This window comes from Triturus cristatus, chromosome 2_1 (assembly GCF_964204655.1).
Source record: "Triturus cristatus chromosome 2_1, aTriCri1.1, whole genome shotgun sequence".
In the NCBI taxonomy this organism is placed as follows: domain Eukaryota; kingdom Metazoa; phylum Chordata; class Amphibia; order Caudata; family Salamandridae; genus Triturus; species Triturus cristatus.
This window is the reverse complement of record NC_140581.1, coordinates 722,786,393-722,858,481: the sequence shown is the minus strand read 5'-3', so window position 1 is coordinate 722,858,481 and position 72,089 is coordinate 722,786,393.

Below are 72,089 nucleotides of genomic sequence, written 5' to 3'. Positions count from 1 at the left end.
TACGTGAGGACACCCATAGTGATAGGGAGAGTACAGGCGTGTGTACGGCCCGTACCACTACGTGTACGCATACGCGAGGACACCCATAGTGATAGGGAGAGTACAGGCGTGTGTACGGCCCGTACCACTACGTGTACGCATACACGAGGACACCCATAGTGATAGGGAGAGTACATGCGTGTGTACGGCCCGTACCACTATGTGTACGCATACGCGAGGACACCCATAGTGATAGGGAGAGTACAGGCGTGTGTACGGCCCGTACCACTATGGGTGTTCTTGCGTATGCGTACTCGTAGTGGTACGGACCGTACACATGCCTGTACGCTCACCATCACGATGGGTACATATACGGCAGCACTCCCATAGTGATATGGGAACGTACACAGGCCCTCTTAGCAGCAGTACAGCGGTTTTCACACATCACAGTGGTGACAGGCAGCACACAGGAAGGAATGGGGCGGACATACTTGTCCATGGATGGACATACTTGTCCATGAATGGACATCAAGGCATTGTCCGTGCATTACTACATGTGTGGGGCACAGGTGTGACAGGCTGTGATGTGGCACATTACTCCTGAGTCGAGAAGGCACCAGATGTATGATGAGATGTGTACAGATGTAATGTGTGACGGTGCAATGTGTGCCAGGCATGCCCTTGACTCCTTGGACATGTGTGCATGTCGTACTGCACACTTGGGATGACCGACACTGGCATGGCACGGACACCAACACACGGAAGTGTCCCCTGATGCCCGTTACAGGGGTTACCACACCTGACTTGTCACTACCCACGGTGCACGATGTGACTATGTCATGTATGTGTGGGGGCTTCCCATTTGGTTGATGTTGGAGCACCCTCAAAAGCTGCAGCTGTTGCAGCAACCAACATGTGTCTGTGTGTAGATTGACATTGCACACTGTTCCGCACACCATGCCACATGTGGTTTTGGATGTGAGGTGCGCATGTATGCATGGGACACGGAGTAGCGTGACAAGGACATGTCTGCATCCTCTCAATGAATGTGTGGTGAGTCATGACATGTGCACCTTCATGGCAAGGTGTGTGGGCTGTCCTAGTGTAATGTCATGTGACCTGTGGCTCTAGTGTTCCGCTACCAGTCTCTGCAATCGGCCTCCTACTTCTGCTGATGTGTGGGTGTATGTCACTCCTGTCTTGCGTCTGGCTGTTCACTTTCACTGGGACACAGCTAATCCCATGGCATGGCATGGGGAGGTTCTCAATCTCCGTGTGTAGCTGGGTCTTGGTAGGAGTGTCACCTGGCAGGCATACGTGTCCAGGGCATGTGGCACATACCTCACTCCGTATGTAGCATATGTGTATAGACAGATTAACATGTGCTCAGTACAAATGATTTGTTGTTGTGGTGCACTCACTCTTCCTTGTCACTTCCAAATTACTGCAGAGCGCCGCCTCTTCCCCAAGCAATGCCGGACTTGGCTGCCATGCGGGAGAATGATCGGATCCGGTGCTACCGCTTCCCACGACGGTTGATTCTGGAGTTGACGGCGAGACTGGCACCACACCTGCAACCGCTGCACAGGTATCCTACGGCACTGACACCCAAGCTGAAGGTAATGGCAGCCCTACATTTTCTAGCCACGGGTACCTTTCAAAATACCATAGCTCATGTTGGTGGCATGTCCCAGAGCATGTTCTGCCGTGTGCTGCATGATTTCTTAGAGGCCATGTTGATTCACCTGGATGACTTCATCAAGTTCCCAACCCCTGAACAGATGACTGGGGTCAAGCGTGGATTCTATGCCCTGGGAGGGATGCCCCATGTCATTGGTTCCATAGATGGGACACATTTAGCTTTGGTACCACCACATGCATGGGAGGTAGCGTACCGCAATCGGAAGCACTACCACTCCATCAATGCCCTTGTGGTGTGTCTGTCCAACATGGTGATTTCACATGTCTGTGCTCGTTTTCCAGGATCAGCACACGATGCCTACATCATGAGGCGTAGCAGGATGCCTGAAATGATGATGCAGCTGCGCAACGAACGAGCATGTGTTGTTGGTGGGTACAGTCTGTCTGTCCTGTATTTTGCATAGCCTACCAGCACGACCGCTTCACCACTTCTAACGATGTCCATGTGCTTCCCATGTAGGGGACGCTGGCTATCCCAACATGCCATTGCTGCTCACACCTCTCCGCAACCCCATCATGCCGGCCCAGCTCCGCTACAACACCGCCCATGGCCGGACAAGGCGAGTGATAGAGAGGACGTTTGGCCTGCTGAAGAGCCGATTTCGGTGCCTCCACAAGACCGGCGGCGCGCTCCCATATGCCCCTGCGAAGGTCTGCAAAATCTTCATGGTCTGCTGCATGCTGCACAACATGGCAGTTGAGAAAGCTGTGCCACTCATCCTGGATCAACATGACGAGGACCATCCACCCGTGGAGGACGAAGGGCTTGGCAATGGGGCTAGTGATGTGGAGGATGTGGAGCCGCAAGAGGACATCCGGACTCGGCTCATACGCGACTTCTTTGCTTAGTGGTGAGTACCAGTGTCTGAGTGTGCACGCATTGGTCCCCGTGTGGCATGTGTTGTGATGTGTGTCTCCACCTGCATGTATGGCACGTGAGTCAGAGGTGTGTGTGGGTGTGTCACTGGAGTGATGGTGCCAGTGATGGTTGTATTTCCCCAGCCATAATTGTGACCTAGCATGTTGTCATCCATACATGTGTCGAGTAAATGCACATGCAAGTGGCTGTGCTTTTTGTGGCTGACTTCTTGTGTGTCTCTCTTCCCCAGGTACTTGCGCATGCCGTCTGCTGCTTGCATTGTTGTGGCACTGCTATTCCTCATGGACACGTCATCGTGTGCTGACTCAGCGTTACAGGCACGGACACGTTTGGAAGTCTCCATAGGGTAAGGGATGCATCAGGGGTGTATTGGGTGTGGCAGTTGTTCACGATGTATGCACACTGCCCCTGTTGATGTTTGGTTCCTCTGCAGACATGTAGCATCACCATGGTACACATAACATGCAGCTGGGTACACCTGAATAGATGGTCAGACTTGTTGACAGTCATCAGTGATGGGATAGTGGATTGTGATGATGGCATCAATGTGTGTAACACTGCCCTCGGTCACATACGGTTTGCATTGGCTTGACATGGTGTGGGACTTCTACATCAGCGGATCAATGGTGTATGGCAGGATCTCCGTGAGCAGCTGTGGGTGTTTAGCTGTTGGCCGACAATTGTGTGCCTGTTCCATGGCTATCACGCATTTGTGCTGCAGAAGGGGGGTGCCAGTGTTGGACCCACATGTTACTCCACATGAAGTGTTCATGTGTACTTCAAGTTGCCTCTGCAATCCCGAAAACATGACTAATAAAGGTGTCCCTATGCCTCCAAGGTGCCTCTTCTCAGTCAATGCTGGTGTGTTGCATCCAGCATGTCTGGCATGGTTTCCCCTGATAGTGGCTATGTGTCTATGTGTTGAGTAGCAAGATGCAAGCTGTGTGTGTGGGCTGAGACTGTGTATTATGCATGATGTCCATGACTGTGTGGGTATTGTGACATGTGCCATCCCCATGCATCCAACGTTGGCCAGGCCCCCATTCTCTGCATCCACCGGACTCAAGCTTGCAGGACATGGTTCTGCCACCTGTCTACACATACCTGGGTGCCCCCCAGGACACTGGACTGGATCCCTGACCTCTGCGCATGACTGTTGCTGTACTCAATGTGTCTGTCAGCACGGTTGTTCGGCCACCCCCTCAGCTGGTTGGGCCCATCACGGGTGTGTGTGGTGCTCCATGTCTGTCTTGCCTAATACACTGTGGCCCGTGTGTCCTGTGCCAGACTCAGGCCCCAGGGTGTGGATGGTTGAAGCCAAAAGAGAACTCTGGCATGTTTAGACTTTACAAGACACATGTAAGGTAATAATGCAACCAGCAGGCATCTTCTCTTCATGGTGTGAATTTTTATTTTTGGGGGGGGGGGGTATGACGTGAGGGGCTTTCCGGGAGTTTGGAATCCAAAGTTCAGTAGGGGAGTTGGTGTCCTTGCCATTGGAAGTCCTCAGAGTCCATGCCACAGTCTTTGTCTACATTGGTCAGACAGTGACCAGCAAGGCCATGTGGCAGAGAATGTCTCTTGATGCTGTGATGCTGTTGCTCCAGTGGGCCAGGTGCCAGGCCAGGTGTCCTGGGAGATGGTGATGTTGCGCCGACCCTCACGGTCTTTTCCGTGGACGACCCGCCCTCCTGCGGGGACCCTCAGAAGCAGGCCGTGACGACGTCTGGGATGCTCCATCGGATGTTTCCTCCTCCTCCTCCTGATCCCTCCCTGTGGGTGGTGATGTTCTCCGCCTTCTGGCACAGGGAGGGTCGGCCATGTTGTCAGCCATCCGACGGAGTGTATCGTGAATTCCCGTGTACGCCGTCACGAGCTCAGCCTGTCCGTCCTCCATCCTCCGTTGGTGTTGCAGTAGACAGGCATGTAGCTCCGCATGTTGCTGGGCCTGCTGGGTTTTGATCCCCTCGTGGACGGACACAACCTGGGCCAGGCCCGTGGTGTCCTGCCGGTATGTGTCCAGGATGTTTCGGACATGGGAATACACCGGTTCCGCAGCCAAGTGGTCAGGCTGGCGCCTCCGCCGTCCTCCACTCCCACCACCCCTGCCCACTTGCACCTGGCCTGCCCTTGTGGGCACATCGGGTCTCTGGGACCCCTGAGGGGTGGCATTGGCGTTGTCGCCTGCCTCCTCCTGGGTGCCCGGGACACCGTGTCCCTCCTGGCCAGCCTGGCTGCTTTGTGGTGGTGGGGCAGGGATCCTGGGTGTCTCCTGGGATGTGGCAGGAGTGGGGGTGGTGGTTGGCCCCGTTGTACCTGACGCAGGTGCTGCAGGTGGTTGGACACCAGAGGGGCCAGGTTGGTCGGGGTCGTCCACAGAGTGGTGAGAGTCGTCGCTGCCGGTGGGATCGGCCTCCCGCAGATCCGGGTCCTGTGAGTCTTCCCCCCAGTGTTGGGGGGTGAACCACGACGTTGACCTGTGTGTGAGAGAGACAATGTTAATTTTGGTCCATGCAACATCCATGTTTCATCAGTTTCAACGTTGGCACATTTCCTCTTGGAATTAGGATCTGTCTTGCATTCCACTCACAGTGCACTTGTGCATGGGTGTGTCCCTTGGGCACCACTTTGGCCCCTTTAACTATGTGTGGCACAGTCTTACTTGCTGCGTCAAGTGTGACTGCAGTCAGCAGTGGAGTGGGCAGGTGTGGCGAGCCATGCATTGGCGCCTTCCGTGTAGCACTGTACATGTGCACATGGAGTGGATCCACACACTTATATATTGCAGGTAGCTGTCGTTGTGCTCGTGAACAGGTTGTGACATGGCCCTGTGTTTTGCCATGGAGAAGAGGGGGGGTTCTGGCACTGGCCACCCTTGGCTACATGCACGCAGTCTACCTGCTGACGAGCAGACATTCCCACACACCACACGGCTGATTTGCTCTCCCTGTGTCTCCCTCCCTCTCTGTCCCCCTCTCCCTCCCTCTGTGTGTCAGCCTCCTCCCTCTGTCCGTGTCCCTGTGTCTCCCTCCCTCTCTGTCCCCCTCTCCCTCCCTCTCTGTCCCCCTCTCCCTCCATCCGTGTGTCAGCCTCCTCCCTCTGTCCGTGTCCCTGTGTCTCCCTCCCTCTCTGTCCCCCTCTCCCTCCCCCCGTGAGTCAGCCTCCTCCCTCTGTCCGTCTCCCTGTGTCTCCCTCCCTCTCTGTCCCCCTCTCCCTCCCTCTCTATCCCCCTCTCCCTCCCTCTGTGTGTCACCCTCTGTCACCTCAGCCCAGCTTCCTGGGCACACACTGTTAGCAGATCTTTGAATGGCCCTTGGCTTGTTGATGTGAGTTTGTTTCTGATCTCCAGGCACCCATTGGGTGTAGTGTGTGTCTCTGCGCTGCTGCTGTGGTGGTGTGTGCTGCCACTCTTTCACAATGTTGGCTGTTCATTAGCTGCTGTCATGTGCAAAACAGTGCCTTCACCCCCATGTGTTGACGCAAGGCGTCCGCCATTTGCTGGCGAGTCTTTCCTGTGTGGGGACACAGTGTTTGTATGGCTGTGACCTAGGCCATATGGGCAGAGGGCATTGTTGTCTGCTTCTGAGTTGCACTATGTGATTTTTGGGGCCCACCCTCCCGCCATCCGGGTTACCGTGTCATGTGTTGGTGTCTTCTGTGGCCTGTGACTTGACATTGTCCAGCTGGGTGCATGGGGCATGGAGGCGGCAGTGGCATGTGCGTGTTCATGGAGTGTGGTTGAGTCATGCGATAGCTTGGGGTGGTTGCGTGCCTGTTAGTGATTTTGGTTTTGGATGACGTTCCACCCATGTGAGGTGCGTTGTTTGTGTACTCACCCGGGTCTCGGAGTCCTCCTAATCCTTCGACTGCCTCCACCGGCTGTATGGCCATCACCCTCTCCTCCCAGGGCTGGTAGTGTACGGGTCTGCGGGAGGGCCCTCCTCCATTGGCGTTGGCCTGGTTGTGTTCCTCCAGCATCTTGGCTCGGACACTCCTCCGCAGATCGTACCACCTGGCTTGGCATTCATGCCTGGTCCTTCTGGTGTCCGCAACAGCATTCACAGCATCGACGATGGTCTGCCACATGGCTGTTTTTGCTGCAATGCTGGTCTGTCTGACCAATGTTCCAAAGAGCTGTGGCTCGACTCTGAGGATTTCATCAACAAGGACCTCCAACTCTCGGTTACTGAACTTTGGATTCTTGTTAGTGGGCATGGTGAGGGGTGTGAGTGTGGATGGTGGGGGGTGTGTGTGGATGGTTGTGGGTGTGTGGGTGTGGTTGTGCAGGTGTGTGTGTGTGTGAATGTGATGAGGGGGTGTTTGTGAAGGTGGTTGTGTGAAGGTGTGCAAGTGTAAGGTGTGGTGAAGCTTGTAGTATGGTTCTGTGGTGTCTGGCAGCAGTGAGTCTGTTGCAAAGGCTCATGGTTTGTGTGTGTGGGCCCTTTTTATTGGTCCATTGGTGGGTGTGGCTGTGTTTGAAGTTTGGGTGGGTGTGTTATAAGGAGTGGTGGTGTTTTGGGCCTCTGTTTGTTTTTGGCAGTTGCAGGTCAGTGAATGTGTTTTTTTAGTGTTTGTTGGCCATGTTTAGTGGCTTTGTGCCATTCGAATGGTGTATTCTTGTGTTGTTTTGTTTTGTCCTGGTTGTGTACGTGCGTTTTTAGCGTGTGTACGGTGTGTACATGGGCCATTTGGTTGTACGGTGCTGTCCTTGTGTGTGTCTTGGTACGACTCGTACATGCGGTTGTGATGTTGGGGCCTGGGGTGCGCTCCGTACTTAGGAGGTTGTGGTGGGGGTGCGGCTCTAACGTACACGGGTGTACATACAGGGGGGTACGACACGTACTGGGGTGTACATACACGGGGGTAGGACACGTACAGGGGTGGGGGTACGACTCTAACGTACAGGGGTGTACATACACGGGGGTAGGACACGTACAGGGGTGGGGGTACGACTCTAACGTACAGGGGTGTACATGCACGGTAGTACGACACGTACAGGGGTGGGGGTACGACTCGAACGTACAGGGGTGTACATGCACGGTAGTACGACACATACAGGGGTGGGGGTACGACGCAAACGTACAGGGGTGTACATGCACGGGGGTAGGACACGTACAGGGGTGGGGGTACGACTCGAACGTACAGGGGTGTACATGCACGGGGGTAGGACACGTACAGGGGTGGGGGTACGACGCAAACGTACTGGGGTGTACATACACGGGGGTACGACACGTACACGGGTGGGGGTACGACTCGAACGTACAGGGGTGTACATACACGGTGGTATGACATGTACAGGGGTGGGGGTACGACGCGAACGTACAGGGGTGTACATGCACGGGGTAGGACACGTACAGGGGTGGGGGTACGACGCAAATGTACTGGGGTGTACATACACGGGGGTACGACACATACACGGGTGGTGGTACGACGCGAACGTACTGGGGTGTACATGCACGGTAGTACGACACGTACAGGGGTGGGGGTACGACTTGAACGTACAGGGGTGTACATACACGGTGGTACGACACGTACAGGGGTGGGGGTACGACGCGAACGTACAGGGGTGTACATGCATGGGGGTAGGACACGTACAGGGGTGGGGGTACGACTCGAACGTATAGGGGTGTACATGCACGGGGGTAGGACACGTACAGGGGTGGGGGTACGATGCGAACGTACTGGGGTGTACATACACGGGGGTACGACACGTACACGGGTGGGGGTACGACGCGAACGTACTGGGGTGTACATACACGGTGGTACGACACGTACAGGGGTGGGGGTACGATGCGAACGTACAGGGGTGTACATACACGGGGGTAGGACACGTACAGGGGTGGGGGTACGACTCGAACGTACAGGGGCATACATACACGGGTGGGGGTTCGACACGTACACGGGTGTACATACAGGGGGGTGTGTACATTAACGGGGAGTGCGACTTGAACGTATGGGTGCTGGGGGGAGTGTTCGGCGCGTATGCGGGGACATGTCTCCATGGTTGCAATGGGAGTTCGGTGCGGACGGTGTTTTTACCATACGGTTGTGAGATCGGACGCACGGGTTGGATCGTGATTCCTCGGTCGGACTTCACTTTTCACATTTGTACGGTAAATCGTACGAGGACGTGTCGGACACATTTTCCGACCCGAGGACGTGTGGGGAAATATTCCGACTGCGGTTCGTATGGACTTTTTACCATGCGAATCGTGATTGCCAGTTTGTACGGCACTTGTACGATTCGTACGGTAAAAAGACCGGATACGAGTTGTACGGGGAATTTTTTTGCCGGATCGTAATTGGCACCTTAGCGTTTACAACACTTACTCTGACTAGGATTGTGGTTCCTGCTTGGACAGTGTGCATACCTCTGCAAACCAGAAACCCAATTGTGAACAGTTTTGTATGTTATGGGTGTGCCAGCAGTCCACAGTCAACTTAATCTCACCCTCTGACATGCAGCCTATTGTTGCTGAAGACAAAATCCACACAATGATTTATGTTGATGTAACAGCCATCTTCCTAGCTGCATTCTCCTCCAATGCCTTCCCAAGCAAGGAAGACAGAGTCTGCTCCAAAGAAAGAGGGTGAGAGGACTGTCATAGTTTCTTTAGCCTCTTACTCCTTCAGAGTTGATTCCTCTGCATGCATTATGGAGCCTGTCAGAAAAACATTGAAGGTGCCACTTGGGGTGAGACCTCAATTGGAATTAGTGGATCCTATTCTCTGTGTGAAACAGTTGTGGAATGTGAGGTTGAGGTAATTGTTTGGGATGGTAGGGCAGGACAGCTAAGTATGCGTCTTTTTGACAGCATGGGTTTTTTCTGTAGAGGTCTGGAGGAGGAGGACAAAATAAAATGTTGCAAAAACCTAATTGTGTGCCACAAACTTTACTCATCCATATTGCAATGTACTCGGAGTCTGAGAAAAATGAAGGTTTGGGATTCGGAGAGCAATGCAAACTCATTGAAACACCTGCAAAAGCTCAATGCAGTCACGAGAAGACATCATACATAAAAGAAATCACCCAGCGAAATATGTAGTACAGCAAGCCAAACAGGCACCTTTTACATCTCTCAAGCTTTGAAGTAAATCACGTACTGGACAGTGGCGGCTCCTCGAGGGAGTGCTGCGGGGCGGTTGTGCAGGGCAGGGGAGGGGCAAGGTGGGGGGGTAGTAAACTCCAGCATATGGCCGACCAGAGCTAAGTGAATAAATGAATAAATTAAATGAATTCCATTGTGCGCGCTGCAACACAAATGGCATTGCAGCACGTGCAAAGTAATTTGTTTTATTTATTTATTTGTTCACTTAACTCCGGTCGGCCATATGCCGGAGTTTACTACCCCACACCCTGCCCCTCTCCCGCCCCCACCACTGGTACTGGATATAGTCCAGATACTAGAATTGCAAAGGATAGATATTAATAAGTACAAAGACCAGTGAATCAATGGAATTTCAAACAGGTAGGCAGTGCAAATGAGTGACCAGAAAACAAAAAGGGGAAGTGTTAATAAATTGCACACAACCACTGTATCAACAAAAAACACAACACTGTAAAATAATATAGAACTGCATCACATCAGAATTTGTATACATTGAATTCAATGAAGTTAATTGGTAACCTGGATGAATGAGCACATGTCCGAGATCAGTATTAAAGTCTACATAGCAATAGGTGTGTGTAATATTTCCCATTTTTTCTCTTATAATATCTGTAAAATTAAATGAAATTACATAATATGTGACATGCCAGTATCTCAACTAAAAATTTCATGCAAGGAGATGCCTTGTGTAAAAGATGTTACTTTGGATGCTGGCAGGATACTGGTTTGAGCAGAAATTGCCTCTTGAGCTAGGCGATTGTTTTGTGCAAACCAGTCATTTATGGCCAAAAAGAATATAATATTGCATAAAGCGAACTTCCAGGAAATGTAGCGAATTTCATGTAATTCAAAATTCAGACATTTTGCTAGCATAATTAAAATTTTCAGTAGGCCAACAACAGATGGCTTTACACATAGCCAAACGAATGTCTGACAGAATATCGACGGACAGAAAATCGACCTACAAAAATATCGACACAAAAATATCGATGACAAGAATATCGAGATCCTATCTACAACATGGTAAGTACAAAAATATCGAAAATAAAATATAGAATGTCTAAAATATCGTTATTAAAAATATAAAGTATTTTTTAGTTAAAAAAAAAAATGTCAAATAAACCAAATAATATTTATAAATAAAATAAACATAATTAAATATATGTTATAATGTTTAAAATTAATAATTAATATATATAATGTAATAAAACATTAATTAAACATATACATATAATATATAATATATATACTTACTTAATAATACATTTTAATAATTATTTTAATAACTTATAACTTGTTAAAAATTATTATAAATTACAAATACATCATACACATAAAACAATAACATGAATAAAAATTAAATAATTATATATAACATTTTTAAAAAATTACATTTAATTTGAATATTGTTAAAATTAATGATATATTACATTAGCTAAAATAATACAAAAAATATTAAATAGCACCGACAATAAAACTACTACTCCAGCTCCGAAAAAAAACAGTAAAGAAAATGTTGGATAGCGTAGAGCTAAAAATTACTATTTCCACTCCAGGGAGTGTAACAATAGGGAAAGTGTTGGATAGCGTAGGGGTAAAAATTACTATTCCCACTCCAGAGAGTGCAACAGTAGGGAAAGTGTTGGATAGCGGAGGGGTAAAAATTACTATTCCAAGTCCAGAGAGTGCAACAGTAGGGAAAGTGTTGGATAGCGTAGGGGTAAAAATTACTATTCCAACTCCACAGAGTGCAATAGCAGGGAAAGTGTTGGATAGCGTAGGGGTAAAAATTACTATTCCCACTCCAGAGAGTGCAACAGTAGGGAAAGTGTTGGATAGCGTAGGGGTAAAAATTACTATTCCCACTCCAGAGAGTGCAACAGTAGGGAAAGTGTTGGATAGCGTAGGGGTAAAAATTACTATTCCAACTCCACAGAGTGCAACAGTAGGGAAAGTGTTGGATAGCGTAGGGGTAAAAATTACTATTCCCACTCCAGAGAGTGCAACAGTAGGGAAAGTGTTGGATAGTGTAGGGGTAAAAATTACTATTCCAACTCCAGAGAGTGCAACAGTAGGGAAAATGTTGGATAGCGATGGGGAAAAAATTACTATTCCCACTCCAGAGAGTGCAACAGTAGGGAAAGTGTTGGATAGCGGAGGGGTAAAAATTACTATTCCAAGTCCAGAGAGTGCAACAGTAGGGAAAGTGTTGGATAGCGTAGGGGTAAAAATTACTATTCCAACTCCACAGAGTGCAACAGCAGGGAAAGTGTTGGATAGCGTAGGGGTAAAAATTACTATTCCCACTCCAGAGAGTGCAACAGTAGGGAAAGTGTTGGATAGCGTAGGGGTAAAAATTACTATTCCCACTCCAGAGAGTGCAACAGTAGGGAAAGTGTTAGATAGCGTAGGGGTAAAAATTACTATTCCAACTCCACAGAGTGCAACAGCAGGGAAAGTGTTGGATAGCGTAGGGGTAAAAATTACTATTCCCACTCCAGAGAGTGCAACAGTAGGGAAAGTGTTGGATAGCGTAGGGGTAAAAATTACTATTCCCACTCCAGAGAGTGCAACAGTAGGGAAAGTGTTGGATAGCGTAGGGGTAAAAATTACTATTCCAACTCCACAGAGTGCAACAGTAGGGAAAGTGTTGGATAGCGTAGGGGTAAAAATTACTATTCCCACTCCAGAGAGTGCAACAGTAGGGAAAGTGTTGGATAGTGTAGGGGTAAAAATTACTATTCCAACTCCAGAGAGTGCAACAGTAGGGAAAATGTTGGATAGCGATGGGGAAAAAATTACTATTCCCACTCCAGAGAGTGCAACAGTAGGGAAAGTGTTGGAAAGTGTAGGGGTACAAATTACTATTCCAACTCCAGAGAATGCAACAGTAGGGAAAGTGTTGGATAGCGTAGGGGTACAAATTACTATTCCAACTCCAGAGAGTGCAACAGTAGGGAAAGTGTTGGATAGCGTAAGGGTAAAAATTACTATTCCAACTCCAGAGAGTGCAACAGTAGGGAAAGTGTTGGATAGCGTAGGGGTAAAAATTACTATCCCCACTCCAGAGAGTGCAACAGTAGGGAAAGTGTTGGATAGTGTAGGGGTAAAAATTACTATTCCAACTCCACAGAGTGCAACAGTAGGGAAAGTGTTGGATAGCGAAGGGGTAAAAATTACTATTCCAACTCCAAAGAGTGCAACAGAAGGGAAAGTGTTGGATAGCGTAGGGGTAAAAATTACTATTCCCACTCCAGAGAGTGAAACAGTAGGGAAAGTGTTGGATAGCGTAGGGGTAAAAATTACTATTCCAACTCCAGAGAATGCAACAGTACGGAAAGTGTTGGATAGCGTAGGGATAAAATGTACTATTCCAACTCCAGAGGGTGCAACAGTAGGGAAAGTGTTGGATAGCGTAGAAGTTAAAAATACCATAGTTATAAATAAAATAATTATTTAAAATAATAAGTGATTTAATTATTAAATAACTCAAAATTATTTACAAATACCAATAAATAATTATTACAAACATAACTCCCAAAGAATAATTAATTAACAATACATTAATAATAAATACCAATAAATAATAATTAATAAATATTAATTACCAAATAATAAATATTAAACGATACAATATTTTTCATAACCAAAAACATATGAATTATTAAAAAATAAATACCAATTAAAATATATTTAACCATTTAAGGAAATATATACCGCAAAATAATAATTATGAAACATTAATTACCAATTAAAAAATATTGAACTATTAAATATTTTGCCTATGCCAAAATAATAAATATTACACATTAATTACCAATTAATAATTACTTATTCATATATTAATTAGAAATATCAATGCATAATATTTAATTCACAATTAATGATTAATCAACAATTAATTATTTTTCTTAACCAAAATATTATAATTTAAAATATTTACCAATTAATAATTATCGTCCAATTAATTAATTATCAATACCCAACAACTAATTTAATAATTACTTAATTAGATTTCAATTACTTCCAACACTATTCCCCTATAAACACACGACACACTCCACTAATAAAATAATACACTTAACATAATTATCAATTAATCAACTAATTAAAACTAATTGCCAATTAATAAAAATTAATTAGCAATTAATACTTAATTAACAATAATATAATTATCAATACCAATAAATGAAAATAAATTATTAATTAATTACAATTAAATTACTTCCCACCCTATTCCCCTATAAACCCACAACCCGCTACAGAACTTAAACGCAAAAATTTATTCAAATCAATTTATAATTCCTAAAAATGTATAATTAATTCCATATAATTAAATTACTTCCCACCCTATTCCCCTATAAACCCACAACCCGCTACAGAACTTAAACGCAAAAATTAATTAAAATTAATTTATAATTCCTAAAAATGTATAATTAATTCCATATAATTAAATTACTTCCCACCCTATCCCCTATAAACCCACAACCCGCTACGGTACTAAAACACAAAATTGACTTAAAAAACCATTGTTAACATATAAAAATTGTATATATATATGTTAAAACCAGTAGAACACTTAACTAAAAACATATAACACATACATATTAAATACATACATAACAATAATATAAATATCGATATTAGTAACATCAATATTAGTAAAATCGATATATTTGATGTCGATATTACTAACTTCGATATTACTAACATCGATATTAAAATACTTACCTTAGGATCGATATTCTGTCCATAGATATTTTTGACATCGATATTCTGTCCCTTCGATATTTAAAACTCGATATTTGTGTAGGTAGATATTTTAGTTTCGATATTTTGGCTGCTCACCAGCCAAGAAAAGCCCAGTTCCTTTGCGGAAATGCCACCTGCCTCCCCAATCCCACTTGCACAGACAAATGAAAGCATATAAAGCAAAGTGATAGATAAGCAATATATGTGCCACACCCTACCTCATCTGTAGTGAATGTACCCAGGAACAATCTCATACTGGGGTTTACCATAAGTAACTTGCCCACAATCCTAACAACTTTTCCACAATGCAGGAAACAGGTTTCTTTGTATAGCCCCTGATCATCAGAAACAACTGACCAACTATAGATAAAGGAGCGCTTTGTTGACTATGGCTGTTGAAAAGGTGCTGTAGAGATAATGCTTACTTTCCTGTGTGATATTGGACTTGGCTGGAAAATGTGAAGTTTATAAACTGGATCTAATACTGCTCCCATGCCATCCCTGTCAATGTCAATGTTCTTGCAGTACAGCATCTCAGGGCTACTGGGTCTTTCTAGAGGATGAAAAAGATCTTAGCTGGCATCACCTAGCCAAGATAATCCAAGAACCCACACCAGGATTTGTGATGTCTTCACACCCAAATGCAGCTGATATAAGCTGGTGTCACAGTTGGGCATGCAATGTGGGACACAGCAGGTTTATGCTGCAGTCCATGCCCCATGTGTGCTTGGAGCTATTGACTGCACACATCACACTTCTTCCAGTACTGGAACACCGACCCATCTTCATCATTGTTGGAAAGTGGATTATTAGTAGTTATTCCCATGCTCAACACTTGGTAGCTTGACTGCCAGAAAGCAGGCTTAACTTCAGAGACAGGCATGTATATTATTTAAAAACGCCAATTCAGTAAATAATTAATACACAACACACAATAAAAATCCAACACCAATTAATAAAAATAGAAAATATTTTCAATTTTAAAATTAGACCAAAATAAAAATCCAATGTAGGGAACCGGAGATATGAATTGTTAAAGATTTAGCACTATATAGCACATAAAAATCTATAGCACCTATTGGGACATCTGATCGCGCTAGACCAGGAAAAAGTCAAGGTTTCAAGCCAACTGTGATGGCGCCCTGTGAGGCTACCCCTCGCGGTAGGCCTTGGTCGAAGTTTTTACCTCCTAACTTAGAAATGTTTCTGGAGCTTTTTTCTGCCGGGGTCCCTCAAAGCTCTCAACCAGTCCGAATTCAGTGAGGGTTCGCTGGCTTGCCCTGCAACGAGCTGCTGGTCAAAACTATGGAAGTCAGACCTCCAGAGCTTTTCAGTGGGATAAATCAGGGATCCAGGCCGGCTCGCTGTTGAATGTGGCCAGCTTGACTCTCGCAGTTGGGGCTGGTCAAATCTGTTATCTTCGGACTTAGAAACTTTTACGGAGCTTTTTCTCCCTGCGTCTCTCGATGCTCTTCACACAGACAAATTCTACAAGGGTTCGCCGGATTGGGTTTTGACCAGCTGCTGGTCAAACTCTGGAACTAGGACCTCTGGAGCTTTTCAGTGTGACGAACCCAGAGGGCAGGCTGGCTCGCAGTTGATGGCCGTCAGCTTGGCTGGCCAGGTCGAGTCAGTCCACTTATTGAGCTTTTGTTCAAAGTTGCTCCAAACTTCTCCAAACATTTGGACCTTCTTCCTGAAGTTCCTCTGAGGGTCCCAAAGTGTCCACAACTTACTCCAAGGGTCTGGAAGTGCCAAGATGGTCCTTGAAAGTTTGGGACTTCAAAACCCACAATCCACTTGGACAAAACCCTTACAAATTCACTGGCATCACTCCAGGCTGGGGATTCTTGATGGAGATGATCCAGGTAAGCTCTGTTAACCTGTAGCTTTCAGGGAGTCCACTCTTTAGTCCTTTCGAAACAAGTGAGGTCCACAAAGCTGTAGTTCCAGATTGTGCAGCAGGCACAGTCAGTCAGAGTGCAGGGCCTTGTTGGTGCAACTCAAACTTCTAGCATCGACCCTTCTTCTGCTGTTGTTTTAAGCATCAGATCTGAGAGGCCCCTCTCAGATACTTATTTTGTATTCTCTAGGGTCAATCAAAAAGGCACACCTGTGCAATGAGGTCAGGGCAACATCCCAAAGCATAACAATTTTCTCCAAAGTATTGCACAATGATTTCCCAGAAAGAACTATTTCTCCGAAATGGTTGAAGTCCCAGCAGAGAGGCAAGAGCTGGCTAAACTAACATCCAGGATGGCCCATCTCCATAGTTTCCCTCCCTCTTGGCATCTGCACAGTCCTTAATTAAGCCTGCAATTTAGTTGGGTTTAGAGGGGAGGGGTGTAGCTTGACCTGGCTTCTTCTGCCTGTCCCTCCTTCCTTTGAAGATCATGGTTTACAAACCCTCCCCCGTGCTCTGGCCTTCCTGTGCAGCAGAACCCTTTCCTCCCAGAATGGCTCCTCACCCAAGGCGCCGCTTCATCAAAACAGCCTGACTAATTCACTTAACTCTGACCAATTAGAGCAGACCACTAGAAAACTGAATTTTGGCTTACAGACTAGAAATTCTTATAACTTCTTTTCTGTATATTTTAGGATAAATCCAACAATACTATATTGTTGAATTTATCAATACCATTCTCCAAAGTTCTTGAATTATATTTTTCTGCAAATAGTACCATTAGGTATTAATTGTAGGATTGGGCAGAGCACACAGAATGAAACTCCCCGGATTTCCATGGAGCTACTGAAAAACTCTGCCAAATTCTGCAGAGTTCCGCAGCGGGCGGAGTATTGCTTGGCCACTGCCAGTAATTGTTTGGAGTTTTATTGGTCCCATAAAGGCATTACAGCTTCAACAAAATGTTGGCTGCACTCTTTATCAAAGTCTTGTTTTACAACCACACTATGGCAGGGCGTCTCTGCTGCATAAATTCCATGTGGTGACATCACACCTGTTCTCCAAAAACTGCAGTGTGACATCAGGAGTATCGAATGGTCTTTATAAACTTTACCATAATCTTCACATTAGCCCTGTACTTTACAGTGGCATCACTGTCACCCAAACACTGTGCAGCAATCCCATGACATGCGTGCAATAAAAAACCTTCGAGGTTGCAATGAATCTCACTGGCAGCGGGGTCCATGTCAGGAACAGGAGAGTGTCACTACGCTCGTCCTTGTCCTCCATAGCTGAACTTCTCGCTGTTTCTCAGCCCCTGCTTCCTCTGTCTTCTACCATCTTAGTCCTCTTAGAGATCAACAGCGCACGAGGTGCATCAAGGGGAGTGTAGTGGAGTGCAGTTTAATGGGACGTCATTCTTCCAATGAGGAGAGGTGGAGCGGGGCGTCAGCAACTCACAATGTGTAGTCACAAAATATGATGCTTAAATTGCATGCGTCCCTGTTCTTGCTCCCTTTTTAATCCAAAGTGATAGATATCAGGAGAAATGTCCAAGTACCACCTTGGGCTTCATAATTAGCCTCTGTGCTGCTTCGGCTTTCTAATGCTGCTTAATGTAGTCAACCCTACCGCATAATGTGGTCCTCCATAGCCACATAATTCCAGAGGTCTTGCCTACAGATCAGAGTGGAGAGCGCGGTGATCTGCCTTGAATGGCATTACCAGGGTTGACATTCAGTGGCCAGTCACATGTAGCTGGTAGCTGTCGCAGCGAATGGCCAGTTGAAGTATCTGCCTAGTCCTGCCTACTGGTTGGCCAGTGTACACCTCTGCACTGTGGCCAGCCAGTGAACATCACCATCTTAAGCCTCACCTAGTGTCTGGGCACAAAGGCAGTAGTGACGCCCTGGACAGAGAATGATTCTATTGTTGACAGAAGTGGCCTTCGGTATCTGGGCACATATTCATGTGTCTCCTTCATGCACTTCTCGCTGTTCTTCTTTTATCTCCTTTTTTACTTCCCTATCTTTTCCCTTCAATTTCATATTTTCCTGTTTTTCATCTTTGCATTCTCTTCTATTTTTTCTGATTTTATTTATTTTTTCACTTTTTCTTATGTTTATACTTTCTCGTTGTTTCCTTTCACTTTTCACATTTCTCTCTTCCCTTTTCTCTTCAACACTCGATTTCCCCCTTTACCGTTTTGGATGGCACGCTTTTAGTCCCCGCTGATGCACTGTGTGATTGTGGTAATGTCCCTTTCCTGTCCGTTATTGAATCTTACTTATCATTATTTTCCAAGTAAGGCTCTGAGGGACATATTATCAAGGACGGTGTTAAAACTGCAGCTAAAGCGGCGATAATGGGCTTGATAATATGCCCTTGAGAATTCCAATAGAAGCCCATGTTCTGGTGTGGACCTGGGCTTCTATTGGAATTCTCAAGGGCATATTATCAAGCCCATTATCACCGCTTTAGCGGCAGTTTCCTGTCGCTAAAGCGACGATAATTTTAATGCCATTCTTGATAATATGACCCCGTGAGTTTCATGTCCTTACTCTAATCTAGCCTGACCACAGGCATTCCCTAAAAGGAAAGATGTAAACAGCACAATTTGCAGCCACACAGTTGTTTATACTCTCTGTGCCCAAGGGCGAGTTTCGCACGAGTTCCCACTGTGCAAGGATAGGGGTGTCGGAAGGTGGGGGGGGGTGCATCATGTACGAGAGAGGAGGAGGGGACATCATGTGTATGTGGTCCCCTGACTCCATCTGGGGTCCTCACATGGTCATTTCACTTCACTTCATGTCTTCGAATATACATTTTCAAACTGGAGGAGGAAGAACCAGGCTGCGCCTGGTAGCCATCCTGCATTCTGCTGGAGGTGCACTCTGTGCCCAGAAACTTAAATTCATCCCTCAATGTACACACTGTTTATCAGTCATGGAAGAGGAAGATGAATCCTGTTTCTCCAAAGATTACATTTTATTGATTGGGAAAGGACGCCGGTGCCGATTGGGACTCCGTTAATTTTCTGTGCACCTAAACACTTGAATTCCAGTCATATGTCAATATTCATTTTTCTGCTGCAGACGTCCGCGCTTTAGTCCTAAATAGTTAGTTCATTTTTCTGTTGGTTTTCCATTTAAAATCCTGGTAGATGACACCTGAATCCCCAGAGTTTACATAGTCATCGGATAGTGAGTACCCTCCTTCCTGACTTCATTAGAAGTGCAGGAGTGCTAATTAGGGGTGAGCTGAGCAACTGAGCGTGCCGACAAATTCCGCTCTGCGGCCGTGGGTGGAGTGTTTGCCGAACGTCGCGCTACAAGCAGAGCGCGGAGATGAAATACTCTGTGAACACCGCTAGCAAAGTGGAGTTTAACACCTAGGCCTAATCAATTACTAACGTATTGCCATTTTGACCTATGTGGCTGGGAATCTACAATGGGTAAAATTAAATGTCCAATTTCTCCAATGCCAGGGCTTATTAAACATTTTTTATAAGGACCCTGACTATATCTTTAGCACCCCACCCATGGAACACCGAGGGTAGACTTTAGGGGTTCTGAATACATAAAAAGTATGTAGATCCTTACTCCATAGAGCTGCTAGCACAAAAGTCGATTTTGGAAGCACTTTATTACAATGAGGGAAGTGAAATGTGCAATTTCTCTATCCACAGGACATATAAAACCTATTTTATAAGGGTCGTCCTTATAAGTACCTGACCCCCCACGCCTGGGACTCCTAGAGGAAACCCTGGGGGTACCTAATATGCCAAAATATTGTAGTTTATCAATGTTTAAGTGCCCCGAACACTAAAGTCGAGTTTGAGCACAATTTACATTTCAAAATCAGTCCTGCAACACAGGGCTACTTTTTAACTGACCTCAGGCCTCAGCCGTGCACACATGCACTATTGTATACTAGCAACGCAAAGGTAATTTTAATCCTCCTGCCCTATTATGTACTAGGGCCTTATAGGGGAGGTCATACCAATCATAGGGGTACCTTAACCTATAGTGTACCCTAGTGTATGTAGTTGTTTTCACTGTATTCTAAGTGTATTTTCAGCATAGCACTGGCTCTGGGCATGGTTAGGCAGAGCCCAGGGACAGTCAGAGTCAGTTACCACCAGTACCAGTCAGCATAAAAAATGGGCGTGCCCAGGGCACAGGATGACTTTGCAGCAATCATGATCAACATGAATTGCATCAGTAGGACCATTGTTCCAGTTGGAACCAGTTGGAACCAGTTGGAACCTGGTGTATAACAAGCCCCTAACACTCTAGTGAGCCTCAACCCTTCTAGGGGGCACCCATTCAGCCGAAGGCCAATGAATATCTCTAAGATGTACCAAACTCAGGGCCCCTCTTTACATTGTACAGCTAGTCTGCATCATGTTGTGTTATGCCACTGGTTGGAACGAGAAACAAACTACCAACATCTGGACAGCCCATTACCAGAAATAGCAGGTCACAATCATTCTTATTACTTGAGAACCACAGGTAAGCAAAAACCTAAGCAGAGCTTGGTACCAAGGCAGGATGGCATGAAATCACAAACACAGGGCCATCACCGACCCCAGCCATGGAGGTCAAGGTTTCTAAGGTATCAACCTGTCAAATAGCATGTGCTAACAGAACGCAGGGATGACCCTAAGGTTAGCAAAAGTGGCAAGGCACACCAAGGGCAACAAGTAGGGGCAAAGAAGCACATGTTGAACATATAGGACTGCATACCCACGGGCATAGCGATCAACAGTGCAACAGGAGGAGTGGCACAGGGATTGAGTGGTGTGAAGATCCCGCCAATTATTGCAGTCTGTGACGACCTGAGTTGGGTAGCAGCTTTTATCCTTGCCTGCAGAACCACCCAGGCCACCATTGCCACAACACTGTTTCAATCAAATGTCATCAGAGCACAATATAACAGAGCACAAGAAGATGTCCACAGAAGGACAGAAACTGAGGTGGATTTGCTAATTTCAAAGAAGAAGGGATAGGTGCACTAAGGTAAATGGCAGCACACTAAGTAGTCGTCTAATATTGCCCTTGATGGAGGCACAATGTCATTGCTCTACAGCAGGTATTCATCAACCCCAACCCATCTGCTAATCCTGTCATCCATCTTAGGGGGATCCCTGTGTGAACCAAGTAGTGGGACACACACTACATCCTCAGCTGGCGGTAGAAGGAATGAAAAAGAGAACGGTCGAAGACTGAAGCCGTCCAATGAAAGACACCTCTTCATCGCATGGACCCACAATGCACACGATACCAAAAAACAGATTTCAACTAAATGAAGAAACACGAGATGTAAAGAAGGGAATATAGTTTAATGGTGAATGAACTGAGCTGAAGTCATTCCAAGGTTGAACTAAGTAGCTTTATTCATGTACTTTATTTATATTTCTGCACTGTGGAATTCTGCACTCTCTTGGCTTGAGTCCTCGTTTGTCATAACCGCTTGTCATATCAAACGTGCTAAAGTTATTCAAATTGTATAATAATTTAGGTGGAAAGGTGGCACACACCTATTTTATCACACAGATCGTATGATCAGTGTTGTGAATACTAGCCGCAGTCGACATTGGAAGATGATTTAAGAAGCATGCTTATCGTCCTGATAAAAGCAACATTAAAGGCATTAAAAAGGAGTTCATTTTCAACAATATGAAATGTCTAATGGGCAACCTTCATGTATAATAAAGCATTTGCTTTCTGTTTTTTTAAGTTGTTAAGATTTTACTGAGGTTAAAAAAAGAATAAACACTGGCAAGTATAACAACATCATGAAAAGTTAAATGCATTTACTTTTTATCTCACTCTTGTCATATAGCGTTATACTAAGACAATAAGAGGCTAGATAACTAGAGGTTTTCACATAAGTAGTTCCATAATGTAGACAGTCCTCTTAATGCCACTCTGTTTTGCAATTACTTAAAATGAACCATACATGTGTATTCCACTAAGGACGTAATTGAACTTTGTAGATTAGTACCTCAATTCGACAGAACAAAGTAAGTATTAGTGTTACTTAAAGTGTGGCCACCCTCCAACACTTCATAGCGAAACACTTCCCTCACAGAAGGGCGTACACAGAAATAAGTTGGAGTACACACAAGTAGTGTGCATGTGTGTGGGCTGTGCATGTGAGACTATCGTCTTGCTCCTCCTGGAATCTGTATGAAGGTAGTCTTTACTCAGAAATGACTCTTTAAAGATTGGTATTGAACTGGGGTAGAACATGTAATGTGAATGGGCATTCATAGTATCGGTCTGTATTGCATATTGTAGGTATGTGCTGCTTACACTCTATTACACATTATGGGCAAAATCGGCACTAAAGTACAGTTTTGCCAACTTAAGCCTATAACATGCTCAATGAGTGTAGATTTACAGTCCCTGGTTTCATACCTATACTTCATATGGAACTTTAAGAATTGTCTTTAAGAATTCTTTTTTCCATGGATAACATTCCAGGACTTTGTCCTTCCTACTAGGCCAAGTTTGTTACTCACCAACAGGAGAATCAAAGCCCTGCCTTCCCAATAAATCCAATAACAGTGCTTGACCCTGTTCCTGGGAAAGGAAGAGGTTGGGAGGAATACTGTATCTGTTAATTAGCTTTTCATACAGCACATGGAATAGGAGAGCCCAAGCCTACAGAAACAAAGAAGGAGACTCAGACCTCGAAAACCAATACAGAAGGTAGCCGCGTTTGAAGTTATGGTGGGAAGGGATCAGGCAGCTGTGTCAGATAGGGACAGAGATGAGCCATTCAGAGTAACTCTTTCCACAGACCACTTGAAGCTGCTATGTTGTATTGTCCCATAATACTGTACTGGAAGGTTGGAACAGGGCTGGGGTCTTATCAATCAATCAAAGGTACCTTTATTTGGTTATTCATAACCATAAAGTGCAGTGCATAAAATATTTACTTTGTTCACTTTATAAAATGTACTGTTTACAAAAGTTTAAAAGGATGTTTATCCTAACCCTAGTTAGGATAAACATCCTAAAAACATTCTTAAAAGTTCATAAAAACATTCTTTGTGTTTAGTCTGTTACTGTTGTAGATCCGCTTTACGAACGAGGTCCCTTGTTGTAAAAATAATTTTCCCCCTCGTCATATCAATTTGTTGGATGTACCACCCATCCAGCAGGTAACGGCTTGCCTACAGGTGCGAACGTTTAATTAATAAAAAATTGATTTAAGTAGTGTCTTTCTTAGGTCCTTCACTATTGGGCATTTACACATCAGATAATTTATAGATTCTGTTCTATATCCACGTAGATGGCAGTTTGTGTTTTTCTTCCTGCCTTTCCATAGATCTTTTGAATCGTGGGCTCCTAAACGGTACTGTATGAAGCTCCTTTTTATGGCTGCATGAAAATGTGTTGATATGTAGCCTTGCGGCCTCAAGAAGGTGTAGGAATATATTACTTGCCATGCATTGCTCTGTTTGACCAGGATATATTTCACTTCCAAAAGCGACATTTTCTTTGATGTGGCATTAACTAGCCTTGTAAATGCTGCCCCATCAATCTTTCCGTCCCATGCTTCTTGGATACCTAATTCAGCTAAAACATTTCCCAAATGTGCGCACCATGAATTTAATTGCTTTTGCTCCATTTGTGCCTTGATTTCTGCCCAACATAAGTTATTCAGTGATCCACCTTCTGAGGCACAAAGTTTCCAGCATAGTTTTATGAAGGTATTCATTCTTTGATATTTCTGGTTTTGAACTCCAAATTCTAAATGGACCTGGGCTGGAGATGCTGCTTTAGGGAGGCAAAAAACTGCATTGTACACCTTTGTCTGTAGCTCATTCAGTATATCTATTTCCTTGCCACACCATACTTCGAAACTGTATGTCAAGGAGGGTAGCGTATGCTCTGCCATCACTTTCATCAAATGGCCATGAGAGGGGCAGCTCAATTTCGCTTTTAGAAGTATGTAAGCAAAGATTAATGATTGAGCGTTAACTCTCATTTGCATTGTTTGGTCAGTTAATGATGTGACGCCCCCGTTTTTTCCCAAATACTTGTAGGAGTGTATCGATTCTACTTGCTCGCATTTTACATACCATTTGTAGATGCTGAACTGAGTGTCCACTAAGCATACCACTTTTGTTTTCCTCATGTTCAGCTCCAGCCCTTGCTTCTTGATGTAATTTGTCAGGGAGTCAATAACTCTTTGCAAGCCAATCAGACTTTGGCTCAAAACCAGCATGCCATCTGTGTATTGCAGGTATATATTTAACTCATTTGCCACTTTGGGTGGATGGCTCCTGGCATTTATCAAAGGGCTGTTTATGTTGGCCAGATACAAACTAAATTAACTCCGTGCCAACATGCAGCCTTGTTTTGGGCCATGTTTGATGCTTATCTTAGCGGACACTCTGCTGCCATCTCAAAGTTTCACCTGCGCCGAAGTGTCGCTATATAATGCTATTATAGTGTCAAGTAATTTTTGTGGTAGTCCCCATGCTTTCAATTTTGCCCAGAGTCAAACTTGTGGTACTCTATTGAATACTGGTTTTAAATCTCTAAAGCATGTGAACAACCAAGATTTTTTTTCTCATGGCTTTTTCAATTAACATTGCCAAGACTGTCAAGTTTGTTATTGTTCCCATGCCGGGCATTAATTCTGTTTGGAATTTTAGAATAACGCTTTTTTGCTCCAGCCATGCATGGAGGTGTGCTAAAATGCAGGATGCATATAATCAGCCTGTAGTTTTCTGGCTTGATGCCACTTCTGTTTTTATATATTGGGTGGAATATATTCCCTTTCCAAAAATTTGGTGTCCTGTTCTGACTGTAGATGTAATTGAAGAGAGGCATAAAATACTCAGCCCAATAGCCTGCAGCTTGCTTGAATAGTACAGTGGGGAGACCCTTCCGCACGGCTGCTCCCTCGGCCTTTAATTTTTGTATTATTCCTTTTACTAGTTGTGTGTCAGTTAGTGCCTTAAGTCCGAGTGCGGTTGAGTCGAGTGATTTCCCTTCATGTTCGTCACTTTCTTGCAGTTGATTGCTAGATGTTACTACCAGGGTCTTTCCCTCTTGAATTTCTGCCATTGGTCCTTTGATGTACTGTACTTGTCTTTGTTTAAGGTTTGAATTTTCTGGTAAATGGACTACCTGCACCTTCGTCTCCTGGATGATCTTCCCATTTTGGGGAGTGGTATACATTTTGTGAACATATGATTTCCAGGTTTCTTCACGTATTCCTGTGTTTTGGTACTGTATCTGTCCTTTTGTTAAACTGTTTATTATACCCCAAAATTCTTTACTATTTGGCAGTCTGCTGGCACATACTAGTTTTCCCCAGAGGTCTTCCTTATGCATCTGTTTTGCCCCCCTGCATTCTTTTCTATATTTCTTCCTCATTGCTGTGATTTAACATGTATCCATTTTTTTTACCTTTTCTTGCTGCTGCTGCCTGGGTTCTCAGCTCTCTTTTGCATATATCTTCGAACAGATTTTTGGTGTCCTATAATTCATCCCTTGCTTGTTTTCCACTAGAGTTTCTCTGGTTTTACTGGGAAATTTTTTATGAGAGCATTTCCTAAAATTACCCAGGCGTTCACAATATGTTCCTCACATGGGGTCCCTGTGTTGTTTACATGCTGATATACAGCATCCATGATTTGGATTGTGTTAATTCCATGCCATTTTAGTTTTTTGGGGTTGTAACTTTCAGGTATTTCTGTTGAGTCCTCTGCTTTGCTAGTTTGGTGCCGTTGGATTTTAATGTTTAACACTTGGGGTCACTCTACGGATGGGGGGATATTTTAAAGGAATTCACCAGGTGGAGAAACTCTTCACTAACAAAGGTGTAGACTATAGTTGATTGCCTCTTACCACTCAACATAATCGCTGCTGGTCTATCGCCCTTTGAATTGCCGTTCAAGAATGTCAGGCCTTGTTTTTCCAGTTCTAGTCTTGTAGTTTCGCTGCTTCTCGCTCAATTTGCTTCTGGTGTGTGTTTGAATTGTTCCTTACAAAATTGATGTTAAAATACCCTGAACAATCATTTGGTCATGCTGGTGCGATATTTGCAGCTATTTTATCGATTACCAGACTCATCGATCTTTCTTACTTCCATTTTTTATCTGAGTGAATGTATACGTTCATAATGTTTAACTGCCCAATACTTGTTTGTGAACTACCTGTACATTCAAGACATGCAGCCAGTTCTCCCCTACGTCCAGTTCTGCTTTGATCTAATTATATTTTGAACTGAACTATATTCACATAACCCCCCTAGGATTAGGACGACCGAAGTTGGAGAATTTTTCTACCAGTGTATGGAATTCTTTATAGCCTGCTATGGATCTTGATGTTAAATTCCATGTTTCTTGTAGTAGAATTAGGTCAAAACTTTGAAGGAAGATCAGGGTCTCATTTTCTTGGCCCATTTCTCCAACTCCATGGACATTCCATGAACAGATCTTAATAAACTCCGCTGTTTGTGCTCTACGTTGGGCCCCTGATGATTCACCTTTTTTATGCTCCAGAATTACATCAGGTCTGCTTTATTGCTAGGGCCCTAGGCACCCATGTCCAGTCCTGGTTGTCTTCTGTCATTTTTTAGATAGTATCTTGCGTTGCCTATGTTCCTTCTGGTTTTGAGCCAAATGTGTCCATTTGTTGGGTGAGGTACTTCTTGCTTTCTTCAGAAATGATTTTGGCAACTTGTCTGGCCTGACAAGGTTTTTTTTACACTATTTTTTGTTGCAGAGGATACAGCTATTTAGGATGCTTATGGTGCAATAAAGTTATACCCCAGGCTCCGAAAGCCTTTCTAGTTGCATAGATCACATCAGCCATTTCGTTGGAGATCCAAGTTGTTAATGTTGCTTCTGCCTGGTGCCTATTTTCAAATTGCTGACATTCCATGCTAGGAGATCAGCTGGTGTTATTTCACTAAATTCAGGAATCTCTTTAAACAATCTTAGCACGTTGCCTCTATTTAGTGTATCATGTCTCCCTTTAGTTGAATATTCTGGCATAAATATCAGTTTTGGTCTATTTCCCTCTGTTATTTTTGGAGCTTTTTACTGGTTGAAGAATTTTAAATTCACAATGTTGTCTTCTGATACTTGTCTTTTTGGGCCTTGTTCTTGGGTTGAACTATTAAACTTTCCTGCCGATGTCTCATGGAGCAAACTCCCTGTGTTCTGTCTCTTTCTCGTCGATGGAAGTTCTAACTTTGGGATTTCTTTGGTGTTTAATTTTCAGATCCGACCCTGCCCTTTTGTAATTACTTGCATTGAATTTAATTTGCTATGATCTTTTTTCATTTGATATCCTGTCATCTTTGTTTTTGAAGAATCCTCCGCTTTGTCTTGTTTTGTTCCGCATTGTGCTGTTTGGGCAGGAACCTGATTTTGGCCTCAATTTCTTGTGATTTCCTGTTTTTTTACGTTTTTGTTCTGATCTTAATACTGGTGGTTCCGTATTTGGCTCCCTTTGTTGTGTGACAAGTTTTTTCGTTTGGGCAGCTCCTTTTTGTCTCGGCTGTTCGTTACTGTTTTTTTGGTTAGGGGTATGTCCCTGGGCTGGTCATGTCATCTACTGATTCTATTGTACTTATATTATTTACACTTGTCTTTCGCTGTTGAGTGAAGTTTGGATAGATTTGTCTGTCTCCTGGAGCTTTTTGCTTACAAGACTTGAGCCTAGCCTTCCTTGCCCACATTGGTTGCCTCTTTGTTATTCTTCCACTCGATGGACTAGAAGCAAGCAATGATGGAGGAGCGTCCCGATTTTTACCTGTGGGTTTATTTTTCCTCTGTTTCCTCCCTTTTTTGCGCGCTTCCACATTATGTCTCGTTTGTTACCTTAGTGGCTCCCGCTGATTCTATTGTCTCGTTATTCATGTGCGTTGGTATGGTTGGAACCCTTTTTATGTCAGATTTTACCGCATACAGTATTCTGGTAAAAATGTCTCGTAGGGAAGCCAGTTTGTCAATTATTTGTCCGCATGCACAGGTGTTAAGCGGGCTTTTTACCCAGGGCCTTCTGCTTTGTTCTTTTGTGTTTTGAGCTTTTGTGATTTGTGCTGATAAGGATTCCAGCTTTAAGTTGATTCTCGCTTTGCGTTCTGCTATCAGATTCATTAGATCAACCTGCACCTCTAGTTTGTCTGATTGGAAATTTAAGAACTTGATGGCTTGCTGTAAAGTGGTTAGCAAAGTTTCACCCCATTGGACTGAGGGAACCAAGTGCGGGTCTGTTGCTGATGTTGGCTCGATTCCACTTATGGATAAATCCGTGATTGGAGATGAAGACTGTTTCCATATTACTGGAGATTAAACGTTTTCTTCCCTTTTGTTTCCCCCTGATGGTTTGAAGTTGGGGTATGTTTAGGGGTGTGGAGGCTAATCCACCTCCTCCCTGACTGACTTACTGATTATCTGAGATACTTTGGGACATTGCTCTAGGTTTGTGAGTTCTTTTGCTTCTTGGCTGACTGTGTTATATTCCAAAGCTTGTAAGAGATCTGCGGTATTTGATAATGAGAAAGAGCAAGACCAGGCTCCTTCCTGTTGAATTTCTTGTGTGCTGTTTTTGAATTGCATGGCATTTTCTGAGTCTCCTTTATAGCCTAGGTTTGTTCTATTTGCAGTGTGCATAGAGGCGAGAAATAACAGCAGTTTTGGATATTTAGGCAAAGGAAATTAGGTTAGAGCATGGAGAAATTCGGGGGGGTCAGTGCGGATGTGAGCAGGAGCTCCGGTGCCACTGCAAGCTGCACCCTGACCCAGCTGGGCCACTTCCACTGGAGCGTGGGCTCACTCTCTGCGGCCTGCCACTCAGCTGCTGCGCTTGTAAATGCACTTCTCCTCACCCTTCACTCACATTTCAGTCAAACTCCCGAGCCGCCCACTGCTTTCCTGAGCTCTGCTCTTTCCCGGGGGGAGGCGTCAGAAGTAGGGCACAGGAAGTCCAACAGTCAGGCTTTCTTCCACTGAGATCCGCCTTCTGCCATGCCCCTGGCATCTAAGCACCCAATGCACCGGTGCCTGGACTCCTGCCTCTGGAGTATGCTTGTTATCCTTATTTGATGACAGATGAAATTATATATATGGAGGCTCTTCCATGGGGGTAACTCTTGCGTTGGTGTATATATATATATATATATATATATATTCACTGAAAAAACCATAGGTTTCACACATGTTATAGTTAGCTGGACATTTCACTCGTACAAAACCATTGAAATTCCCCCGTTATAGTTAGTTCAGCTAACTATAACTCGCGCGAACGCAATCCACTGCTGATGACGTCACATATTACATCACTCATGACATGGCCAGTGACATCACTCATGACATCACTGATGACATCTCAAATGACATCACTGATGACATCACTGATGACATCATCCAGTGAATATGTGTCTTTCTGAAAAATAAATATTTTTTATATATGTATATCTAAAGGTTAATGGAAGAATAAATGGGTAAATAAGTGTCTAAATGGATGGTTTTTTTGTAAAATTAATTGTATAACTGACTTATTAACAGTATCTTAGTGAATACAAGTATTAGTGAGTAATGTTTAAATATTTAAATATCTGTATCAGTGTCTCACTTTGTGTATAAGTGGCTGCATGGGTTGGTGAGTAGCTACATGAGTGTGTATGTGGGTTATTAGTTCGTTTTTAGAGTATCAGTATGAGTGTCTGTATGGTTCAGTGGGGGATGTTACTTAGCGTATAGATGCATGAATGAGTGACTCACTGTTTGTATGTGTTTTGAAGACAGTATGTGAGCAGGACAGTATGGGTGGATGAGTGTGTGCATGGGTGAGTAAGAGAGTGAATGACTGTCTCAATAGTGTCTTTATGAGTAAGTCCATATGTTTTAAACTAGTATATGTGAGTATTGATGTATATAAGTGAGGATATATGAAAGTGAGAGATTGGAAGAGTTCCTGTATAAATAAGTATGTGTTTCTATAAGTGATTGTTTAAGAGAGTAAGTATGTGTACATTTCTGTAGAAGTAAGTGTAGTGGTGTGTGTATAGCTGTATATGCAAGTAAATGGATGTTTATTTGCATGTGTGAGTATGTGTGTGAGTAACTCTATGTATGAGTGTAGGTGTGTAACAGGATGTATAGGTGTATGAGTACATATGATGACTGAGTACATGTATGAGTGACTATATAGAAGTGTTGATGAATGAGTGGATGCGTATGTAGATTTTGGAATTACTGAATAGGTTGTTCTAACTGGTTTTGGTATCTCTATAGTTTTCAAAACTTTAGTTTGTATTTTACAATGTGTGTATCAAAGTTTATATTAGGATAAGAGGAGGTCTGCCACTCTTACACAAGGATGATGTCATCAGTGATGTCATCAGTGATGTCATTTGAGATGTCATCAGTGATGTCATGAGTGATGTCACTGACCATGTCATGAGTGATGTAATATGTGACGTCATCAGCAGTGGATTGCGGTCGCACGAGTTATAGTTAGCTGAACTAACTATAACGGGGGAATTTCAATGGTTTTGTACGAGTGAAATGTACAGCTAACTATAACATGTGTGAAACCTATGGTTTTTTCAGTGAATTTGCAAGGTTTTTTAAATGCTAATTCTTAACTATAACGTGTGTGAAACCTATGGTTTTTTCAGTGAATTTGCAAGGTTTTTTAAATGCTAATTCCTAACTATAACGTGTGTGAAACCTATGGTTTTTTCAGTGAATATATATATATATATATATATTCACTGAAAAAACCATAGGTTTCACACACGTTATAGTTAGGAATTAGCATTTAAAAAACCTTGCAAATTCACTGAAAAAACCATAGGTTTCACACAAGTTATAGTTAGCTGTACATTTCACTCGTAAAAAACCAATGAAATTCCACGTTATAGTTAGATCAGGTAACTATAACTTGCACGCCCACAATAAACTGCTGATGACGTCACATATTACATCACTTATGACATGGTCAGTGACATCACTCATGACATCAATGATGACATCTGAAATGACACATTGTGCATTGCGGTCGCGCAAGTTATAGTTACCTGATCTAACTATAACGTGGAATTTCATTGGTTTTTTACGAGTGAAATGTACAGCTAACTATAACTTGTGTGAAACCTATGGTTTTTTAAGTGAATTTGCAAGGTTTTTTAAAGGCTAATTCCTAACTATAACGTGTGGGAAACCTATGTTTTTTTCAGTGAATTTGTCCGGTTTTTTAAATGCTAAGTTATGTATTTATTTTTAATTTTTGCGCGCACGGTGCGCTTCGCGCACCGTGCGCTCTCTGTGGGCACTCAGTGCGCTTCGCGCACCGAGTGCCCACGTTGCTTATTTCCTACCGTGCACGCCTCGCCATTTTTTACAAAATATCAATTGTTTTTTTCTCCCTTGGGGGTCCTTAGATTTATATATTAAATGTGATTGTTAATTCTTTTTTTTTTTTATTTTTTTTTTTACCGTACACGTACTCCGCGATTTTTTTAAAAAATTATTAAATTTATTTTTCATACTTTTTGCTCCTCCGTGAACCCCCTGACGAACGCTAGGGGGTCTGCAACTCTCTTCGTTGCCCCCTTTTCATGTTCTCAACCTTTGTTTTTCTGTGCGAGAGACAGAAAATGGCGGCCGATACTTTCTGATTTCGACCGATTCGAATGTTTACAGTCATGTAACCACCAAACAGAATTGAGCTCGCGCACGGCACCGTACGCGTACGGTAAGCTTACCGTAAGCGCACGGAGCGCGCTTACAGATACATATATTGATTTAAATGCTATTTTCTCAGGACCTACTGAACAGATTTACACCAGACCTGCAAAAGGCACATCCCTGACCTGAGGACTACCTCTCTGCCCAATTTCAAGTAATTCTGTTCAGCCGTTCGGGCTGTAGCTCGGACTAAAGGTCCTATGGGAAAATGCATGGGGAAAACGCGTTTTGGGACCCCCCTTTTTTCTCAGCGCCCGCTCGACGAATCCCCCCGAGACTTTCAGGGTAGGAGCGGAGCGGAGCGCCCCATTAGTTTTGAAAAATTCGCGAGGATTCGTCAACCGGCGCCAAAGTTATTCCAAATAGAATGTTGCGGATTTCCTATGGAAACACGGTCCTAACTATAACTATCTACTGGCGACCGCCAGTAGATAATATATATATACATATCTAAAGCGGCAAAAAGCGTTTTTGGACTCTGTTAAAGATCGTTTCTTGGGTCCTACGCTTTGTTCAAAAAATATCTCAAAGGCAAATACAAGTTCACGACCATGTCAGATGAAATTTTAAGGGGAAGAGAGGCAGCAGCAGACGCCCTATATTCTAATCTCCCCAATGTGACTTTGAATCCTGCAACAAGCAGCAATCATGTGTCTCACGAGCTAGATAGCAGCGAGGAAAATCAAATCAAACTGGCCTTGAAACGCTTAGAGAAATGCATGCGTCAAGAAATGACAAAGTGGTGGGAGCATAAATCTCTCACCAAATACCTGGAGGAAGGACGTGTTCCACGCGGTTTACGTATTCTTCTGGCTCCAAGCTATGAAAACCCCAACCCTGAAATGCTACGAGAATGGGGTAAAACTAACCTAGAATCATCAGCTAAACTGGTTCAAATCCTCATTAAGTATGCCTCCATTGATAGAGAGAATTTAATGAAGGAAATTAGTGAAATCAATGAACTGCTGGCAAAGTTTGGACCAAGAGACATTATTACCAAAACACGCAAAGAAATTGATGAAAGGCTTTCAAAACAGGAGGAGAAGATAAAAGCGCGCAAAATATATAAATTCGCCCGAGACAAGGAGGATTATGCGCAGGGCAGAATCTACACTTTTGCGCGCAAATATGAAAAAGCCAAGAGTAATAAACTTGCACAGTTACAAACTAAAGCTGCCCAACAAACCAGCCAATCAGTAGCTACAACATCAATGACCACTGACTCTACTAACATTGTCAGTGAGGAAGAAATACTTACCAGTGGTCCATCATCTGAAGATGGTGAATATATTGCAAGAAATCCAAATACAATGATTCTGGACTTGGGAGAAGAAGTTGATTTTTTAGTCTCGGACCGCCTGCAAACACTCAGGCCCCTAACGAGGCAGCAGAAAAAAAGTCAAGACGTAACAAAAGAAGGAGGGAACGCAGAAAAAAGCACAAAGTCGCCGAAAAAAACAAAAAAGCAATATTGGCGCAAAAAGCGGTAGAGAATAATGCTATAATCAATCTCTCCAGCCTGTCCCTCACTATGGCTGAGAAACAACTACTCAGCCTTGGTCTCACTTACTGCCCGCCATCAGACTTTAACTATGCCAAAACCCGGGTTGATGTTTATTGTTTTATTAGAAAACTTAAGCTGCAAAAGTTTTTTAATATCAAAGATGGTCCCTCAGGCAACACCGCGAATAGCAACACCAGTGGAGTCACCGCAAATTTAAATGTGCCTGCTCGAGACGCCAAAGCATTTCTCACTTTGCATCAACTGGCCAACAATGACACATCCAATTCTGTTCCAATCTCCACCCAGGAAGAACTAAGAGAGGCCTCTGTGGCTCAGATGGGCGCAAACAGCAGTCCATTTAAAGCTAAATCGAAGTTCATGCCTGTAATGCCAAAAGACTCGATAGATGTTTTTCATGACGTTGTTGTGGAAGATCTAAAACAACTGCAATACAAGATCAAGCACAAGAAGCGTTACAAAAGTCAACAAGAGGAACAATATCTATCCTTGGTCTCGAAACTGAGTAAAGACTACAAAAATATTGTTACCACTGCTGACAAGGGAGGCAATGTGGTCATTTGGCCTCAAGATGCCTACATCGAGGAGGCCATGAAACAACTAAATGACTCCTCGTGTTATGTTAAATCTTCAGGCAAGGACTACAATCTGGCCAAAGAATCACTTTTGAAATTGCTCCACAAATGGAAGAGGGAAAATATGATCTCAAAGCAAGAATTTGATTTCCTATATGTGGAATTTCCTATAATACCAAGACTTTATCTCCTCCCAAAAGTACACAAATTAGTCACACCAGTACCTGGCCGACCGATTATCTCGGCCATCGGGGGAATGGTAGAACATGTTACCGAATATATAGATTACTTCCTACAGGACTTAGTGAAGGAATTACCAACTTATGTAAGGGACACGGGAGACTTCATTGCCAAGATTAAGGATATTCCGTGGAGCGACGATCTTTTATTGATCACCCTTGATATTGAGTCGCTCTACACCAGTATTGCACATACAACTGGTTTGAATGCGTTAGAACATTTTCTTGGTAAGAGACCTGTTGAATGCTATATGCACAACAAGATGATTTTAGAACTTACTAGTTGGTGTCTAAACAACAATTTCTTTTTATTTGGTGACAACATCTACATACAAAAGCGAGGTGTGGCGATGGGGGCCTGTTTTTCCCCCAGCTATTCATGCTTGCACGTAGGCTGGTGGGAGGAACAGGTCCTCATGCACACCCATGGTGTAATGTACAGAGAACATGTCATACAGTGGATACGCTTTATAGACGATGTTTTTATTCTGTGGAGAGGCAATTTGGAAAGTGTCAATAATTTCCTGGCTTGTATCAATAACAACCAAGAAAATTTAAGATTCACTTCTAACGTAAGCGCAAATGAAGCTGAATTCTTGGATGTTAAATTATATGTTAAAGATGGCCGTCTTGTCACTAAACTACATAGAAAGAAAACTGCTGGCAATAACATCTTGCATGCCAGTAGTTCACATCCTCGACACACGATTGACAACATTCCATTTGGGGAGTTGCTCAGGTTGAAACGAATTTGCAGCACTGATCTAGATTTACAGGCCTGCACAAATGAAGCCCTAGACAGATTCAGATGTAGGGGATATAAAGAATCAGTCTTAAAAACTGCCATCCAGAAAACCAATGCTAGAACCCGTGAGTCTCTGTTTACCAACAGTGAATCAATTGCATCAACTGATTCAAGGGAGGAACAAACTCCCAGACTTATCACCGGGTACAGCAAACAGGCCAGACAAATTAAATCCATCATAAAACAGCGCTGGCCTGTTTTAAAAACAGATTTGGTTCTGGCCCCCAGGCTTCCAGACAATCCTGTGGTTACTTATCGGAGGGGACCCTCCTTTAAAACCCAGATCAGTCACGAATTCCCTGAGCTAGCAAAACAAGAGGTTTGGTTAAAGTCCCGGCCGGGTTTCAAGCGTTGCTCAACTTGCAGAGCTTGTAAATTTGGAAGAAACACTTCCCAATATTTGACACCGTTCAGTCCTATTGCCAAAAACATCAAGGGCACATTCAATTGCAAAACTGATTTTGCTGTCTACATTCTGACATGCACCTGTGGCCTCAGATATGTGGGCAGCACTAAGCTACAGGTGCATGCCAGAATACTCCAGCATTTACGTGCCATCGTTAATAACGATGGCACCTATCCTGTTGCCAGACATTTCAAGGCAAGACACAATAACAACCTACAATGCTTGGAATATTATGTCATTGCCTCAGTCCCTAAATCTAGACGTGGTGGCGATAGGGAAAAAATGCTCAGAAGACTTGAGTCACAATTCATTATTGAGTTAGACAGCAGATTCCCCAATGGATTGAACACAACGGAAGACTTACATGTTTTTTTATAACCAATCCTTGTTTAATGATTTGTTTTGGGCCATTATTTGCTTTCTCTGCCTTTTCTGCCTTTACCCTATTAATTTCATTATGAATTTTATTACACACACTGTATATCATTCCTTTTTTTATTATCACATGCACATTTGATTTTTTTCACTGGTTCAATGGATTTACATTACTTTTCCCATTTAATTTTTTGGGACACAGACATCAAGATAGATTTTCTAGTTTGTTTCCTCCTTTGGAATCACGTATAGAGTAAAATCTTTTTTGGGAGGTGGTCGATATTTGCTGCTTCAATTGAATATATACAAAGAAATTGTGTGTACATCATTACGATCCATATTGTTGTTACATGTTTATTGCATTCATGCAGTTAATTGAGAGATTGCAAAAGAATAAAACGTAGATGATATTTTTATATGGTCATATGCCTAGCATCAGGTTTCATGAATTGAGAAGCTTTGATGATTTTAAAATGAAATTATTTATAAATATTTATATTTATTTATATGCTATGCTTGCATAGAATATTTTGCATTATTTGCACAATTGCATCTGCACTTTATCTACGCACATTGCACTTTTTCATGACAAATGACCATCAGTAATACTGTGTTTTTCTTTGCAATCTACTATATAAGCGCATTTATGCGGATATCATGTGCCATTTTCAATGCACACTGACAATAATTGTTTGATATAAAATTAACAAAATATATAGCATGGCAACTTACAATGTAATGTTAACACAAATTTGGGCAACAAAATGTAAATACTGTAATTATACCTCCCGTTATTCGATTTATATATATCAAATTGTGATTTAGAAAACAGACTATCTATGTTAGCTATATGTAGTGTGTCCTCAGTCTTTAGTTTCTAATCACATGGTGCTGCAAAAAGAAAAAAATCACCAATTAAATTCGTGCAATGTACCCTTTAAAAGGGATGCTCTCTCATTTGCCTGACGATTTGTGACCAAGGGCGGACGCCCGAAACGCGTCAGATTTGGTGAACTTGCCTTTTTAGTAAACTTGCCGAAAGAAGACTGGGACTTGCGTGGTTTTTCCTCGTTGCTGCCTGCCTGGCGGTTCTATGGTGAAAGACTTCTGTTTGTGTATATATATATATATATATATATATATATATATATATATATATATATATATATATATATATATATATATATATATATATATATTTTTTTCTCTTTTTAACTTGAGACAAGGCTAGAGGTAGCCTCTATGTCTTCTGCTGCTGCTGTCTTCCCTATGAGCTGATCCTAGATGCAGAGGTGAGCGGACCATCCCCTCCTGCTCCTTGTGAGGGCTGTGGGCAGAGGCCTCTGCTGCCTCTATTGCCACTATTTCCTCTATGGCTCTGTGGTTTCTGCCGCCTTCCCTTGGTGCTGAAAAAAGCAAACACAAGGAGATGATGGACGGAGCGCTGAAACTTTTGAGACACTCACCCCCAGTCATATAGCTGGGTTGAATCCATCATCGTTCTTTAGCTCACTTTGCCAACTCAGTTCAGACCCAGCTATATGCAAATCAGTCTTGACCCTGTGCCTCATGGGAACAGTCCTGCCCGAATGCCAAGCCAGGTCTTCCCTGAACCGGAAACAAGCATCCTGGGAACGGTTTCGAGGTAACACCCCTCTTCAGCCAGGCTAGCTTGAATCTAATGGCAAAGTGAGCAAGGGACCCATGTCTGGGCATACAATGCCAACTGAGGGCAAACAAAGCTAAACTCAGACAAAACCAAGGTCCTGCTCTTCGGTAATCATCCATCATTTTGGTCTCCCAAATTGTGGCCTCAGGAAATGGGAGCTCTCCCGATACCTGTCCCCAAAGTAAAAAAACTTGAGCGTCCACTTTAACAAGAAACTCTCTATTGTTGGACATGCTAACGCCATCACCTCCTCCTGTTTCCTAATGTTTAAATCACTGAGGGATTTGTTTTCCTCTGTTCCTGTGAACTTGCAGAAAGCAGTAATCACTGCACTCGTCTTTTCAAAAATTGACTACTGTAGTGGGCTGATTCTAACTACCCACAAGAAAGCACTGCATAAGCTCCAGATGGCCCAAAATGCGGCAGCAAGATTACTTCTGGGGATACCAGAATATCAGTCGGTTTCCCAAACTCTTTCCTCATTGTACTGGCTTCCGGTGAAAAAACGGGTGGAGTTCAAATCTCTGTGTTTTGCTTTTAAGGCCCTACACCTTGAGGGTCCAAAATCAATCAGGCAGCTCTTTCACTGGTACACCACCTCCAGAACTTTAAGATCATCTTCTCGGGCTAATTTAGTTGTACCCTAAATCAAGAAAGCCACCTGGGGAGGCAAGAGCTTCGCAGCAGTTACAGCCAAACTTTGGAACTCAATGCCCCTTAAGTTCATAAATATCATTAACCTTTTTACAAAATAATATCGATAATTTACCTCTCGCATGGCCCTTAAAACATGGTTGTTCAACAAATAGTATGGTCTCCATTTTCTATCATAGTTTTACCTCCCCTAATGCTTGGCCAAATTTTTGTCTCTTTCTTTTCTCACCTGCCAGAATGTCTCAGCGCCTAGAAACCCAAGGGCAGTAGTGCGCTTTATAAATCACAATTTCATTTCATTTCATTTCAGAAACGCATATACTGCATGTGACTGTCTGTTGTAATTTAGGTATTTCATGTTTAGAGCGACGTGCAATAGGTTGTGCCGAGTGGGCTCGCTTGGCATACCTGTAAACTTATATGCATGTTCGTTGTTAACTGTACACCACATTCGTGGCACGTCTGTTCCCATTATAGCAGTTGCTCGGCTGGGAACCAGGTGAACAGGATGTGCTGCTTCTTGGGCCATTTGATCTTACAATAAATCTACTTGGAATTACAATAAGTCTCTGGAAAACCTTATTTCATTTTGGCGATGAACAAAACCACATTGGCCCATCGACCACAACTGTTTTTATACATTTTTGGCAATTTTTCCTCGGATTCCCTTTTTGATGCTGCAACTCCTCAGCCACTAGTGTCCAAGCTGCACACCAAGCCACTTACCTTAACGGATGCTTTTCAGGTCATCTGTTACACTTTTGGGGTGTAGCTGCTGGTGTCATGAAGAAAATTGGGAGATCACTTCCGACGGACGGGAACACAGCGTGATGACTTCAGCTCACTGCGTTTTGCAACCATCTTCTTCACCCTAAACCTAGGTCAGGCACACCTGAACCTCCCCAATCGTCAGACGCTCACGCTTAAAACACATAACACTTTGACGCACCAGTGGCCATCTTAATTCATCATTGTCTAGCAACAAGCCTGCTGATCAGTGACAGGCACATCTATGCTTCATTATTCGAAAGAAACTCTCAGCCTGCACCATCGGTGACAGGCACACCCATACTTAATTACCAATAAGAGGTTTTGTAATGTCAAACTCACAACAATCTATGACTCAACCTCCACCATTTTTAATTCAACCAGGTAAACCATCAATAAAGTGGACTTACTGGTTTAAGCTATTTAAAAACCACTTAGTTGCCATAGATGCGACTTCTTATAACCCTGCACACATTCACTTAGTTATATGGAAGTCTTGGTCATGTAGCTCAGCAGATTTTTGACACTTTACCAATCATACAAGCACCTTGTGGGGATGGTTAATGGAATGTTTATCTTGATGCAGTTTTTAGGTTACGTAAATAGTTTGCAGATGAACCTAACATTATGCTTGAAAAACATGCCTTCTTCAAAAGAAAGCAGTTTCAAGAAGAACATTTTGAGGAATATGCTTCAGCGTTGAGAGTATTAGCATTTTCCTGTGAATTTGGTCCGAATTTGGACATTTACATACGTGACCAATTTGTTTTAACTGTTCTTCCAGAAAAATTCAGGAAAGACTCCTAAGTTGTCAGAATCCAACACTCACAGAGGTACTGGACTTAGGAAAATGCTTTGAAAGGTTCTTAATTTCCTCAACATTTTTACATCCTGATTCTGCATTGGTTAATTTGATTACATCCGCTGATGAGTGCAATGAACTTGTCAGAGCCATTAGCACTAAAAGCAAACAGTTTAAAACATTTAACAAAAAGATTTTTGGCTTTTGCTATAGATGTGGGTCTAAAACTCATCTTAGTAATTTTCCCAATTGTCCTGCCATCGGAAAGAAATTTACCCTTTGTGAATAATTCGATCATATCCATAGTGGGTGCAAAAATGCGAACACATAGCAAAAGTAGGAAATGTTGATGTAGATCTAGTAGATTGTGTTTCCTCACCTAACAATGTTGTCCTAACATTAGAATGTAACACAATAGAATTGTCTGTTAAAAGCCCATTATGTGAAATTATGGTTGACAGTACAAAGTTAGGTGTTATGGCCTATTCAGGGTATCCCATAACTAGTTAACGTGGCTCTACATTCTACGAACACTGGAGTTCTGACTTCTCACTTTTCCCAACAGATGTTATTTCAAAAGCTTTCGGTGAACAAGATATCGACATGCTGGGCTATTTCAAGGCAAAGGTTTCGTGCCTTGGTAGAGAGATGGTCATCACAGTATATGTTGCTGTCAAAGGCAAAACATCATGAGTTGGCAGGATTTGGCCTGAATGGGCATACTGTTAGTTTCTGGTTCAGACAATCCAGTGGTTCCGGGGGAAATGCCCAAAATGCCGATATCACACATTAATATTCATACTCAAGAATCAATTGATGCCATTCTTGCAGATGTCAAACCTTTATTTTCTAAACATGTGGGTAACAGTCAAGGTTTTGAGCACAAGATTAGATTGGTCCCTAATGCACAACCGGTTGCACAGAAAGTTCACCCTGTTTCTTTGAGCACCAGAGAAGAGTTGAAAAACATTCTTAATGAGTTGGTTTATCAAGGAGTTCTACAAACCACTGATTCCTTTCAGTGGGTCACTCCTATAGTTGTCATACGCAAAAGGACCGGCGATATCGGATTATGTGCCGACTTGCGCACCCTCCACAAAAATATAATAGCGGATTGCCACCCATTGTCTAAAATACAAGAATTACTGGCCAGCATACGGGGCCCATTGGTTTTCCACTATTGATCTGAGGTCAGCATAACACCAGGTTGCATTATCCCGAGTCTCATTAACTAACCACGTTAGTTACACCTTATGGGGTATACAAATATCTTAGAATTCCCTTTGGCTTTGTGTCTGCCGCTAGCATGTTCCAAAAACTCATGGACAATTTGGGAACATGGCTGGTGTGCAGGCGTAGCAAGATGATATTTTAATTTTTGCCAACTATCTTGATGAACACAACAAAATCCTCTGAGAGCTATTGACCATTTCATTTATTTCAGGGATGGCTGTAAAATTGGAAAATACAAGTTTGCCACCAACGAATTGGAGTACTTAGGACACACCATCTCTAGTGAAGGTATTAAAACCAAAGAGTCATTGAACAAAGCTATTGGTGATACCAAGGCGCCTTGCAACAGAGATGTCCCCTGTTCATTTTCTGGCCTGGCAGAGTACTATGCTAGCTTTGTCTCTGGTTATGCACAATCTGTTGAGCCACTTCGAATATTACTAAGGAAAGGACAACAAATTGTGTGGATGCAAGTCCAAGATACAGCTTTTGAATTGGTAAAAAAACGTATCATTACTGCCCCAGCACTTAGTACATTTTGTGAAGATCAGGTATCGATCATTACTGTGGACACCAGTGCGCATGGCTTAGGCGCTGGGCTCAGTCAAAAAATTAATGATACCTAAAAGACAGTGGCATTTGCATTCAGGTGACTCAAGTTGTATACAAAAACAATACAGTACCATAGAAAGGAAGGCTCTTGCCTGTGCTTGGGCTGTTCATAAATTCAAGACATACATCTGGGGTACACAATTTGAATTGTTTACTGATCATAAACATTTTATGTATATTTTCATGAGGGACAGAAATGGTAATATGTCTGCCAGGCTGATCAGGTTAGTCTCAAAATTGTAAGAATATAATTTCACCATTAGTCACATCCCAAGATAGCTTGATTCCAGTGGCATGGAGAGCACGGGACCCAAGTCTGGACATACCCGCCCCCTCAGGTTGGCACATGCAAAAACAACAGTTGATGGACAGAATGCAGAACAATGTCATACATTCACCCCAGTACAGAGATCTGGGCCTAAATCCATTGTTTTTTTGCTCACCATGCCATTTCAGTTTGAACCCAGCCATATGCAAATCAGTCTTGACCCTGTGCCTCATGGGACCAGCGTATATCAAAAAGAAGGGGGAAAGAGAGGTTTTTTTAACGGTTAGGTTCACCCTCCCATTGTGTACATGACTAAATAAATAACCCGAATCTTCAGATTATGAGAACCTAACCTAAGGGTGTAAGGAAAGCACTTGTTTCCCGAAAGAACACCCAAGCAAAAGAAATAAAGGGCAATTCCTTTCTTGAGTCCCCTCACTCACCAGGGTTTCCCCACGGTGACATGCTTCATCATTGAGGTCCTCTCAGTCCTCTACGGGCTGAGGCGTGCTGCGACTTGCGGATTTACGTAGGAGCACTGAACAAGACTATGTGTTGTGCAAGTGTTGTGGTGTGGAGTGGTTTAAAGTGAGTTAAAATAATCAACTAGTGGGCCAAATAAATTTTATTCTTGCTCCTAGCTAATTGGTTAAAAAATGGGTGATATGCTAGAATAAACTACTTTAATGGGTAAGTGTACCTAGCATACGGTCGACTAGTTTCGAGCTTCCCAAGCTCTTCATCAGGACTACAGCCCAGTGTAAGTGCCACTCCTAGAAGACCTGATTTGGTGCAAAAATAAGTGAAAAAACACACAAACGCTGCGCAAAATTTGCATGCGTTAATCAAAATACATACGTAATGTACGTCTAATGAGAATATTTTAAAAGGCAAAACTGTGCCTCATGGTCGACTGAGGGGGGGTTGAACACTCGTACACTTGTACTCTTCAAGCCACCCACCGGAAACACCTACTGGAGACCTGCCTCGCCGACCGCATACTCCGGTCGGCGAGGCAGGTCTCCAGTAGGTGTAGTCCTGATGAAGAGCTTGGGAAGCTCGAAACTAGTCGACCGTATGCTAGGTACACTTACCCATTAAAGTAGTTTATTCTAGCATATCACCCATTTTTTAACCAATTAGCTAGGAGCAAGAATAAAATTTATTTGGCCCACTAGTTGATTATTTTAACTCACTTTAAACCACTCCACACCACAACACTTGCACAACACATAGTCTTGTTCAGTGCTCCTACGTAAATCCGCAAGTCGCAGCACGCCTCAGCCCGTAGAGGACTGAGAGGACCCCAATGATGAAGCATGTCACCGTGGGGAAACCCTGGTGAGTGAGGGGACTCAAGAAAGGAATTGCCCTTTCTTTCTTTTGCTTGGGTGTTCTTTCGGGAAACAAGTGCTTTCCTTACACCCTTAGGTTAGGTTCTCATAATCGGAAGATTCGGGTTATTTCCTCATGGGACCAGTCCAGCCCGAACTGCCAAGCCAGGTCCTTCCTGTTTGGAAACAGGCATCCTAGGACCGGTTTCGGGGTTTCACCCCTCTTCAGCCAGGATAGCTTGATTCCAGTGGCATGGAGAGCACCGGACCCACGTGAGCAAAAAAATGATGGATTTAACCCAGATCTCTTGACTGGGGATGAATGTTTTGATTTGTTCTGCATTCCATCCATCAATTGTGTGTCTTTTGCTTTCTCGCCCTAAGTGCGCCCGGTATGCCCAGACGTGGGTCCTGGGCTCACTGTGCCACTGGAATCAAGCTATCCTGGCTGAAGAGGGGTGAAACCCCGAAACCGGTCCTAGAATGCTTGTTTCCGATCCAGGGAGGACCTGGCTTGGCAGTTTGGGCTGGACTGTTCCCATGATTCACAGGGTCAAGACTGATTTGCATATGGCCAGGTCTAAACTGGGGTGGCATGGTGAGCAAAAGAATGATGGATTTAACCCAGATCTCTTGACTGGGAGTGAATGTTTTGATTTGTTCTGCATTCCATCCATCAATTGTGTGTCTGTTGTAAGATGTTACAAAGCGTTTCCCATACTACCCTACCGGCAAGATGGCCTTTCAATAGTGCAAAACGAAATTGGCAGTGTTTCACTATCATGACATGTCACCCACACCAGTACACTACACTGCAGCCTGCCCATTGGGGTACCTTGGGCCGACCATAGGGGTGCCTTACATGTAAAAAAAAGGGAAGTTTAGGGCCTGGCAAGTGGGTGCACTTGCCAAGTCGACATGGCAGTTACAACTGCGCACAGACACTGCAGTGGCAGGTCCTGGTTAACTTTTCAGAGTTACTCATATGGGTGGCACAATCGGTGCTGTATGCCCACTAGTAGCATTTGTTGACTGGCCCTGGCACACTCAGTGCACTTTACTAGGAGCTTAACAGTAAATCAAATATGCCAATCACGGATAACCAATCATGTTCACAACTTACACAGAGAGCACATGCACTTTAGCACTGATTATCAGTGGTAAAGTGCCCAGAGTCCTATAGCCAACAGCAACAGGTCAGAAAAAAATAGGCAGAAGAAGCAAAAAGTTTGGGGAGAACCCTGCAAAAAGGAAGATCTACCTTTATTAGATGAGGTGGTATGTGTGGCTTTGGCTGTTGCCATATTGACTACAAATAAGTAGTAAGCTAACAAGACTAGGTCAAAGCCTTAGAGGAAGACACTATTTTGAATAAAGTTATGAAATATACAGTCAAGGGATGGCCTGAGATGAGGAGTCTACAAGGGGAGTTGAAAACGTTTGCCCAGGTCGCTGATTAACTGTTCCTGGAAAACAAATGTTTGTTTAGGGGGGATCTTTTTGTACCTCCTTCAAAGCTACATAGCATCATTGTATCACACGCTCATGATGGTCATTTAGGGTGACCCAAGACAAGCAGGAAAATCAAACAAAATTATTGGTGGGCATCTTTGGATGCTCAAGTTAAGTCTTTGATTGACCGCTGTCCTGAATGTTTGTTGTCTGACAAGCACTTGGAAAAACATGCGTGTTCCATTGTTTCCCACCCCATTTGCAGCTCAAGCTTGGGAAAAATTAGGACTTGATTTTTCAGGTTCTTTTTCCTCTTTACCAGAATCCATGAGATATACAATAGTACTTATTGCCTATCACTCTAAGTGGATGTACCATGCTTTAGTTATAACAACTGATACCCATACAGTCTTAAATTTCCTAGAACAGGGGTTTTTGTATTGGAAGGAGTTCCCAAATTTTTAGTAACTGACAACGGTACCCACTTCACTTCTGAATACATGAAAGATTTTTTTACAGAGTATGGATGTGAAACATCTTAAAGTGGCATTGTATGGACGGATTAATTGAACGGGCAAACAAAATAATTAAGGAAGGGGTGCAGACAGCGCTCACATAAAAATTAAATAAGGTTTTCCAGAGCTTTCTGTAATTCCAAGGAGATTTATTGTAACATCAAATGACCCACGATGCAGCACGTCCAGTTCACCTGGATCCTAGCAGAGCAACTGCTATGACGGAGATCCATGAGAACAGACGCGTCACGAATGTGGTGTACGATAAAAGCAAACATATATATAAGTTAACAGGCGTACCGAGCGACCCCACTCGGCACGAGCATATTGCACGTGGCACTAAACATGAAATACCTATATTACAACACTGTCATGTCATTGACACATACCTCGTGATATACTCAATAAGTGTTCTGGTACCCTTACAGTTTAAAAACAAAAGATGCTACATTACTAGTTATATACAACATAACATGCATTTAATGCTAAAACCAAATAAAATAAAATTATTATGAAATTGCCAGCGTGGCTTAGGCCTAAACTTTGGCACTGCTCATAGAATAGTAACGATATTCTACAAATTTTACGTCAGCACTGACAAGTACTCCATCGAGATGTTACTTCGAATTACTCTAATGATTTAGAACTGTAGGAAAAAAAACATGTTTTTATGGTCATTGCATTATAGTCCTCTTGGATCAAAGTTTTGTGATTTTTACCAAGTGCCCGGTTTCCAGCAACAACACTACATGACATATTTACTGTGCTGATGCTTCTATATCTAAAAGTTGGCCTTCAAGGACCAGTTGTGTTTGTGCATTGCAGGCGTGCCTATAGGGAATATGCATAGCTGTCAATCCATCAAGAAAATGGAATATGTTCTAAAGAACTGAGTTTGGAAGTAAACAGAGAAAGTGCGAGGGGATCTCTGTTAATGCATTCTCTTTCTGCATACTGAAACAAATTATCACAAGTGTCTTGTGTGGCGTGGATTATATGGACGAAAATGATTCTTCTAAAGTTGTCAAGGGGAATACGTCTGACTGGAGTGTTTCAAGATGATTGCACAAAAGAAATGAAATCATCTTATCAGCATGGTACACATGGCTCTGTTCTTGGCTGTGTTTTAATTTAAAAGTCTTATGTGAACACTCTTTCACTGTATAGTATTATAGAATTTCAATGAAATAAATGAAATTACTTTTAACTAAAGGTTGTTACTGTGCCCACTTCTCTCAATGTTCCTTCGCTTCTGCTGTGAAATAATATTTCATAAATTAAGAAACTTTACTAATTTGCTCTGCAGCATGATTTGTTTCCTTTTCTTGGACAATTATTAAGGGTGTTGTTGGACTTGATCCTTTCTGGGCGGTCATCCCCAAATCTTTTGTCTTCACCTTCCTGTGTTCTGAACCCATGTCTTTTGCCTCTTGGGACTCCTAACACATTACCACTGATAACCAGTGCTAAATAGGGGTGGGCGGAATTTGCGAAAGCGACTTTCGCAAATTATCACGAAAATGTTACAAATCTCCGCAAACACGTGTAAATATCGCGAAGATGCGGAAGTTTTCTGCGTGGTCGCGGCTCGCCAAATTACCCATGCGGTTGCTCGCGGACGCGGCCATCTTGTTTTCACTCTTCTCGCGGTGCATGATCGCGAGAAGAAAGACGTGATCGCGCAACGCATGACGTTACTGCGGGCGCGAACTGTCGCGAGACAGCGCAAATGGCTACCAACAACCCAACATCTCGTGGAGAACGCGACCGGATCGGGAAAACTTGTTGGCGAACACGGGGATTCAGGTAAGGCGATCGCGCGCGCGCGAGAATGTATTATTTTACAGCGCGAGCAAGAAACAAATTATCGCTAAGCTGCGGAATGCGGAAATTTTTACATTTTCGCGCTCTCCGCGGAACGCGAAAATATCAAATTATCGCAATTTCCACGAGCGGAACGGAAATTTAGCCCAGGCCTAGTGCTAAAGTGCTTGTGCTGGCTCCCTTAAACATGGGAAAATTGACTTACACCCAATTGCCAATTTGATTTACTTGTATGTCCCTAGCAAAATGGTACTACATGTATCCAGGGTCTGTAAATTAAATGCTACTAGTGGGCATTCAGCACTCATTGTGCTACCCACTTAAGTAGCCTTTAAAACATGTCTCAGGCCTGCCATTGCAGTCTGTGGGTGCAGATTTAAACTGTCATTTCGATCTGGCAAAATACATATTTTGCCAGATTTAAACATTCCATTATAACACATATACGCCACCACTAGGGTAAGCCCTATATAGCACATAGGGCAGGGTGCAGTGCATTTAAAGAGTATGACATGTACTTTTAAGTTTTACATGTCCTAGTAGTGAAAAACTCTTTCAGTCATTTTCACAACGGCAAGACCTCCCTCTGGTATAGGATAACATTGGGTTAACTTATTACATTTAATAAGTGATAACTTTCAATTAGGAGCAGGTAGGAATGTGGAGTCTAGTGTATAAAGAATTGTAATTTAAAGCCCTTTATAATTGTAAAGTCAGATTTTAAGTAACAATTCTGAAAATGCCACTTTTAAAAAGTTGTCATTTTCTGGTCCTAACCATTTGTTGCCGGTAACTTTATCCTAGGTCAAATGCAGAAAGTATAGCTGGCACTTGGTCTTTGTGTATTGCTCCAAAACAGTGTGAAAAAGGAGGAACATATGTTGGCAGGATCGTCAATCTCTGCCTTCATAGAGGGGTGGAGCAATCTTCTACCACACTTTCACATAATAAAGACTCTGCCCAAGTACACTCACAAAGGGTTTGACACTCTTCTCTTGTGTCCCCAGTCAAGCTGGAGCCAGAGGAAGGAGGCAGGAAATTTCAAACACCTCTAGGGGTGGAAACTTCTTCCATAACCTTGTCCTACTTCAAAGCTGGCAGGGAGGCAGAACATTCCAAACACCTCTCGGAGTGGGAACCTATATGACCTTCTCCTACTTTAAAGTATGCATCAAGTATAAATATTGGACACTCAGACTCAACTCTTCAGTACACCTCTGAGGATACTCTGCTTCCAGAAGGACTGCTATGCTGCTGCCCTGCAACTCTGCTACTCTTCTACCCTGCGGCCTGCTGCCTACTTGCTGAGAAGGAAGACTGAACCTGCATCCCAGGCTTCAGTAACTCCAAGGGTCAGCAGACTGGGCTCCTGTTTTGAACAACAGAGACATGCCAAGCTTCTGACATATTCTTGCATCTGTCCAGGTGACCTGCTGCCTAAACCTGTAAATTGACATGCCTGAGCCCTTCTGGCCTCTGCTAAAGTAGGTTCCTAATCCCCAAGAAGTGCTCCTCATGCACTGGACCCTTTGTGTGGCATTAGTTGAGCTGCCCCTTCAAAGAAAGGCAAAATCCTGCAGTTTTCGTTTCTTTGCAACCCAAAACAGGCCTATTCATGCCAAGATCTTGGCACCCGCGATGCCCCCCAACGCGAAACTCTGGTGGATCCAGCTCTTTGTGCCAGATTGACCGTCACCAATGTCCAGCAATGCAAGATATGCACTTTGTGCTACAGGATCAAGAGCCCACAGTGACTGCCACAGTGAATATCTAGCAACGATACCCAACGGGATCTGCATGCTAAAGCAACGACCATCCGCAATGCCTGCTCTGCTCTTTGCATTTCAGCAACAAGCATCCGTGACACTCCCCCTGCTCCTTGCAACACCCTCCACCGTAAACACAACTATTGGCGCTCAACTTTTGAAGGTAACACTTTCAGAGGGACTAATCTGGTCCCTGTATCCAGCCTTTACTCTATTGCGGTTGGTCTGAACTTGTGACTTTCACCTAGTCTTACACGACCAGATAACCACGCGTGGTGCTTTGTGCGTTTAGGTGCTACGTTTACCTTCATTCTTTGAAGTTGCATGCCTCTGGTTCTAATGATTGTAGTTTTGTAGTTTTGGTCTCAAAGAATCTATTATATTTTACTCTATTGTTCTAAGTGGATGTGGGATTTTTCTTCTTTGGTATTTTCACTTTATTACTGTTTGAAGTGCTGCATAAATACTTTACACATTGTCTCTAAATTAAGCCTGACTGCTTTTGTGCCAAGTTACTATTGGGTTAAGCATAGGTTAATTTGGGGTTTGCTTGTGTTTTACCCTGACAAGAATTGAGGTTGCTTCTTTCATAGGGTTACACCCCACTCAACCAGTAACCCAATTTCCAACAGAAGCACACAAAAAAACAGACAAAATTCCCCATTTGTGGTTGGCCATGAATAACAAAGCTCTATTCCTTCATCTGTAATTACCGATAGGCTTGCTATCAATTAGGAAATTAGGGATTATCGCATAAATGTCAGCCTATTCCTATAGCAATTCCTACTATTTTTTCATGTCCCCTCTTGGTAATTTCACCCAGTTTTCAATGGGTGAAGAATTCAGGTGGGGATTATCAGAAATGTTGTAATCTTGCATTCCTTGTAATTCCTGATTCAGGCATAAACTTTGCATCTGGCTTAATGAGGAATTACTTTTTACTTGTAATGGGTTGCCAAAGTGTATTTTGAGTTTCATTGATACCAACAAATCTGGTAGCAATAACAAGAATTAAAGACTAGGATCCTTTCTTATTATGCCTTTATATTTGGGTGAAATCAGAAATGTTGGCCTTCATGAAGTCAGATGAGATTTTCTGACCGCACCATTCTACATCAGACATACTAAAAAACATCTGCCCTGTCTTTCTATTACAAGTTCCTGTCCCAAGATATCCCTGAACGGGGCATTCAGGAAAAAGTAAATGCTGGTTGAGAAGTCGGTACTCTCCCTGATCACCAGCAGGATCTCTGCTTGATTTTAATTGGGACACAAACAGAGGCATGCTAACTGCAGGTGGGTGACTAAGCAGGGTGGAGCCAGGCCTAACAAGCTGAAGTTTAGCTGTGAGGCAAGTCCATGTAAACAGAAAACTTTGCTTGGCAGAAAGAAATGGTCTTGTAGCAGAAGAGACTCTTGATCAGCACCAGTCCCCATAATATTCCAGAGCGCTTCAGCTGGAACTGTTTTCCATGGACACAAAGAGTCTCTATGCTGCCCTTCATTTATAATGGTCCAGCTTGACAGCGTAGTGAAGATCACTAAGAGAGGGGCTTTGGCTCTGCCCACATGTGGGGAGACTGGAGTACGTATTTTGATTGGGCAGAAGCTGTGTGCATCCACAAAAAAGTGCTTGCCCTCCAACCACCTGTGATCGTTTTTATATTTATCCAACTTCCTAAGCTTAAAATTTCAGAGACACACACATTACTTTGCAATGCTATTAAAGTGGCTTAAATAAATAGACATTTTGCTGTGTTTGCCCTTCTCCGGCAGCAGCACATTTAGGAGGAGGGCGGTCATGAGGAATGTATTGTATTCCAAGCTCTCTCTCCTCCCTTGTTAACTTCAGATTTCAGAGTGAAGATTAGATTTGTGCTTTAGAACAGTATGGGATGCCAGAGCTACACTATTCTACATGTATTTTTAGGTCTGGCTTGGTAGTGCAACTGTTGCCTAAATGTATATGATCAACAAAAAAGCATTTCAGTGTACTACTGAGAGATGAGCTTACTCTCCATCTACATGTTTGTTCCCTGAGTACAGCATTTGATTTGGCCCAGCGTATGTGCATTCAATAAAAAGACCATTTGCATATCACTCTTTCGTGTTTGGTATAGCTTAACTTGATAGAGCAGAACTGAGTTTGTTATGGTGTCAAGATACGGTTCATGGCTATAGGGTTTATCTGTTTATCATAACATGTTATCATACAGGTACTAGGCCTGGCATATTAATTGTGAAAAGCGTGTTAAAGGCAGAAGGCATTTAAGTGTTGCTTGTTATTACTCCTTGCTAAAACCTACCAACAGGTGTTTTGTTATATGTAATCTTACAGATCACCAAAGTAGGCAAAGGTTTTGGTGTTCGCTTCCCACTCACACAAACCTTATGAGTTTTCACTGTGCTGATTCTTGTTAGACATTGTTGAGAGAGGTAGCATTTTGTTTTGAAAGCTGCACTTGTCTACATGTTTGTAATTATATAACTGTATGCATGGTGGTTGCCAGTTTGTGTGCACTTGAATAGGCTGTTGTTGGGTAAGGTGTAAAGCCAATGGTAAAGGTAAAGGCTTCATTAGTTCATTGGTAGCCGTGAGGCCACATTTCAAAGGTTTGACATGTTTATTTAGAAATGTTACAACACAGCCAGTAGGCATGACCTACTTACTGTCAAAAGCATGTGTGAAAGACAACTGGCTTTTAAGGATAGATTGTTAGTACACTGTGCAAAAGCCTGTTGGCAGGTACTTTGTTACACGAAAAGGGTTTGGTGAAGCAGACAAGGGGGTAGATCTTTCTCTCAGCTTGCTACCAAAATATGGAATGGTCTTCTTGTCTTTATCATATCTAAACCTGATGTTTTCATATTTAGGAAAAAACAAAACGTGCATATTTATTTTACAGCTTCCTCACCTTTATCTCTGCTTTTTGTTATTTCTTTTATCCTTTTTCAAAACAGATTGCTTTTGGGTACTTGCATGCTCTACAAAACCTTAAATAAAAAAGAAAATTGAAATATTCATATTGTAATATTACATACTCTGCCATTTATTTTTGGCGACTGGCACTGTATCGCTGTGAAGGGAGTGCCGACAAACGCTTCTGGAAAATTGAAATTACAGAAAAGATAGTAACTGCTTTTTTTCTTTCCCATCCATTTTTCAGAACTTATATATCTACTCACTCACCAGTAAACAGAAAACAAACATGCATCAGCAAAGCCAACATTTTAACAGTACAATTTTGTATTTGTCAATGCTTGTTTAGTAGGGGAGCATCACAAGTTTACATTTTCTGTATCTGGTCTACTTAAATGCATAATGTAGATCAATGGTCACCTGCACTAATTTACAAAACCACAGCCAGATTAAGGGGCACAATACCAAAAATAAACTAGATATACTGAGAGAGAGAGAGAGAGAGAGAGAGAGAGAGAGAGAGAGAGAGATAGAGACAGAGACAGAGAGAATTAGAGAGTGTCCTATTTCTTTTACTTTATCCCAACAGTAATGCTAATCAGCTCCTAATATAACAATAATTTCACTTTTAATGAAAGACTGAAAATTGAAAAACGGGAGCTCAGAGGGCCCGTTTCACAATGGTAAACATAGACTTCTGTGTACGCTTGCACTGTTTTCCTACTCACAAATGTATTTTACGAGTAGTATCTTTATGACTTTAGAACAGTCCTATCTTTTTATGTGCAGAGTCTCTGCTACAACTGTGGAGACTCAGCAGTTATAATGATACTACTCATAAAACACCTTTGTGAATGGGAAAAAAATCTTAAACTTACATGCAAAGTGTAAGTATAAGTACATTAAAATGAGGAAGGTTAGCAGTTTGGAAATAAGTGGTAACTGAAAGCAAAGTTTTTTGTGTTTGAGTTTATTGAGGTATGCACTCATTATCATCAAAAGACCATTGGTGAGTTTGTTCTTACTTGGTCCTGTGATACTCATTTATAATTATTTGTCAAGGCATTCATATATTGTTCATCGGTGTGCCGTTAAGTGCACTTTCGGATGTCATGCTTGCATAGTGAGAAAAGTGACATAAGGCAGTTCATTTTCTTCAGGGAACATTTTAGTGTTATGTCCACATCTTGCAACATAAAAGTATATGTTGGAACATAATGTTCTTTTCATATGTTGAACCCGTTACTCTTCTACCCTAAAGAACAATATATTGCATGTAAAAAAAACACATTAATGGCATTCTGCATCTTTTATTTTCTTAATACCTGTTACATACACTTTGTGTGTTACAGTATATCTGACTGTTGCCTTGCACACCAGCTACATATGAAAATTTGGAAATGACACACAATTTTGGTATACACTCCTTAACCATCTGTTGGTGACTTGAAAGCTTTGTTGTAAAAAACATAAATCCCATCTGTCTATGGTGTTCCTCCATATGTTGTGCTTATGTTTTGCATATTTCTTTTTACTTGCACCAAGAAGCCTGTTGAAAAGGCCTCAGTTTGTATATGGTCAGCTGCAGACATCTTTAGCTCTCTGTAGGCATTTCTTTTGTTTCCAAAAGGTTGGACTTGGCCCTCTTTGCAGGATCACCCCCAAAAACTTTGCCTTTTTCCATCCACTTTTGCTGTATTTGCTTTTTGTGTTGGCCTTAGAACTTTGTGTACTTTGTCGTTGCTAACCAGTGCTAAAGTGTTTGTGCTCTCTCCATAAAACATATCTAAATTGGCTTTTACATTATTGGCATATTACATTTACTTCTAAGTCCCTTGTAGAATGGAATGCCATATACTCAGGGCCTACTAGTGGACCTACAGCACTCATTGTGCCTCCCACTTAAGCAGCATTGTAAAACATGTGGAAAAACAACAAGGGCACCCAAAGGAATTAAACAGGGACCTTGGGAGGTTATATATTACAGGAAACAATGGTCCCTAAAAACAAGGAATAAGTAAGACAATAAATATAGCCAAAATTGGTTCTATATTTAAGCCAGTGTCCAGCCGGACACGAGGCACCTTTAATAAGTTTGAATGATTAGCAATGTATCAGAAAATGTAAGAATGATCTCAGTGGGATACAAGCCTGTATCCTGAGACTTTACATATCATGAAGACAACATGTGAAAAGACGTTCAGGCAATTTTAAGGATGTTTCAATTTTGAAAAATGTAGAATAGCGAAACATCTAATACATTTACTGTCACCTTCACATTACGTTATGTACAAAGAATACAATGTGTAAGGTAGACAACTGTGTCGACGGCGTTTCGATCCATATCATGAGGATATAGGATCATCATCAGGACTATTCGATTAAATTGCCCATGTTCCGAAGCCTCAATATAGGAGGTGGCGCTGTCTCTAGGACGGATGAATTGTCCGGATGGGCGCGAATCAGGATTCAAGGAAAAGAGGGCGATGCCTACGACTTCCAGATTCAGGGGATACAGGTCACGGTAGATTTCCGGTGATCGTCTCAAGATGGTGAGAGGATCGGGTTCCGTGACCGTGCCAGCTCGAAGACTCGCTCGTACAGCTTGACGCTTTCTTTATTTGATTTGCAAAGGCTTTATGCGTATGCATTTAATCTCTCATCAGAACTCTCTATTGGGTTACTAAACTGACATCTTATTCTATTCCATTTTAGTTTGTAGTAGGGAAATTCCTTTATGGAGCACACTGTTGCATTATTACTATTTTAAATAATTTTCACCAATTGTGTATTTGTCCTTATATTGATATATCTAATATTGGATTATATTCATTTGAGATGCTGATGCTTAAAAGACTAAGGCCCTGATTACGAGTTTGGTGGTCCACAGGACCACCGAAGCTGTGGTGGTGGACCAACCACTGCCACACTGTGGGACCGCCCACAGTATTACAATTTCAGCAGTCAGACCACCACGAGGCCGAGACTAACGACAATGATGGGATCAAGGATCCTGCTAGGCCAGTGGTCTTTCACCGGCAGGAATATGCTGGCGGTGCCCCGACTAACATCACGCGAGTTGCTATTTCACGGCTCTTTTCATGGCGGTGAACCCGCCATTAAAGGGGTATCGAAATGGCAACAAAGGGTGCCCTAGCAGGGCCACTGCTGGATTTGGGTCTGTGAGTGCATGCAGGGGTGCACATGTAGTGCCCCCCTGGATTTGCACACCCCCTACTGCAATGTATGCCACATAGTGCAGGAAGGTGCAGTCATCCCTCTGACTTCTGCGGTCTGCATGATAGACTCTTCTGTGAACCTAGCAGACCTCCGCAGGACTGCCTTCCAGACCAGGATTTAACTCACAATCTGGCAGCCGGTCACACCATGGCTTTGGCGATCCTACAGCAGACGGCGTGTTGCACTGTCCACTGTGGGATTGCCTAAGTCATAATAAGGCCCTAATACTTATTGAATAAATAATGAAAACTTAAGAAAATTATTAATAAAACACTTTAACACACACATTCTCTTTATTGACTACACTAAAATATTTAGTGATCTTAACGCACAATAGAATTGATGTAGATGTTTGCTCCTTTTACCATCTCCCTGTTGATGAGATAAGGTCCATACAACCAAAGGTGGGGGTTATATAAGGATTATACTCGAAGATTGAGATACAGAAAACCCCGCTCCATCAAGTTCGTCTCTTTAAAAACAAATAATAGAACAGAATTATGATATTAACTTTTTCACAATCAATTATGTTCCTGTCTGTGGGCATTGTCTAGTGCAGCATCAATGTTGTCCCCTAATAAATGCTTGCTTCAAGTTGTGCAACTGCTTTCATTAATTGTGCTGAAAATTGAACCTCAGTAGAATTAGAATCAAAATCGTAAATTAAGGCAAATGGAGACAAGCGGATCATGCCTCATTTGGACTTGTGTATAACAATAATTTGTTTAAAAATATATTTGTTTTCAGCATTAAAAAATAGTGCGAACCGCTTTTATTTGTTTGACTCTAAGGCAAAATTGAGTAACTGCCACCAGTTTATGGCTAATAGTCTAAGGTGGCTCTTGGTTCACTTGTAAATTATGTTCAGTATTTGTAGTGTCTCAGTTATTTAGAGCCAGGGGGACCATACTTCATCCACACCATAACACACACAGGGCCTTCCACATCGTTTCGGAATGGAAGCCGCCCGACTAGTAATCACCAGTTCCATCCAACAAATTAGGATGTGACTGCCCATGAGGCAGTCGGGAACATCCATTTTTCTATTGCAGCTTGTGCTGCAGCCGGAAAAGGGTCGCAGCACAAGCCGCATTGGAAAAATTGAGGTTTTCAGACATCCATACACCGTCTGCCAGGCATTATTTGGTGCCTGGCAGACGGTGTATAGGCCTCATAGTGGAAGCAACGGAGGATGGGGGCCCTGCTAGAGGCCCCCAAAGTCTGTTTCTGATAGCCTTTCTATGGTGGTTGGACCATCATTGAAAAGCTGTCTGAAATCGACATCGTAATACCTGCAGCGGTGCCTGAGCAGGCACTGCCCCTATTAGAGGGTATTATACTCTGACTGACGGGAGCCCGCCAAAAGCATCAGTCGGTGCCTCTGCCCGCCGCCTCTGGCCACCCACTTCAGAATGTGGCAATCAGACCACAGCACCAGATGTCGGTCAGACGGCAACCGAGGGCCTGTCGCTTGCGATCCGGCCGACATCGTAATGAGGCCAATAGTATCTCCTAAAGATAAGTGAGCAATTATAGTCATGGGACTGGATTAATGGGCACCCATGTACAAACTCTGAAATTGCTGAGATAGTACTACAGTATACCAAATGCGTTGGGGAGCTTAGGATAGGTGTTAAAACATGCAGAGCTCCATGCCTGTTAACCTGTCCAATTGCTGCAGCGCTCTACTTTAGCATCCAGAGTCAGCGTGACCATTTGTGTGGTAGTAAAGTGAGTGCAATAGCATGCCCGGCATAATGACATGGTGACATCATGGAGGGGCGCTAAATGTCCACATGGGCTTATTCTGTAGGGGCTGGATCGATATATAATCTGGAAGGTGCTAATATATTGTGCTGAACACTTAAAACAGACAATAAATGAATTAATGCTGATGGGTGTTATGAAAACGTACATTATCTAGTGTTACAAGCCCTATTTATAGACTGTCTTTTGCTTATTGGAATATGAGGAATTGCAGGGGATGATGTGGTGGACCCTCAAAATGTTGTGAACAAAAATTATCTGTATCATAATAAAGGGCTTAGATAATATATTCGATACAGTAGTACTAGTGAATGGATCCACAATGCAAATGTCCATTTCCATAATTAAATATCTCATCCTAGAGAAACCATTGTCCCGGGCATGGCTATGTCACTCAATCGTATTATTCACTGCCGGTTTAGTGATACATAAGTGACATATCCACTTACGTTCTCCTTTTCGCAAAAGCGGTTTTGTATTAAGCCAGTTTTATCGGAAAATTTCTCAGTAGCCGTCCAGGTAAAATCCCTGGAAATGCCCTGCAACAGTTTGAAATGTGCGATTAATTTTGTGGTCAAGACCCCGCCTTTAATATTGGATTTATGTTCTTGGATTACAATCTTTATTTTTCTAATGTCAATTTCCACAAATATCTGACCCTCACTCAGGCAGGACCTACAAGTTATTTTGTCTGTCTATCGTATTTTGGGTGGCAGTACTGTTGTAGAATCTATGTTTCCCGTTTACACCCAATTTTATTAATTCCTACAGGATCTTTCCTGCCAAGTACCTGTTGTGTTCTGTTACTTTGGAGCCTTATGTGCTTTTACGATAGGTAATCAAGTGATTTTCAGGAAACTTTGATTTGCAGTGGTGCTAATTATAAGGGATATTTTGTGCTAACGCATTCAGTTGTGTGTTAAAATATTGCATGTATTAGCTCTGCACATGATATTTTCCAAACATGGTATATTCCCGTTCTTATAAATATGCTGAAAAATTACTTTCATGCAGTATTTATGTTCTAATGATTTTTTAGAAAAGCCACACTAATAAATAAAATGAAGAACTAATGTCTGCATTTAGAATTTGGTGAACAAGGTATTTACCACAAACATGGCAGTTTTCCGACGGTAGTGGTCCCTTTGGTTCTGCCATCGTAAAAGTTACTCCAACCACCCCTACTAGGACTCATGGTGTAATGGCTTTTTTTTGTTCGTCTGGTGGTCACGCAGAGAAAATTGAAATAATGATCCCCCCAAACACAGATAAAAAACTGTAGGGTGCGGGGGTCATTATTTATTTATTTATTTCAAAAACAAATTCCTATTTCTGAAGTTTGTTTTTGGAAAATAAACAATTTGGTGGCCAACTATCAAAACTGAAGGCAACCATTCACCTATGTTTTTACCTTCAGAGAAACCACCTTGATGGAGGTGATCTCTACATTTGACAGGTGGTATTGACATTACAGATATCATGTATACCTTACTATAAGTGCCATAGGATGTAATACACTTGAAATATGGTGGGTGGCATATCTGTCATGTTTGTGACAGAGTAACCTGTCCACCTAACTCTAGATCAGACCCTAACTGTTTTATCAGAACATGTCTGTTTTACAGCATGGTCACCTATGTATTACCATAGCAGTAGCTATCATATTTACACAACCTTCTATGTGTTTGGAATCAACAATAGACATCATACACTTGATTTGGACCTTTGGGGATATTCTGCAATGAACTGAAGTGTTGGCCTATAGCCAAAATGGCTGATGGGCAGCATTCAGAGAACCATTCTCTGCCGAGCAATCTAATAATATGGTACAAATGAATGTGCTATTAGCATACCTTTAGAAAAAAGGCATATTCACTTTCCAAACCACTTAATTAAAAGATGTTTTACACGAATTAGGAGTACTGATAAGGATAGACCATGACTCTAGGACTTACCATAGCAGTAAGGATTCCATATAGAGTCTTTTACCCTCCTTTCTTATTTTGATTAATTCTCAGTGGGCAGCAGCTTCCTTTCCCCCCACCTGCAGCTGTTGTCCATCGCGGGGCGTCAAGGACAGGAATCCCTAGCATCTTCCCCCCACCGGCTCTTACACGTGGCTGCTGTGGGCAGCAAATTCAGGGGCCGCTACAGGCAGCAAAAGGTCTTGCTACACCACTGACTATACTACAAGCTTTGTTCTTCAGAGCACCTGCTGACCAGCTGTTCCATGGTTTTAACTCAGTTCTAGCTTTGACTTTGGTCTCATGCATTTCTGCAGTTCATTCAATGTCCCAGTTTGACCGTAGCCTTAGTTCTGATCATGGATATTGTCTACAGATGCCCTACTGTATATTTAGGTGCCATATGCCAAAATCAGGTGTCTGTAGGGACATGACAAATTCATGATGCTCAACTCACTCCTGATGTGCCTACTCAGAGCCTCTCTCTGAGAGGGTACAGCTTTAGAATGAAAGTAGTTGGGGGAGGGGAATGGGGAGAGCGTGTGAGATGTCGCTCTGTGGCCCTAGCAACACCTTCAAGGCAATGAAGACTATTAGTACTATTACGATTTTGTAAGGTGCTTTTTCCCAATTAGTGTAGCTACCCTCATCCCTTGATGTCAGATGGGCAGTGGGTATCTTGTGAATGATCTTTTGCCCTGGTTCTGCAAAGAGCCACTTCCTCATACTCGGTGTGTGTATGCTCCATTCATTGCTTTCATCATGAGGCAGTCATACTGACATTGGTCAAAGTCATTAATCCGGAGTATAGCTCCAATGCACAATTGCTTGGACAGCCTTGCAATCATGTTTCAGAGACCTATGAAAATCCCTCCAATCAAGTCTGGCAAACAACACATGGCCTTGCTTAGAATCCAGGCTTTTGCTCATCAGACATACTCAGGCTCTCGTCTTTCGTCATGGCAGTCTCACACTATGGCTTGCCGCCCTTGCACTTCTGGCACTACAGCCTTGTATTTGGCGCACTCTGTTTATGAGCTCTTGCACTTTTGCCTCAGCTTGTAACGACCTCTGGTTAAAGTCTCACACTCTGGTCTTCTGTAACTGTCTGGGTATGCACAATATTTTGCACTAGATTGACACATCTAGTTCACTATGGTACACGTTAGTAGTGGAGAAAATGTGCGCACTAACCTTCTTTTGGTCAAACTTGCTTTTAACTGTGTGTTTTATGCTCTTCCACTTCTACCCGAAGTTGCTGAACAGCCACCACTCCTGACGTCCTCACATTCTGGATTGAGAACGCCAGTGTTTCTGCAGGCGTTGCTGACGTACTCTGGGTGAAAGCAACAAGACAAACAAGTTGTCCTCTGGTGAAACCCTGTTAATCACCTAAATGTTTAGCAATATTGGCTCCCCCAGTCTCTGAATCTTCCAGCTGTTACTGGGTGATTAATGAAAGGTGTGAGAGGCCAATGCTAGGGCACGCATGACTATAATGTGTGCGCAGCCACTGGAGGACACCTGTTATCCATTCATTGGACGGGGGATGACTTGCAAGTGCATGAGACTGTCTGCGCCAGTGGGGAACTCTGTCTGTTGAGGAGGGAGAGCACCCTTGATGACCACAACCTCATCCCAAACAAATGTTGTGACACCCTATACAGCACTGACAGCAGACTTTTAATATGGGCGAGCTGGGTCCATCCATGCCCACACTGCCAAGTATACTTGTGCGAATTGCCTTTGCCACTCAAGACGTCATCTTTTAAATCCATAACTCATTATCTTTAATTCAAAAGGGGTCAAAAGATTGACATGTTAGAAACAGGTCTTTACCAGGATGACTAACCTTGAGAGGACCACAAAACATATTGTGGCCCAGATTTGGAATCAAGGCACAGAACGCAGCACAGCAGCCAAAACTGCTGCACTGCACTGCGTGACCGGAAGGGAGCAGGAGAGCAACATATATAAAGAGATATGGCGCTCTTGTTCCCTCTCACTAGTGCCAGAGCTTATTTAAGCTGCCATGTGCCAAGCACATACCTTAGTGCCATAATGCTAGGCTGCGTGCCTGTGTCTAAGATGGGTTTTGTACAGGAAAGGTACCTTTCCTGTACAAGATACTATGCTTTGACATACTTTAGAACTTTTCCTACTTTGTATGTGTGCTGCCTAGTGTGGCACACATGCAAAGTTGGAAAAGAAAGGACAAATAAAAATAATTCTCCTCAACACCTCATTTCAAATGGCATTAACTTTTGGCGCTAAACCCTGTCTACTATTGTTTGTAGATAAGGTTTTGCCTCAAAAGGCATGGGCAGCAGTATGGGAATGACCATATGCCACCCATAACACCCCCTTGGCACTAAGTAACGCACAGCAGTGCTTCGTGCTGCTTTGTGTTATTTTCAGGGTATTTTCCAGGTCAAAACAAGTTTTACACTGGAAAGTAAATTAGGGAAAAAACATTTTGTGCTGGTTTTGTTACTTTTGTGATGCTAACCTAGCGGAGAACCTTTGTAAATCTACCCCTATCAGTGACAGCGTGGCTGAAACACGCAGCTGCCGCACTGAAAGCATCACAGACGTAGACAGGTCCTATCACCACTGAGCTGAATTCCCAGGAGACGCTGACATTCCTGGTCCCTGCTCCTTGTGCAGTATTGGTTTCTTTCCTCTTCTGTGCTACCAGAGGATATTCATGAATTTCAGAAACACGTCACTGCTTTATGGGATTTTGATGCACAATCTGCAGTGAAGATGGCAGTGGCGTTTTCCTTTCTTAAGACTGGTAGCATGTATGTGTTGCTGCACTTTCCTCTGTGTTGTCTTTTCAAGGCTGCTTTGGGAGCATGGCCAGATTACTTGGCATATCCGAAACCAAGATAGTTGCCATTATTGGTTAATAAGGAAACTTACCAACCTAAAACGGCTCCTTCAGATTGCCTGTGACCTCTCATCTTGTTTTATCACAAATAAGCGAGTTGATGCTTGAATCGATGTGTCATAATACTTTTGGACTATTTTTCACTGCATCCATTGTCTATTTTGCTATAATTTGTATCCCTGACATTTTAATTGTCTTTTCTGCAACCATATTTCTGTTGAACTACTGGATTCTAGTGTTTCACTAACTCCTCTGCTCATGGAGAGAATTCGGTACCAAGCATTTTTTTCTAATTCTCATCTCCAATTAAAAATGCATTGTTACTGATTACGCTAAATTGCACCCCTGTCTCCCTCCTAACAATTAGAGTTCAGATCTTTTATTTACCTACTAAACAATGATGGAGGGGAAACACACTTCGTAATACGATGACAATATCATATCTGAAAGTACCACAGACTCCGACTCTATGTTTGTCAATTTATTATAAGGCCAAGAATATTAAGATGTATACACATCGTAAAATTAGCTTATAGAGATACAAGAAGATCAATACAGAGCCGATTCTACGAATATAAGTAATTCGGCATAACAAGAATACAATGGTGAATTTGAAGATTAGGATACAGCTCAAAATAGAAACAGAGTCTAGGTCCCTTTTCATTACAAATACAACAAATCTGTCCTTACACTATACTAAGAGGAGATGCTATTTAATACCCTTCCATCTATTCCCAAAGGTGTCAGCACGTGTTAACTTCCTGAGAAGTACTCACATCAAATGGGTTAAGGTGCTTAAGGCTAGGAGCTTGTTCTAAGATGCTCTTTTCTCTCCGAAAGCTAACAGAAGTTTGGGGTCTCTGTCCCTGCGCATCATACAATATAGAATTTGATTCCTGGTTTCATCATGGCAACATTTTCCATTGCAACTTTTTCTATTTGGGGAGGTTCACACTTTGTAATTAAGACTCCTTTGTTCGGCGTGGTGACCTTGATACCCAGACCAGCCAGACACGAAGATATCCTGCATTCTCACTTCCAACTGTCTTCAAAGCATTACTTGTATCTTCTCCAATCTGAACAAGTTGGCATTCCCATACTTGCAGTAGGGTGAGAACACTGCTATTTCTTGAAAACAACATGCATTTCATTATTTATTTATCGAGAAGCCAAGGAGATGCAAAAACAAGTACAGTCTTAGGCCTAGGAAGTCGGGAAACTTAAACAAAGAATGATTACATTACATGATTATAAACTATCCTGCTCTCTGTATATGCAGGCATGATGATACATACATAATCATATTATAACATTGCACTACAATGTATGTGTAAATGAGTCGAATGAATACATGTTCATGATCATAAAACACTGCAAACAATATATTTGTACGTAGGTGCATGACAACTATGACTATAATGCACCCATACAAAATTGATTGCTAAAAGCGCTCTATCATTACTTATTTATGGGAAAGTAACTCAGCGTTAGCTGCGCCACGCTGCGTTAGTTTCCAGGCACAGGGATGCAACACATTTACAGCAACATGTTGCCTCTCTAGGGCAGATTTACAAGCCCCTTGCACCACCAGTGCATCACTTTTTGTGACGCATCAGTGTTTTTTTCCCCGCCAATTTCACAGAAGACAGCACTGCATCGGAATGGAACTGTGCCAGAATCTGCTGCGTCACGTAAGTATTAAAATATGCAAGGTAGGCGATCCAACGTAAAATCTAACGCATTACTGATGCAGGGATATTTACAAGCATTCCCAGCAGTGACGCATCTTTTGGCTGCGTCACGCATCTTTAAAACTGTGCTAGAATCCCTACGCCTCACAAACCCACACGTATGAAGTGACACATGTGCCAAAGAAATAGAAGATAAGCCTAGCAGAGCTGTCTTACAGCAGATTAGACAGCAAGGGCCTCCTAATCTTCCAGCAGGGAGTTGGACAAAGAAGACGACAACCACCACCAGACCAAATACGACCCCGCACCCACCACCATCACCACAAAGGCAGGGCTGTAGAAGGGAGTGCATCTATCGCCAAAGGACCACACTCATTGGGTTCAGGGATGAACAAGTTCTCAAAATATATCGCCTCAAGAGGGCATCCGTTGTGACCCTGCTGCATCAGATCTCACCATAGCTACAGCCATCAACTGATAGGGTCTTCAACATTGCACTGCAGACAAAGTTCCTGATGGTCTTACACATGTTGGTCTCAGGATCTTCCAAACCACGGCAGCACAAGTGGCATGTGTCTCCCAGGCATCTTTCCCAGCCTTCCTCCCTTCTGTCCTGAATGCCATTATTCAGCTCACACCACAGAACCTCCATTTTCCCAATACACAATATCTGCAGATGGAGATTAAACAAGGCTTCTTGGCATCGCAGGCTTTCCACATGTTCCTGGTGCAATGGACTGCACGCATGTACAACTGGTACCACCTGAAGCAACTTCCCATCTATACCGCGACAGGAAGCACACACACTCCATCAATGTCCAGGCCACTGAGGACCATCGGGGACTCTTCCCCAAAGTACTGGCCAAATATCCTGGGAGTGTGCATGATTCATATAGATTTAGAAACAGCATCATCAATGAAAGCATCCAAAATCAACAATATGGCAATGAGCTCTTTGTAGGTAAGCAACAATCAATTAACACACATACTAACATTCTGTAACAATAGCTTGCCATCTGGCACCTTTCAGGGCCTCATTTAATAATGACGCAATAAGTGATTGTGAAAATGCTAACCCACATCGACACTACAAGTATAGAACAGACAGTCAAAAGGTGCATACACCATTGACAGCGTAACAGAAAGTGTCCTGTGGGATCCATGGTACTATCTGCTCTCTAAGTTTGCCCCCAGGGCACATTGTGATTACAGAGGTGGGCACAGATGCATGTAACTCACCTCGTGAAGTGCCCAATAAGGCAACGGTGCTGTCTGAGGGCGACTTATTCACTATTGCATGGTGTTTGTGAACAAATGCACATGATGAAATACCCTTGGCCCTATGCCTGCATAGTACCACAGGCCCAGGAGCAGAGTACCAGAAGTTCACACCATGTGCACAAACATTGCACCACCTCAGAGATGTGGAACTGTCAGTGTGTCCACAAAGATTACCCATACTAAGGCTTGAAAGGGTGTCCCATAGCTAACACAGACATAACCTTGCAAGCGTGTGCACCTAGTCACAGCCCCTGTCTTTAGGGTAACATGAAACATATGTCAAATTTGCATTTTGTAAACCACATGCACAGTGACATATGGAGCTGATTTGCATATTAATTTAATGTTCTGCCCTCATGGCAGCATGAGTAAGTGTCAGCGATGGGTGCAGCACAATCTGTGTAAAATGTCACACCTTCCATTTTTTTGTCCAGTGCACAAACGTCAAGGCTGATTTTGTACAAGCTCCTTGCGCAGCAGGTACACCACACTGTGTGATGCACCGGGCATAAGCTGCTGGCTCACATGTACAAGGGCACATGAATTCACCAAGTGTAGCTTTCTGTGTGCCAGCAAATACTGTCCCTTTCATGCAAGACAATGCGTGTAAGGTGTGTGACATGGTTGTGGCTTCGGGTGTTCCAATGCAGCAACCATGTATCCTGATGCATATCATAAAGTGTAAAAATATACAACAAGGAAATGCAACTGAATGCTCTGTAAGACCATGGTTTGCATAGTGACTCACACTGTTGATATATGCTTACATCTCACCTACTTTAATTTACCTCGTTCAATGTATACAGCATCGTAAAGCATGTATGGAAAGAGGAAATCACCAAAATGGATTGTGATTGTTCATTAAGGGGTCCCTTCATGATTAAAAGCAATGTACACATGACACAGGCATTTGTGCACCATGGTACTCAGGGTGCCAGTGCAGGGCTATGTCAGCCGATTGTGTGACAACGCAGGCGCAAGCATATTGAATAAAACAATTAATATAAATATGTTGCATCACTGTGCTTTGAAAATGACTCACTTCAGAGCAGCCAAATGACTTGCAGCACTTTCATAGTGAAATGGGCTTGGATGTGCCATGCACAATCATGGAGAGTGTCTATAATACATAATAAGTACCAAGTATCACTTACTCATTGCAGGACTTCACACATTTCAATCACCAAATCATGCACTGCAATGCAACATCCGCTGTCATGCCCATTACATGATACACAGCAATTTAAGTGACAAGTGTCACAAATAATGCACAACTCTATCTTAAACACCCAATCTAATTCACCAAGCAGTAATCTCACTGAAAATGTTGGCAAACATGACATACACCACATGCCACGCATACTCATGTATGTTCAAAAGTTAATACAGTTCTCTTACTTTCCACTTACAGCTGATCAAGGATATGGCCTACAAACGTGGTTGATAATATCATTTGGACATCCCCAGACTGATCATTGTTAAAATATCACAACCCTGTGCTGTTAAAGAGTCACAGCGTGGCACAGTCAAAGGGCTTGTGGTGCCTTGCTGCAGCGCTTTATTGTGAATGAGTCTTATTGGTCTGTAAATTACATGCTTGTTTAATGTCAATGTCTTGTGCTCAATGCATACACTGTATACAAGTCCAGCATTGACAAGTAATTGTACCTCTTCTTATGTCTCCAAGTGGACCCCAGCCATACACACAAGGGGAGGTGGACTCGTTTGAGACCCCAATGCTACCAGTGAGCATGAATTCTCAATGATTGTGATCATGATGGCCAAATCAGAAAAATGTCTAAGACTGTTAACAATCGCACATGCCACAACAGACAGCAGTATGTTCCTTTCAAACTATAAGATATAAGTGCCCTGAAATGATGTATCACTAGGTGTCACATGTCTGGGTCAAATGTTTCAATACACAGTGCTGAACTCCAACCCACAATGAACTCAAATGTACATTTAGTCCATACAAATTTACATTACTCCTGCAAAGGTTGTTCTGGCATTGACTAGGTCACATGAATCTAATGTTTCCCAAAAAAGCAACTTAGGTTGCAACGTGCCACATTGTTGGTTATGCCCCTAGTCATGTACCATTTGGTGTAGTTTGTCTGTGCATTGACTCATGCAGCTGAAAATCACATTTGACACATGGTTCACGTCTCATGCACAACCATTCCGAAATGTGTGGCTCATGCTCCAAAACATACCCTGAGTAATCATGCATTTCAACAGTCGTTACTGAAAGCTAGAATCCTTCCACAATGCTATTGCAACATGTGCTGCATTGTGCAGCACACATAGCAAAATTACAATGACACCACAGTTTGATCATGAGCTGGAGGGTGTACCTACCAACACTGACACAATGTTTACTACAATGAAGACATCATTCCTACATATAGCAAGCTTGTCAGCATTGACACATGTCAATATCTTGTTAAACCGTAACGTGGTAACATCTTAGATTTGGTGGGCTCATGTTGACCTGTGACAGAATCACAGGCCCACATGAGCCCACCAATTGGATGGGACTTTACCTGATCAGTATGTGAGAACATGTGTGTAGTGTGAGCAAGGGCAGAAAGCTATGTCAGTGCTAACTGAGGTCAGTAAACTCCGCTCTGCCAACGGAGTTCTCAGAGTTATTACCACTCTGCGCTCCGCTTGGATTACGAAGTTCGCAAAACTCCGGCACCCGCAGAGGAGCAGAGTTTTCCACCGTAGTGACAGTCCTCAAAATTTCCTGATCCTATCATGGGATCTCCATTCTCCTTGGGACAGGCAGCTCAGCCTATACGCAATTTGACATGTGCACTGTGCAGATCCTGCCGTCCTTGCCTGACATCCTTCAACTTCCCGCTTCTCTCTCCACTGGAAAGTGAAACCCAATGTGATAGCAGTACTCCGAGTACTACTACTGAGTGAGTGCAGTACACACGCTGAAGGTGCTGACATGGTGATTTAAAAAATGCCCCGACGCGTCATGGATGGGTAAGTGTGGATGCATAGCTATGTATGTATCTGCAAGTTGGTGCTGCTATCGGACACGTCACTCATTTTCCTGTATTACTGAATGTACATGGCGCTTCCCTCCCCTCATGAGGCCGCCAAGAATTAGCAGGACATTTGCACAGTATAAAGAAAAAGGTCATAACAGAACTCCTATTCACGAACTGCACTAGTTTGTAACAGATCTTACAGTGTGAAGTTTGAACCACAAGCATGCGTCATAAAACTGTAAGTGCAATGCATGGATGATGATTTTGTACGCACTGGTCACTGTTCTGTCCAGTACGCTGTAGAGTACAGTTCTGAGTTAAACCTTACTCTACAGTACTGATTACCTGGGCTGCGCTTCGATACATATGGGCATCTCGCTAAAGCGGTGTACATTCCTGAGACCGTGACCCATCTTCGGCAACACCCCACAGTGCTAGGTATATAATATTAATCTGTATCTTTAAGGGACTGCAGAGCCGAATGCGTGTGATTGTCTTTGTACTCTGTTGCCCCATGTACATGTATTTTACATTGTAATATGCTATATGGCAGGCACTAGATATGTGCGGTACACTATAATTCACTACAGGAAGTATGCAATGATACTTTGAACCTATATTTGCTACTCTCTGCAATACGTTGTGTTATGTATTCCCCATGCAATGCTGAATAGATTGTATATAAACTGAGCATTGCGGAATATGTAATTATCGCGATAAAGTGTACAACGTTAGGTACATGGGGTCCTGAGATTCTTCTCATATATTATATACATTTCAGTCTAAAATTAACTTTACTGCCTTGAATAAACGGCTTTATTTGCAGTATGCTGTACAGCGCGAAAAGCCTGTGTGTCGCACTCGCAAACAGGAAGTAGGAGTGGTTATCTTCTGGATGTTGGACATCATAATTCTTTGAACTTAAGCTACTGCAGCATACTTCGAAGTTCAAATCCAACTTCCACGAGATGCACGCATGTGAGTCGTAACATTACATTTTGAGATCAGCAGTCGGCACATGCAGCATGTCACACAGTTTATGAGTTAGGAGTTGGATGCATATTGTGGTTTTTTTAATAACGTCTTTATGACTTTTTGTGACTCTCAGTGCCATAGTGAATCATGGAATAGCCTTAAGCCATGGGTGCCCATAATGTGGTAGAAGCTAGGTGTTAGGCTGATGAACTGCTCCGTCGTCATCCTCATCATACTGTACATTAGCTCTCTGTGTTCTTTCACAATTTATTTAATCAATTGTGCCACCTACTGACAGCATGTAGTGTAGATAATCTCTTTCACATATGAGCAAGGAGACTGAATTGTTTGTTTCAGTAAACTCTGCCAGGGTGCAGACCTCCACAGAATCTCGCTGATTTTTTGGTAACTCCACAGAATTAGGCCTGGGAGGTAAATTCCGTTCCGCTCGTGGAATTTGCGGAATTGGGGTAATTTGCGAAAAGATACATTTTCCTCAGATGTGTCTGTTTGGTGCTCTGTTGGCTCTATAGTTGCTGATTGTGGGGGACGAGTGATACCACCAGCAGGGCCTGAGGATGTTTGAGCCATGGCTGCATCAGCATTTCCCTGTGACAACAGATTGGGCATCAGTGCACTGAGGGATTGTTGCTGGTTGCTCAGGACAGCTACTACATCCCTGTGGTAGACATCCATTGTGGCAAGGTAGGTATCCTGATTCTGCTGCATTGTCCTTAGGATGTCTACAATGTCCTCCAGATGTTTCCCCACCTCCCGGGTACCAGTTTGTGGGGGCATTTGTTCATGCCTCAGCCTCATTACACCTGAGATGTTGTCCGGGGATGGAAGAATGCCAGGGGTTTGATTGCAGTTGCATTGTGCATCCTCAAGGGTGTCAGCGTCTGAGTTGAGGCATCTGAGGATAGCCTGTAGTGAACCTCCCACACTATCCAAACCCACATGCATCTCTTTCAGAAGCTCATGCTGTAGTCCAACAGCAGTTTGTTGGAAATTAAGCTGTGTATCCTCAGAGTCCTGGTGGGGATGTGTGCTGACAGATGCAGTGGTTGCACTTGTTTTGGTTTAATCTTGATCAGCAAAAACGTTGGTGTCACTCTCAGCAGGTGGAGAAGGTGACCGTATGGTGGACAGGATTTGATCAAGGGTATCATGATCAATGGTGGGCAGGTTCTCATCCATGTCTTGAAAATCAGGTGTTTCATCAACCTGTTCAGATGTTTTTGGTGCATCCTCTGCAGAGATAGAAATATGTTACTACTGCTTGCATGTTGATTTAGGGAAGAGTTTTCTCTACAGCTTCACGTGTTTTTCCAAATGTGATTGCTGTGGGCCAAGCAGGATATCATTATTGTAAAGCTGAACTAAGGGCAAGACTTATGCCCCCTTGCATCAGCATGGCACCACTTTTTGTGATACAGCAGTGGTGCAGTGTGCTGCTCCATATTTTCAAGGACACATGAAGCTACACTGCCTTGCTTTTATTTTTCTTGATGGTATGTACCCTTTACAGGCAACACTATGAAGGCACATTTACTAGTAAATGGCATTGAAAGACATTAGCCTCCTTGGCTGAACACCATGCTACACTACTTATGATATGCAGGGCTGCAACATAGTTACAACATTATGGTGCATCCATGAGTTTCACCCTGCACAGGCACTACATTTGGCTTCACAGTGCCAATGCAGGCACCCTTGCACCATAGTGCAAGGCTGTCTGCATTGAGAGGAAGATTGTTTATGTGCAGGAAGGGACTCACATTGCTCACATATTTGCACTTGTTGTGACTTACCCAATGACTCTTGTTGGTTTTCGTATGCTGCACTGTCCTATCCCAATATTCCAGTCACCAACTACTCATGGATAACAACTGCCACCCACTCCTCCAGGGCATCCAACACCTCCTGGTCTGTGGGACTTCCTCCTCCAATCTGTAATGCTGCCTTGCGGTTCGCCTCAAATTTTTCCTTGGTTATGTGCTTGCAGTCGTGCCAGCGCTTTTTGCAGTCGGCGACATTCCTCTTTGCTTGTCCAATGCAGCTTATTTTCTGCACTATTGACTGCCATATCACTTCCTTTTTAGATATTGGCAACTTGGAACTCACAAAGAGCTGGTGCTGATTATTAGTCACCTTAGTGACCAGTATCTCATTTTACTCTTGACTAAAGTTAGGCTTCCACTTCCCCTTTGCCTGGGTCTCTGCGTGTGAGTCAGGACTGTTGTTGGGTTTGGTTGGTTGAGGGTCCTGACGATGCAGTGGGCTCCCTGCTCCATTGCAGACTCCTCTATGGTCCCCAAAAAGGTTGTTTTGGGGAGATGCGTCGTTTATGGTGAGATTTTTGCTGCTTTACGTAGTGGTGACTGTCGCAGGATGATCGTACTGGCGTTACGTGACGCAATTCTGCCTTATGTCACTTTTTCAGCAGTTGCGTCAGGTTGACTTGCAGTGCTTTTATGGCAACTACGTCTGTTCGTCTGATGCAGGATGCGGCGTTGCGCCACTGTCTGCCAAGATGTAGATATGGTGCAATCGTGGATATTTGCATTGGCACAAGATGGGCATTGGTTTTTGGCGCATCACTGCTTTGTAGCAGCAATGCATCCCTTCTTGTAAATCTGCCTCTCTGTGCCTCTCCTTGCGCTGATGCACAAACTGCTGCCATGTGCCAACCCAGGCACTCTTACACCATAGTGCAAGGAATTCTGTGTTGTGGGGAGATTGTTTTTGTGCAGGAAAGGTCACCTTCCTGCACAAAAACAGTCACTTGAGGTGATTTACTTTTCCAATGCGTGCTGTAGAATGCAGCACGCATTGAAAGATGGAAGAAGCAAGATGAAATGAAAACATTTCTCCTCGTTGCGTCTCACTATGCCACCCCTGGGGGTGGCGTAGCGTCCTGACGAATTTCCAGATTTGCAATTGCTCATAAATCAGGAAATGCATCAGTGGACATGGGTTTTGGTGGGAACACCCACAGCAACACCCATGTCACGGACCTAACACGCAACGTGCTGCGTAAAATGGGGTGAGATTTGCGGGCACACGTAAAGCCACACAGGGTGGCTTTAGGTGTGCTTTTAAATTTCACCCAGCAGGTTGCGCCATCGATGCATCACGCAACGTGATGCACTGATGGTGCAAGGGGCTCATAGATAACCCCCATAGTTTTCTTAGGAGCTTTTTTCTGTCATTGTGTTATTTCCTCCTCTGGGACCAATTCTGGAAGGCTTTGGTCGCCTTTCACTTGCAGGTACTGTGCAGGTTGCTACAATAGCCACTGGAAAAGTCTCCCAACCTTTTACTTCGATCAGCTGCTGCCACTATTGCATTTTGGAACCACTTTACTGTTGTAAATGTGTTGGGCCCACTTTGCTGTCATGCATGTCATTATAAATCACAAGCAGAGTTCATGCCTTTTTATGTTACTGTAATTGTGAAGGAGTCTTA